The sequence below is a fragment of the Nicotiana tomentosiformis genome, chromosome 12 (assembly GCF_000390325.3).
Source record: "Nicotiana tomentosiformis chromosome 12, ASM39032v3, whole genome shotgun sequence".
NCBI classification, from domain to species: domain Eukaryota; kingdom Viridiplantae; phylum Streptophyta; class Magnoliopsida; order Solanales; family Solanaceae; genus Nicotiana; species Nicotiana tomentosiformis.
Genome location: NC_090823.1, coordinates 133082483 through 133142241, shown reverse-complemented (window position 1 = coordinate 133142241; position 59759 = coordinate 133082483). Strand labels below are relative to the sequence as shown.

Here is a 59759-nt window from a genome sequence, read left to right as displayed (position 1 = left end):
TTTGATCACGCGAGCAGGTCCGTATGATGTTTTTAGACTTGTGTGCATGTTTGGTTTGGAGCCCCGAGGGCTCGTGTGAGTTGCGAATAGGCCACAGGATGTTTTCGACTGGGAAAAAAATTGGTTTTTTGCAGATTCTGGTGCCTGCATATCCTTCTTCGCATTCGCGAAGATCCTCTCGCGAACGCGAAGGGTAAACTGATGAGGCTGAGACTTCTTCTTCGCGAACGCGAAGTGATGGGGGATTTACCCTTCGCGAATGCGACCGGCTCAATGCGAACGCGAAGCATTTGGGGACCTAGGGGGTTGGTCGTTCCTTCATCGCGAACGCGAGCAATGTCTTGCGAACGCGAAGGCCAGAGGGGAGTAACCATCACGAACGCGAGCTGGGTCTCGCGAACGCGAAGGCTTGGCAGCCAGTACCCTTCGCGAACGCGACAGTGGCCTCGCGAACGCGATGCACACTGTCGCCCAGTGCATAAAACAGAATCAAACACGGGTTTAAGCCATTTCTTCAACATTTTTCAAGAACCAAACGGGTAGAGGCGATTTTCAAGAGTCATTTGCTTCCCCAAAGTGTTGGTAAGTGATTCTAAACCATTTTCTTTCAATTACCCATTAGATTTCTTGAATTATCAAGCTAAAATCTAGAGTTTTCATGGTAGAATTAGGGGTTAGGATAGAAACTAAGGATTTCGGAAATTTGGGGATTTAGACCTCAATTTGAGGTCGCATTCCAAAACCAATTATATATTTGGGCTCGGGGATGAATGGGTAAATGAATTTTGGTCCGAACCTCAGATTTTGACCAAGCGGGCCCAGGGTCGATTTTTCGACTTTTTGGAGGAAAATTTGGGAAATTTAATTTATGCAATATAATTGATTCTTTTAGCAATATTTGATATTATTGAGTCATTTTTGTACGAGTGGTTTGGAGGTGAATTCCAAAGAAAAAGTTGTGATTGAGAATTAAGTGGCCTTCGGAGCGAGGTAAGTGTTGTGTCTAACCCTGACTTGAGGGAATTAGGAACCTTAGATTATTTGCTAAGTGAAATTCAGGTGAGCGACGTATATGTGAGGTGACGAGTACTTATGCGCCGCCAATTTACCTGTTTTTCCATGTTTCTTCCGTTTTCTTATATTGTCTCTTCATATGCCTAATTGCTACATGTTTATACTAGTGTTGTTAAATTGATCATCATTATCATGTTTACGGATTTTCTGTTGGTAATCGAGTATTTATTTAAAAGTTGAGATTTATATTGTGGAACCAAATGTTGAAGTAAGGTTTGTACTTGTTATTCTATCTTCCTGTTGTTATTTATGCATTGCATTATCGTAAGGGAGAGTGTTAATGCACGAAGGGTGATGTCGTACCATATTGCGAGTGTAAAAGCACGAAGGGTGATGTCGTGCCATGATATGAGAGTTAATGCACGAAGGGTGATATCGTGTCGTTTCTATTAATTTTATGGTGAGATTGAGAGTAAAAGCACGAAGGATGATGTCGTGCCATGATATGAGAGTTAATATACGAAGGGTGATGCCGTGTCGTTTCTATTAATATAATGGTGAGATTGAGAGTAAAAGCACGAAGGGTAATGCCGTGCATTTTTCCTTTACTATATTCACTATTCATGTTGATTCATGATATATTGACTGTTGCGGTGATCATTCTGTTGTAGTTCTTTATCTTGTATTCCCCTCAGTATGTTCCCCTCCCGACATTTTCTGTTTAGTTCTTCATTTCTGTTATTTGTATATACATTGTTAAATTGTACATGTTGATTTGTAGGTGCCTTGCCTTAGCCTCGTCACTACTTTATCGAGGTTAGGCTCGACACTTACCAGTACATGGGGTCGGTTGTACTGATACTGCACTCTGCACTTTTGATACCGGCTCGGGTTGATCGAGATTTTGCTATTGGCCCGCTGTCCGGAGATTCAAGGTAGATCTGTCGGCGTTCACAGACCTTGAAGCACCCGTCTATCTTTTCTGTTTTACTGTTTCTCTCATTCAAATACTTGTATTTCTTTCAGACTATTACTTGTAGTAAATTCTAGAATGCTCGTGAATTATGACTCCAGATCCGGGTGGTAGTAATTAATACAGTTTTATGCTATTCCGTACTTATTATATTTCATCTTAGTTAATTATTGTTAATTACTGAATGAGAATAAGGAATTGGCTTAAAGATTCTCTAACGTTGACTTGTCTAGCAAGTGAAATGTTAGGCGCCATCACGATCCCGTCGGTGAGAAATTTCGGATCGTAACAAAAAATAATCAAAAAAATCAATTAAAGTATGAGTGAAATACACAATGCTCGAGACAATTTGGTTCAAGGGATTAGGTGGATTATTTCTCATGTTTTGATATACCATGATATATCAAACAAGCTTTTCTACTATTACTTTAATACCCCTATCACGAAATTAAGACGTCTGATATAGGATGGGGATCATGTATATCCTACCACTATTTTTTGTGATGTTCCAAGTTCATATTAAGTGTGAATAAAGTGTTGGTCAGAGAAAACGATGATCTTACACTCTAATTTTCTTTTTCTTTCCTTATTTTAATTTCTTTTCTTTCTTTTATACTTCTTGTAATGTTTTATTCGTAATAAAAATAAGAATTAGGAAATCAAAAAAAAAAATCTCAATCATGAGCTGGAAATTCAGTGTGCGTCAGTAGAGTACAAAAGGAGAAATGACAAACTAGAAACTTAGAAAGGGAATATGCTACTCTCGCTGACTTTAAACACGTGACTAATGCATCCAAAATGAGACAAATTTTACTATGTGACTCACGTGTCAATGTCTGTTGCTATGTTATAATTAGGGTAAAAGTTCAAATTTAACCCTCTATTACACAAAATACTTTAAATTTACCTTCTATTCTATTGTGGAATAAATTACACTCTTGTTTGTTAGCGAATTATTCAGCTTAACGAGCATATGACCTTTGATAGAAAAGTGTGTAGATCAAGAACTAGAACAGAAAATTAGTGAATAGTCAAACGTATCTCTTTTTCATAATAGTAGATTTAGTATTATTCTCGTATTTTCTTATCCTTAGATTTCTATACATGTGTTTTGCTTTGGCTATCTTGTTGTTATTGTTTCTTTTGCATGATTTCTCCATTATTGTAGTTCTTTTTCAACAATGATGTAAATATACTTTGCTTGAGTCGTGAATATATCGAAAACAGTTTCTCTACCCTCACAAGTTAAGGATAAGATCTGCGTACACACTATCCTCCTACATCCACAGACTCCCGATATAATTATTGTTGTTGTTTGTTAGCAAATTATATGGAATTTATTATTGGCTGCCGAAATTCTAGTGTAAAGTGTAAATATGGTAAATTGAAGGATTTCACGTATCAAAAACTATAATCTGCTATACTTTAGGTTAAAGTTTTGATTAGGATCAAGAACAAATACAAAACAATTTACTAACAGCTAAAGTGTGAATCATTCTAAAGTACAACAAAAAGTAAAATTAAGATATTTTATAGGACAAATACAAAACGATTTTCATGTGACATTAACTTGATTTGAGATAACAAAAGGACAATAAGTCCATTTATTAGTCTACCAAACTAAAAAGGTGTAGTCCATTTATTAGTCTACCAAACTAAAAAGGTAGTACACACACATGTTCCTTCTTAGGAGTAGCTTTTTTCTCTAGTCATATTGTTCAAAAGATTGAAGGATTACTACTTACTCATCTTCAATGTTATACCAAATGAAAAAAAACCCATTACATGAAAAATAAAAATACATACAGCATTTTTTAGTAAGATTAAATGCAAATAAGTGCAGAAAAACCTGGATTTATTGGTTAATATGATCAACAAGTTCAAATTAGTTTTGTCCAATACTAACAAAGTTGGCATTACCAATAACTCTAATTAGGTTCAAATAAATTAAATTAAATTAAAACACAGGCCAATTCTCAACCCTACATTCTTGAGAGCTATCGACTTGATTAAGCTCTTTTTTTATCATTTAAGATTCTACTCATGCACCTACCTTCTTGCTCAACAAACCCAAAAAAGGCCAAAGGGTAATACAATCCTTACCATTAGTACAACTTTTTCTTTTTTTCTTAATTATTTTCTTCATTTTCTAAGCATAAACAGAACCACAAGAAAGAGCCATTAACAAGAATGCTGCTTGTTCTTCTTCTCCCAATTTCCTCCTGTGTTGAGTAGAGCTTGATCTTGGTCTTTGTAAAGCTACTTCTCTACCAAAATGCAATAATCTCTTTTTAAATGGAATGCATTTATTGTTCTTTACTGCATTACTTGTTGTACTTTCCTCACTGCTGCTTGTACTGCTATTACTACTCTGATTCTGATTATGATGTTGGCTAACACTCTTATTTGAAAATCCCACTGATTTTTTGGGTTTCTTGTCTTCTTTGTTCAATCCCAAAAGTGCCCTTCTCTTTTTCCTGCTCCTTATCCCACATGCATTACACAATGACTGCATTCAACATGATCTAATCATCAGATTCAACAAAATTAATTGAAAATGGGGATTTTTACACAAATAGCCAGCCAAATTCAACATTTACTCTTCTTAGCTAGTACACATGAATTATACACATATTATACATGATTATACACATATTATATACTGATTATACTTGCTTATATATATATATGGGGAGTGTCATAAATTGAAAATGAAGTATTCATTTTGAAGAATTATATATATATATATATATATATATATATATATATATATAACACCACATTTACAACTTGCAAGAACTCAAATTATTTTTATTCTTTTTTTGTTCAAGCCAACTTACGCCGATATTAACTAATTTGCCGAATAATTACTAATTTGCCGAATAATTATTATCTCCTACTAATACAAGTACTAACAAATAGCTTTGACTACCAATGTTTAGACAAATAGGGAAAAACAACCAAATATTCAAGCCAGCTTACTCAGATTAACTAATTTACCATATATCTATTACCTACCATCACTATACAACAACATACCCAGTATATGTGAGGCCTAAAGAGAGTAGCGTGTACACAAAAATTACAAAAATTATTACCTAGTAAAAAAAAAAATTTAATTCATACCTCAATTGACCACTATTGCAACTTGGGTACTGAATTTATTTATAACTATTTTTTTTTACAAAAATCAATTCACAGTCGAATAAAATCCAAACATCTTTGCCAAACTAAATTCTACTAATACAATACACAAGTTAAATTAAGATTTTAAATATGTTGAATCAAACACTACCATATGAAGTGAAACAAAAATCTCGACAAGTGAATTAATTAACCAAATGAAGACAATAACTGACCTTAGGTCCAGCAGGTCCACCTCTCCAAAGAGGAGTTTTAGTAGTACCACAATCAACACAAGTCTTTAGCTGGCTTTCACTATTCTCTGATAAAACTCTTTCTGGGGTTTGATTTTGCCCACTCATTTCTTCATTTTCTGCTACCTAAAAACAACAATAACAATCAAAATCATAAATTCACATATATATCAAGAGACAAAATTTATGATCAAAGGTAGAAAAAATAAAGTACATCGTGATCACTAACTTTATCACTAAAATCTACCATTTTTGGACAGCTAATCAGTGACCTCAGCTCAGTGATCAAAAGTGAAGAGGTTTTAGCAAAAACTAAGCAAGACCCAGATGAGGAAATGGTGAATAAAACTCAAAACAAGCTGAATCTTGAATATTTTTTTCCCCAGAAAATCTCAGAAAAAAATCCTTCAACTTGTGCTAATAAACAGAAAAAAACTTAAGGAGGAGGTTTTATTAAAGGAAAAATGAAGAAATTAAGGGCTAGCTAAGGTTTGGGAAAATAGGATAGTGATGAACCGACTGAAAAAGCTACAGAACCACAGAGAAAGATAACGAAGAACCGACTTATGATAATGAGACATAGCCGATTTGGGGAAAAAAACGGAGGTTTATAAAGGGGAGTAATATACGAAAACCCTAGGCGCGCGGGGACTGTGAAAGGACGAAACTGTCCTTGTAATGAAATTTTTGATTGGATTGTACACCCGCCAAAAAAGAGTTGAGGGTATAATTAAAAACGGCGCCATTTAATTTGGTTTTTTCATTTTTGGAATTTGGGAATATTTTGGCAAATTCATTTTGTATTTTGCCGCTCTACTTGAAAACTAGGGTTTTCGTAGTTTTCATCAAGTTAGTTTAATATTTCTTCGAGCTATGTATACAGAGACGGATTTAGAATTTGAACGTTTTGTATGTTTGAGTTTGTAGTTCTTCCTATTTGATTTACTAGTGGTTCTATTTATAATCCTGAGATGACTGTATATATATTTCACATAAATGTGAAATTAAAGTAGGCGATAAAGTAGTTAGAAAGACGGAAATAAAGGTATCATTTTCAAAATTTTGCCTTAGACAAGATATGCCTTATTTACGAGATGGATAATCTGTTGATATGGACTTTAATCCATTAGAAGTACCTTCGCGAATGAATGTAGGATATATATTTGAATGTTCACTAGGGTTAGAAGTGAGTGTGCTAGACAGCATTATCGAATAGCACTTTTTGATGAGAGATATGAACAAGAAGCTCGAGAAAATTAGTATTTTTTAATTATATGAAGCTAGTAAGCAAACACTTAATCCATAGTTTGTTCTTATTATGTGAACTTTTTAATACATAAACATGGTTCGAACTTAAACTATTAGGTTTAGATAAACTCACAAGTTCACAATACATGTGTCCAATTCTATGTATAGGTTGCAATCTTTATGATATTTAGTGAAAGTAAAAAAGAAAATAAAATATATAGAAAAACTCTTTGATTTTCGATATTTAGCGCCCCTTGATGATAATAAGGTTGATGTGATCGTAAACTGAAATTTGATGATATTTATAGAGTGGATCTCATGAACTTTTTGGGTGGAAGGTTTTCGTAGAGGCAAACTGCTATGCGCTTAAATGATCTTTCATTATTACTATATTATGGTAAAATACCTAAAAATAAATCTAAACTTGATACTTATTATTGGATACATCCTTGAACTATCTATGGTTATTCGATAGTTGTTACCCCCTTAGACGATCTCATCCTATGAAAGTGTCATCCACTCGCCTGCCGGGTGGATTTTCCTATCCATGTGGCATTTTTGAAAAATAAAATATATTTTATACCTTTAAGTGTGTTACTTTTTTAGATAATCTTTCTCGGATAATATTTATAATAAAACTTGGCTAAACTACATTATTTAGGCTAATTTATTTATTTGGCTAAAAAAATAAAGTTTTAGTTATTGTTTTTTGAATTTGACCTAAAAATAAAGATTTATACAGTTGAAATAAATAGTCAAGACATCTAAGAAGATATAAAAATACATAGTTTGATTTTTATTATTTTGGCTATAATTTTTTATATAGCTCTAATTTATGGAGCTCTAAAAATATTTTTTTTACAGATATTATGAATAAAAATAAAAATATATAGTTCAAATAAATAGTCATTCTATCAAAAGAAGAAATAAAAAGAGTGTACAATTGCAAGTTCATTATTTTGGCTATACCTTTTTATTTGGTAAAAAATAATGGAGCTGTAGCCATTTTTTTACTGATTTGACTGGAAAATAAAAATACACAATTAAAATTTAGACATTATATCTAAAGAAAAAAATAATAAAAAATACACAACTAGTACTCCATTACTTTTTCTAAAAGTTTTCTATTTGGCTAAATTGATGGAGTTCCAACCAAACTTTTACAAATTTGGCCCGAAAAAAAACCCAGTTGGAACAAATAGACATTATATATATAAAAGAATAAAAGTTAGAGTAAAGTCCACATTATACGTTAAGATAAAGCAAGAAAAAATATATAGTTGTAACAAATAAATCATTATATAAGACTATATGACAATTAAAAGTTAAAAAATAACCTACTTGGAAGCTGATTTTTCAATATTTGTTCACTCCCATGCGCTTAAAAGATAGTGCACCCACATTCTTCGACATCAGCGTACAGGGAGGTAATGGATCTCGAACGGACAAGTTCGGGGGTAATCAAGTTTAGGATGATTTTTAGGTATTCCGCCTTATATTATTTTGTTTGAACTTTAAACTAACTTATACTTTGTTGCGGCTAAAGTAACACGCAAGTATATGCGGTCGTCAAGTAATAAAGTGACTAAAACTCGGATGTCGAACCCACGAGGACTTGTGATTAACTACTAATTAAATTAGACTATCTTAATTATCTGAACAAGAATTAAACCTAAAATCATATGACCCCAATCTAATTAAAATGAAAAGAAAATAAATAATGAACTTTGAACAAATGAAGAACAGTTTCTTATGTTATCAATGTGATGAAAACGATCTAGGGTTATGGGCTATCTAACATTCCTATTGTATTCTTTAATTGAATTGAATAACTAATTTATCTAGTTTATTGGTTAGCAAGGTTAATATTGCTCATAAAACTCTATCGAGTTCTTACTCGCCTATTCAAGCTAACATAACGCTTATATGTCTATGGAAATAGAACTAACAAGAACGCATTTATAATTCCCGTAAATCAACCAAGCAAGGCACTTAGGTATATGTCTATCCTAACCGCAAATCTGTTTCCCGATGCCCAAGTTCAAGAACTTGCTCTACTTAATTATGTGTGCAATCTATAATTCTCACGTTTGAGTTCAATTCTAGATTCGTATATAGTATTCAATTGGTGATCAATCAATTAAATAATTAAGCGCATGATTGAATAAATAAACCAATATGATAAATCAAGAAAGTAAAATCAATATCCGAATAACAATAGTCATGAAATAACCACAACCTTAGAACGTTAAATTTAGCCCCACATAGACATGGTAGCAAAACAACAAATCACACAAAGAAACATAAAAATTACTAAGTTTGGTGGAAGAAAAGATAAAACCAGGCCTTCACGGCGGCTCTGTGCGTGTGTTTTTCTCCCAAAAACGTCCTCCTCTCCTCAAAATAGGTTTAGGCTGGCTTTTATATGAGCTGGGGGCGTCTTGGGGTGGAAATAACCGAGTCCCGGGCGAAATAGAACATGTTCCCGTTTTGAGCGTCTAGGGCAGCGTGGGGCGCTGGTTCTGGCGCTCAACTTTTCAGCATTTTGTTTTGTACGCCACATGCAGCGCCCCACGCTGCCTTTGGTCCTCAAATGTGCACTTTTGCCTTTTCTTCTCATTTTCGCTCCAATTCGCGCACTTTCGTCCCAAATCGCATGTGAATGATTCTTACACATATAAATACCACAAATTAGTACAAATCATTATATTGTACATTCGAAATCTACGAGACATGAGTATAATGCGAGGCAATATACATCAAAATAAGCATATATTAAGCCGAATATCATACTTCCTCTGTCCCAAATTTATATGCACTCTTTTCTTTTTAGTTTGTCCTAAAAAATGTCACCTTTTTATATTTAGAAACAAGTTCACTTCAACATTTTTATTTTTCCCTTAATGAGATAATTTATGACCACACAAATATTTAAAATTTATTTTAAACAATAATTTTTTATTTTTTATTTTTTGGAGACAATGGGAGTACTTCTTAAATAGCGGAGGACCACATGTTGTGTTGCTGCCATGAAAAGTCTTTAATCTTGGCATTTGAAAAATGGAAATGATAATGAGTTTCACCATTTCACATTACTCTTCCAGTTATAAACTAAATAACTTTGTTCAATAATTTAAGTTTCACAGATCATTTTGGTCTGTGTAATTCGGTTTAAGTTCATCTATTCCATACAAAGTTAAAAATCGTAACGTACTTTCATTTCATTTGAAATCTCCAAAAAAGATAGGAGTTGGTGAGCTCAAAATGGAAATCGGTCACGACCCGAAATTCTTATCTTCGGACCATGATGACGCATAATATTTCACTTGCTAGGCAAGTCAACGTTAGAATAATATTATCCATTTTTAAAATATTTTTTTGAATTTATTAATAACAAAGAACAAATGCGGAAGTAAAGTCTGACATGTAGTGAATAATCCTTAAAAACAACGGTGTCTAAATACCATTCTAGAATTTGTGTCACAAGTGCACGAGCTTCTAGAATAATACAAATTAAGGTCCGAATAAAATAAAGTTGTCTAGAAACAAATACACAACTAAAGTAAAGTAGACGGGGACTTCAGAACTGCAAACGCCGTGCAGTTATACCTCAACTCTCCTCTGAGTAGCTGAAATCCGAGCAAGTCTATGGTACACCGCTGGGACCAACTCCGAAATCTGCACAAGAAGTACAAAGTGTAGTATTAGTACAACCGACCCCATGTACTGATAAGTGCTGAGCCTAACCTCGACGAAGTAGTGACGAGGCTAAGGCGGTTTACTTACATTAACCTGTACGCAATATTAGTAACAACAACAAATAATAGAAATAAATCAGGTAACTCATTTATAATAATTGAAGTCAATTCAACAGTCATAACCAATTATCATTTCCATCAATTCTGTTGCAGCGTGCAACCCGCTCTCACAATATATTCACATTCAATTATGCTGCAACGTGCAACCCGCTCTCCCAATATATTCCTTTTAATCAAGTTTGTCATATATTTATTTCAATCAAGTATATATAGACTTTTAAATAAGTCTGTTGTGGCGTGCAATCTGATCCCCCAATATTGACTTTTAAATAAGTCTATTGCGACGTGCAATCTGATCCCCCAATATTGACTTTTAAATAAGTCTATTGCGGCATGCAATCCGATCCCCCAAATATTGACTTTTAATAAGTGTGTTGCGGCGTACAACCCGATCCTCCAATATATACTTTTAATAAGTCTGTTGCGGCGTGCAACCCGATCCTCCAATATAGACTTTTTTAATAAGTCTGTTGCGGCGTGCAACCCGATCCTCCAATATGGACTTTTTAATAAGTCTATTGCGGCGTGCAACCTGATCCTCCAATATGTACTTTTTAATAAATATATTACGACGTACAACCCGATCCTCCAATATGAACTTTTTAATAAGTCTGTTGCGGCGTGTAACCCGTTTCCTCCAATATATTCATTTACCAATTCTTATAGAAGAAATTTTTCCAATAAATGCAATAATTAATATAAAATTATAAGACAACAAACGTACAATAATTATGAAACAAACAATGAAAAATAGCAAGTTATTATGAAAATCATAGAGAAAATAGGCAGTTTAATATTTAATATACTAAATGTCAAATAACAATTAAGACACATAATTCAAATAACATGTAACGATTAATGCAGGAATTCAAGAATTAATATTTGACAAAGAATAGGAGAGAAACAATTATTATAATAATTAATTCATGATTTAAAATGATTTATGATTTTCAAGTAATTATGTAAACAATTAATTTGACGACGTATAGACACTCGTCACCTCGCCTATACGTCGTTCACATGCATTTCACATAACTAATAATTTAAGGTTCTATTCCCTCAAGTCAAGGTTAACCACGCCACTTACCTCGCTTTGCAAATTCCAATTAATTACTCGACCACAACTTTTCCTTTGAAATTTGTCTCTAAAACCTTCAAATCTATTCACAAACAATTCGATATACTCAATACGAATCATAAGACTTAATTCCATGTGAATTTACTAATTTTTCGGGTAATAATCTGAAATTCATTTAAATATCTGACAGTGGGACCCACATATCAAATCCCAAAAAAAACTCACGAAATTCGAATACCCGTTCTGCTACGAGTTCAACCATATAAAAATTATCCAATTTCGATATCAAATGGACCTTCAAATCTTAAATTTTTATTTTTGGAAGATTTTATAAAAATCTGATTTTTCTCCCCTAAATTCACGAATTCATGATGTAAATGAGTATGGAATCATGAAATATAATCAATATAGGATGAGTAAAACTTACCCCCAAGAATCATACTCTTAATCACCCATGATTACCCAATCTCGAAATTGAAGATTAGGGGTTAGAGCCTTACCTCTTTGATGAAGAACTTGCGTGATTTTTTGTTGGATTTCAAGGCTTGAACAAGAATTTGATGAACAAAATAATTCATCTACTTCGAATAAGTGTGGATATTTACTCCGCATGTCCGACTGGGACTCTCAGGTAGCTGCCTCAATCGGCTGACCTCTCCATTGTATCCGAACTGAAGGATAACTCTTAAACCTCAACTGACGGACATGCCGGGCTAGAATAGCCACCGGCTCCTCCTCGTAAGTCAAATCTTTGTCCAATTGAACTGAGCTGAAGTCTAACACATGGGACGGATCACCATGATATTTTTGGAGCATGGATACATGGAATACCGGATGAACTGCTGATAAAGTAGATGGTAGTGCAAGCCTGTAGGCTACTTCACCCACCCTTTCAAGAATTTCAAAGGGTCCGATATACCTAGGGCTCAACTTGCCCTTCTTTCCGAATCTCATTACACCTTTCATAGGTGAAACTCGGAGCAATACTCTTTCTCCTGCCATGAATGCAACGTCACGAACCTTACGGTCAGCATAACTCTTTTGCTTAGACTGAGCTGTGTGAAGTCGATCCTGAATAATCTTGACCTTATCCAAGGCATCCCGTACCAATCAGTACTTAACAACCGAGCCTCTCCTGATTCAAACTAGCCAACTGGCGTACGACACTGTCTCCCGTATAATGCTTCATATAGAGCCATCTGAATGCTCGACTGGTAGCTGTTATTATAGGCAAACTCCGCAAGTGGCAAGAACTGATCCCAAGAACCTCCAAAGTCTATAACACAAGCGCAGAGCATATCTTCCAATATCTGAATAGTGCGTTCTGACTGTCCGTCTGTCTGTGGATGAAATGTTGTACTCAACTCAACTCGCGTGCCTAACTCATGCTGTACATCCCTCCAGAAGTGCGAGGTGAATTATGTACCTCGATCAGAAATGATAGACATAGACACACCGTGAAGACGGACAATCTCGCGGATGTAGGGTAGGTGACAACCAATATTAAAAAGTGTACATGCATGTTTCCAAATTCCTGCAAACATGTTGGCGGCTGGGGTCAACACACCTTTAATGAGAATCTAATCAACTCTCGATTCCCATTTATTTAATTAGTCTTAATTTATTTGGCACTTCATATTTATTTAGCGTAGAAAATGACAAAAACATATTAGAATAGTTAAAATACCTTATTTTAATGGAGTAGTATTTTTTTAGAAAGTATAGCCCGCAATGTTTGATGTGAAGAAAATTATATCTATGGTTCATAATTAGCGTGATCTTTCTTGTAAGTGTATGAATCCATATATTTCACTTTGTAAAGTCTTATATGATGTTCTTTTTCTTGTTTCATTTATGAGAATAAATTTCTATAAATTGGTTGCATGGAAAAATTTATAGCTAGCGTTGTATTAATTGGGATGTTGAACGATGTATTTCCTTTGAGTTTTATTACAATAACAATAACATACTAAGTGAATTTTTACAAGTGGGGTTTGAGGAAGATAAAATGTACACAAATTTTACCCCTACCTTGTGGAGATAGAGAGATTGTTTAGGATAGACTTCCAACGGAGAGAAAGCGATTCCAAAACAGGTTTGAAGATTTCCTTTGAGTTTCATTGTCATGCAATATTTCTGTACATCTATATTGTTATTCTAAGAAAGGGAAAGTTGGTGTTGCACGAGGTTGATTTAATAAAATTCTTGTTCTTGAAAGAAATGACATGTAGTACATGATCCTTTCTTCTTCCTTTTTTCCCCCCTGATTATGAACGTATTGAAAATGGTATTTTATTCAAAAGGTTGAAATATACTAGGTAAAATGGAGGGTAATGTAAATCTAATGATTGAGAATACAAATTTAAAACTTTGTTCAGTTCCTCAGATATCTTTTTATCTAAAGTGAAAAGAAAAAAGAAAAAAAAAGAAGAAAGGCATTTATTAAAGTAAAAGAAAAAAGGAAAGGTATCTACTAAAGTGTCAACCCTGTGGTACTTGAAATGAACAAAGCAGAAAAGAACAAAATAAACTAAATATATTAGGATATTAAATTTTTTCCATAATGTAATATCTTGTAGTCGTTAATTTCTTCAATAAAGATAATTATTTGTCCACCCACCCACCCTCGTTAATTTCTTCAATAAAGATGATTATTTGCCCACCCACACCCACACCCACCGCCCTTTTTCCACATCTTGTGTAATGTTTATTCAGGCAATTTGCAGCGAGTTCAGTGCAAAGTTATACACCAGCTATATTATTTATAGAGTAAATTTTATGAATGATCATTTAATTTTTTGTTCATTACCCTAAAATTACTTTTTTTATTATGTAAAAGTCATTTAAGTTTGTGTTTATTACCCAAAAGTCATTTTTCTTTCTTTTGTCACACAAAAGTTATTCTACTATGCTCTAGTTATCACAATAGTCACTTTGACCAATTTTTTATAAAACTTCACTTGAAAAGTCTATTATGTCCTTGACATTATAAATCTCCCATTTATGTAATACCTTTTATATTATATATTGTATAGTATATTTTTATCTAGGTATTTTACTTATAATTAAAATAACTTAAGTATTAATATTATTAAATTTGTTAGTAACATTCTGTGAATAAATCTCAAGTCAACATTCTTAACATACCTAATGAAATATTTTTAACAAAAATTAATTAAAGCTCACAGATTTATCAGTCAAGCCATATTCGTTAATCAAATAAATAAAATACCCACATTTTTCGCACTGACACATCAAATTAATACTTTAAAAAAAATATATTAACAGATAAAAGCTTTAAAAGACTTAATATTAAACACAAATATCTTTGATATTTTTTTGAAAGTTTTAATGAATATAAAAAACTATCATTTGTTAACTAACTTTGTTTTTATTATTTCAAATAAATATTTTTTGTCATTTTTATGCTTCAATATATGTTCATGTTTGAATATGATTAAACAAATTGAGTGCCATGACAAAATTAAATGTACGAATATATTATAAAATAATATAAAGTTATTTTAACCATAAGTAAAATATCTAGGTAAAAATATATTATATAATATATAATATACATAAGGTGTTACATAATGGGAGGATTTATAATGCCAAGGGCAAAATGAATTTTTCATGTGAAAGTTTTATAAATTCTGGTCAAAGTGACTATTGTGATAACTAAAGCATAATAAAATAATTTTTGTGTAACATAAGAAAGAAAAATAATTTTTGGGTAATGAACACAAGGTTGGGTGACTTTTACGTAACCAAAAAAAGAAAAAGTGACTTTAGGGTAATGAACACAAAATTGAAAGACCACTTATGAAATTTACTCATTATTTATATGATCAAATAATTGTAAAAAAAAATAAAAGAATTCAAAAAAATGTGGTACTCTTGCATGAAAATCCAAGGCATCGATAAGGAGTAAGGAATGATAAGGAGCAATGTTACGTGTAGTTTTTATGTGCTCCATTAATTATGACGAGTAGAAAAAGCAACTCACTTTTTGGTTCGATTTTTGTCAAATGCAAAGATAGGAAGACCAAGATTGGGGATGGGACCATTGCGCGGATTTTTCAAAATACTATCGTATTTGTGTCCGATCTTTCATAATTATATTACGTTCGAAGGATTTAACATGCATCCAACAATATTTTTGAATAATCTGGATAATATATGATGGGACCCTAAATGTCGTTGACGGTCGAAATCCCTTCACTTTTAATCGACTAGATTTTTGAAGTCGAATTTTACCTATATATATGATAGGTTTACTCACTTAAAATTTTAGCTAGTCCGGCTAGTGAGTTTTGAATATCAGAGGTACGTATCAGACAAAATTTGATATGTTTTAATAAGGGGGTGGAGTGGACTGAATTAGCCCAAGTATCTCATTGCTTAACCACACCATTTCTGAGATTAGTTTTTTATCCTAAACACCTTCAATTTATTCGCCAGAAATCACGAGGACACATAACAATAGGATTATCCAATCCTTGCAAATATTAAAAAAATTGAATTTACACATCGTCCGACAAGGCGAAAAATAATGATTATTTTAAAAATAGAATAATTGTTTGGTTTCTTCTTTTATTCTGTCATTCCAAATATTAAATATTTCAGTATAGGGTGACATCCTCCTTTCTGTAATGAGTATCAGCTTATCTGTCCGTTTATCGTTTTCCTATGAAATATTTCAGGTATAATTATTCATTCTTTTAAAAAGAAAATATAAAGCCAATCGAGTCGTAGAGTCATTCATTTTGTTCAAAAAGAATAAAAAAAGTTTTTCTTAATCAACATAGGAATTGTGGTAGTAATAAGCTTCTATTGAAATTCAGAAATGAAAATTCTGGAATGGTGAAGCAGCAACCTTAAAATCTTGGAGCATATTGATAGAAACTGTAGTTAATTAGCCTTAGCTTGGAGCATAACCTTAGCCTCTACAAATCTCCACAGATTAAATGGAGGTCATATAAATGATAAAAAATGGTCACTTGCCTTAAAATACTATTATTATTACATGCAGGTCATTGATGGCCAGGCTTAAGCATAACTAACGGGCACGGGCGGAGCTATCATGGTAGACATGGGTTCGGCCGAACTGAGTAGTTTTTGTTCAAACTATGTATTTGTCTTAAGAAATTCATTAAATATAAACAAATTATTAATTTAGAACTCAATAACTTAAACAGACTAATATCCCGAACAGGGGCGGAGCTACAGTAGTGGGTGCAGGTTCGGGCGAACCCAATGATATTTTTCGGAACCCTATAATTGTATTGAAATATTTACTAAATCTATATAAATATATACTGCCGAACCCAGTAACAAAAGGAGTCTTGATTCAATGGTAAGGGTTGTGAGTTCGCTTAGAAAGATGGAGGTTCAATTCTCGCTGAAAACAGTTTTTTAAAATTTAGAACTCACACACTTCGAATTCTAGCTCCGCCTCTGATCCCGAACGCATAAACTTCAAATTTTGGCTCCGCCTCTGCCAACGGGAGCAGAATCAGGTGGCAGATCTTCTAGCAAAAGAAAGCGGGGGAAGATTAAGCTTTTTGATAGACACATCTTTTTGGTAGTTCCTAATGTGTTTGCTAATGAAGTTGTATGGGCAGACATCTAGGAAGTAGGAGCAATAATCCTGTTGTTAGTATATATATGTATATATAACCAAAACAAAACTTGAAATCTTGAAGCACAAGAAGTTTTAACACCAGAGATTGTAAAAGGATAAATATTTAAAAATTACGATGGGACTCAAGGTTACTTTTTTTAATTTCAATATAATCATGGTGTACGAAAAACCTTACACAACTAACTCAACAAAATACTTCCCACCAACATGTACCAAATAACTTACGATTACTTTGTTAGTTACCATACCAAGTAACCAATTAACTTTTTGGGTAGATTTGTCAAATGCAAAGAAAAGAGAGACATGTGAGAGAGTGGGTTTTGGACTTGGGGTAATAAGTAAGATGTGACTTGTGAGACCTAAAGTTTCACATGAAGTGATTGCTTAATTAAGGTATATGGTGGCATTGGAAATGCAGCCCTATATGTCATACCTTAACTATATCATTTCCAGATAAGGTTCTATCCTTAATGTCCATCATTTGCCAGAAAATTCACAAGAAAACATAAACAAAGGATTAGTCCCATTGGTGTTATCACCTAAACTTATTAATGAAGAAAAGGATTAGAGTAAGAGCAATCCGCCGAATGACAGATATGACCATTCTTTTAAAGAAAGGAAAAAAACCCGGAGAAGTGACATACATGTGAATAGATAAAGAGAAAACAAGAAGAGAGAAAGGTTCTTGTATTTGAACCATACACCATTTGATGGGCAGTGTTAAGTTCCATTCGTTGCACTACAACCTTAGACAAATTATGCTGGAATTAGTTATGCTGATATTGATTATCCTGATATTATTTCTTATTGACTGTTTGGTATGTAGTATTAATCTGTCAAATTACTGTTTTATCCTAGGATTATTATTTCACCTTCTGGCACGTATAAGTTATCCCAATAATATTTTTAATCGTGTGATAGCTTATCCCATGATTAATAACCAAATAAGGAATAAAACGATACTAAATTTTTATCCCGAGATAATTACTTTTGTTTAAACAAGAATTAGATCCAGGATTTTAAATTAGTCAGTGAAGATTTTAATATTAGATTGCAGACTATACAATATCCACAAGAGTGTCACTAAGGACATTTACATTACCAAGTCTAGCCAAATTACTACTACATAATAAGACACTTGCATTATTATTCTTTAGTATCTTTTTTGCTAACTATATAATATGTTTATTTTGAAGGTAATAGGTATACCTGCAATGGCTACAAATATTCCCTTTACCGGAATTAGCCCAAGTATCTAATTCATTAACCACATTTTTTTCACATAGCTTTTATCCTAAACTCCTTCACTTCATTTGCCAAAGTGATGATAAACCAGATTTTGGGAAGATGCATGGTTGGGTCACACCCAACTAGGGGTTATACGCACACCGCAGATCAAGGATTTGAATTCTATGGGTTCGAACTCATTATATTGTTAAAGTTATGGGTCTATATATGTTGTTTGTTCTTATTTTAGATAATTTTTATACATAACTCTATTCTCCGTGTCAAAAATACTAGGTTCAGATGAACCCGATAGGCGTAGGCACCTTGTTTGAAGCGGTGTCACGTGACACCGCTTCGCCAATTTTTTTTCATAATCTATATACATAACAACAATAAAAAATCCAGCTTAATCCCGTAAGTGGAATCTGGGGAGGTTAGTGTGTACACAACATTACCCCTACCATATAAAGACATAGAAGTTGTTTACGATAGGCATAATCTATATTTATAAATAATTCATAAAATTAAAATATTGGATAAATATAAGAAATGACATCGCTTGCCATTACAGTAATTTGTTCATTTGTTTATTTCTTCAAATATTGACACCGCTTACGAAAATTGTTGCTTACACCACTGATGAACCCACCACCGCTACGCTTGATCCGCCCTGAGCGCACCTATCCTTGATATTGTTATCTATAATAATCTTTACATGGAATTGTAGAGGGCTAATTAAAGCCTCCTACAAACCAATGGTCAGAGATATTGTTAATGAGTGTAGACCTAATATACATGTCTTTTTGGAAACTAACTATGTTCCATTTATATCATGTGAAAACTTCTTTAATGGAATCGGTTTTAGGAGATCTAATTTTGAAAATCCAAATGGTAGAGTAGGTGGAATTTGGATTCGATAGGATACAAACATAATTACTGCTACTCTAAGATCCTCTAATTACCAAGTTGTTCATATAAATATATACAAAATCCAAACTTTCGAGAATGGAACCCGATAAATAGAAAAAATTTAATGGATTTTTGTATGTATGTAGGTGTGCCAGAAAAAAAGAAGCTTCTTTTATTAAACAAATAGCCGGCCAGATTCAGTTTTACTTTTTCTAGCATGTATATATAAATTATACATTGATTGTACATAGTTATATATATATATATATATATATATATATATATATATTAGAGAGAGATATTATCCGCCGGCTATTTATAGTATAAGAGATTACGTAAGCGGCTATTTGGGTTAATACTTCAAGAAAAAGATTGCATGTACTTGGCATGGGTGGATTTAGCTAATGTTACGGGTTCATATAAACTCAATATTAAAATATTTATTAAATATTTATAAATTTTTGAATGAATTATTGATAATTCGTCAGCTCATAAATATAAAATAATATACTCCGAACCACATTTTTTGAATCACATTTCTTAAGTGAACCAAAGTCCATCCGAATTGATCTTGTATAATATCTTTGTGTTACTAAAGGCCAATTGTAGGCCACTATTGATACTTGGATTCAACAAAATGATGTCTTCTGCCCTTAGTGAAATTAAACTTGAAAGAAAATTTCAAGGAAATTAAAATTGTATTTGGTCAAAACATATAGCAAATATTTTATGAATTTTTTTGTAAACTGAAATCGGCACTTCAGTTGAAAAATAATTTCATATTAATATATAAATATTTTATAAGTTCAAGTTCAAATAATATTTCACTCTAAACCTGAGATTTCATAGGAGCAAATATATGCAATCCCTCAAACTTTTGAGCAACATACGTTAGAGAGTTACATTTACACACTATGAAAATTGGAGAGAAGTAATTATAATAATGTTAAAAACCTCAAATAAATGGTAGAAGGTAACACCATTTCATAATTAATGAAACTTTCCACATAAGTTATTTATAATTACTTACATATAACCCCATAATATTTCTGATTATTTTATTGACGAGATTTTCAATAAGGCTAATATGTCAAGATGTGCAAGCAGGTCGTCGAGGAGGTAGTTGTTGATGTGGTGTTCTCTGTTACAATTCAAATGCAATATTCGTTACATTTCCAATTTTACATACTTAGTAGCAAATATATTACTATATATAATTATTGCTAATAGAATAAGAAAATATTTTCTCTAGAATGTTAGAGCAATTACCTGTAACTTTGGGCTCAATGTCTCTATAGCTACTGTTGAATTTTGACTAACTCCTACACCTTGCTGTTATCGTGTATAATTGAAAGTATGAAAAATCCATGTTAGGCAATCAATATTCTCAAGAAAATCACCAATATTAAAATCAACGGTACAAGGATAAGCTCTTAGGGGTCGTTCGATAGGGAACAAATTATTGAGGGATTATAATGATAAGATTCTAATACGAAGATTAAATATTGACGGAATTATTTAGTAAATATATTTTTATTGAAAGATGTTTGATTCATTGGACTAAAAAAAAGGATAATGAAGTACAATATAAACATGTGTTTGGTATATACTAGATAAGTTGAGATAAACTTTTAATTCTAATTTTAACCTTGGATTGTTTAAAAGACTTTGGGGGAAGAGCCTCCAAGAAGGACCTCTTTGTCATTTTAGTGTTTATCCCGGAGTTAATTATAGGATTATTATCGCACCCTCAATGTAAAATAAAATAACATTCAATTGTGGGATTAATTAATCTTGGAATTGGCAATCCCAGATTTAAAATTCAATCAAACGCTGAATAAAATAATTTCGCATCTAATTCGGGATTATTATCCCTTATCCACATGCCAAACGGCCCCTTAAGGATTAGGCATGAGCTAAAACCCCTTCGCATTGAGTGTTTACATAAAATTGAAAAATGCATGACATATATTTGAGCATACACTTTTTCACTCTTAATCATGGTTAATTAGCATATATTATCACCTCATCAATTTATTTTAACTATGATAAATTACTAAATTTTGTGGTAATACCAGGTGTAGATAAGTTTTTACCCCTCTTTAGACTCCCTCGATCCAAAACATCCATTTTCGTTTTGAATTTAACTTATATATATTGACAGTATAAATATTTTATTTTTCTTACCGAATCAATGTACGTAATTGTTATAACAAGTTATTTGGTTTATTTTTTTTAATAAACTCGTTCTCCTTATTGTATATGGCAGTATAATTATAAGATGTATGAGATTGAAGCTAATATATTACCTTGCACAAGGCCCAGTCTGCGGAATCAAAAAATGCACGTTTATGGTCCTACACGCAAAACATAACATTATAAATAACTTATACTGACGGCGTAAAATTCTTATACTGACGACGTATATAACTTAATCTCTCTAAAAAAAACTCGCCTTTGAAATCAAAGGCTTTTTCTTTGGCATAAGTTCTCCATATCTTTTACCTGAAGCAACAGCCTATAAGAATTCACAAATAAACAGATCAGGCTTGGTTGAAATCATTAAAGCTCATTAAATTTATGAATCAAAACCAAATGTTTTTATGCCGACAGATTTTAAGTAATAATGTGCTAAAATTATATACTCTGAGCTATGAGTGGCTGAAATATACACAAAATATTCACTTATGTTTAGGGCCACATATTGTAGACCCATGCCACATGTGCCCATTGACCCCAAAACATACACTATTATTTATGGCATTTTTATTCAAATTTTCTCATGATATTTTCTTGGACCACATCAAGAAAAATACAAAGAAAATCATGTGGGAATCAGGAATAAATCTAATGTTATCTTGCATGCTATAACCTATAGATGCATATATATGGTTCACAACCTCGGAAATTATATAGGTGGTCTACGTCACATCATATCCGGTGGCGGAGCTGGAAGGGGATTCAACCCAACCCTCTTCGTCGAAAATTACAATATATATATATGGGGTGTGGGGTGTATCCATGTGTTTATTTTTCTTATTTTTTGAATTTCGTTGGTGAAAATCCTACTTCCGCTACTGATCACACCCCTTGAGGTTACGACCCTTCTCCGGACTCTGCTTTGTGCACCACATTACCTTCTTTTCTCTCCACAATTGTCTCCCAATGTACTCATAAACTTAATTAAAAAAACACACACAGAAAAAGAATCTCATAATCAATAACACAAAATTCAAACTAGAAGAAGCTTAGTATTCCTACATCAAACCTATATATGAAGATATAATCCATTATTTTCTTATGATCAAAGTTTAACATTGCGAAAGAAGATGATTATTTACATGTAAGAAAAACTATTCTATATCTTATTTAACTTATGTAATGGTGTTTAATTTAAAGGTAAAAACAAATAAGGATTTAAGTTGTATGCACTAACAAATTAAAGAATTATAATTTAACCGACTACATCAAAATATTACTATCGTTAAACTTACTATGTTAAGTTGTTATGAAGAGTTACCTTTCTTTATATAGGTTAATTTAAACGGATACTATAAAAAATTATACACTATTAATACACATAACTTACAGTCGAAAAAATAAAACTAATTACATACATTTTTCCAATTATACTTGAAGATAAAAGAGAATGAAATGTTTGGAATTAAACAAGAGATAAGATTACCAAAAAGGCAAAAGAGGTGTGCAGAAAAGCAACCTTCAATTCACAAATTTCACATGCTATTGGTGGTAGTTAAAGCTACTTATCTATTACGTGAAGTTTTGTCCAACAAGTAACTTAATCAATTAAATGTATTTTGAAAAAAGAAAAAAAAAGTTTAACTTAATAAGCAGATTTTTTTTCTTCTTTTTTTTGCACTTTCAGGTTATTTAAAAGCCAATTACGGATAATTGTATGCATTCAGTGTGGATTGATATTTCGAAAAATATACAAGTAACGTGATACAACTTGTTAGCATAAATATATAACAAAATCCATTTTGATAACAAAAAATTTAGCAAAATAGCGTTTGGTTAGACAAGTTCGTGCCCGTTTGGACATAATTTTTTTTTTTTTTACTTTTTCCCGAAAATATATATATATTTTTCGAAATCAGTATTTGGCCATAAAATTTTCAATTTTCACTTAAAGATGAATTTTGGAATTTTTCGAAAATTTGAAAAACTCCAAAAAGCTGTTTTTCAAAAATTTCACTCAAATCATTCACAAAACTTCAAAAACAACCAATAATAAGTAGGCGTTTGGACATAAGAATTGTAAAACTCGAAAAAATTGTGAATTTTTTTTCAAGTGAAAATGGTATTTGAAATTTAGAGTTGTGTTTGGACATAAATTTCAGTTTGGGTTGTTTTTGAAGTTTTGTGAGTGATTTGAGTGAATTTTCAAAATGCATTTTCAAGTGAAAATTGAAAATTTTATGAACAAACGCTGATTTCGAAAAAAAAGCGAAATTTTTTTTGGAAAAATCTTCAACCAAATTGTATGTCCAAACGGGCACTAATATTTATGTCCAAACACAACTCTAATTTTCAAATACTATTTTCACTTGAATTTTTTTTTCCACTTTTTTTTTCTTAATTTTACAATTCTTATGTTCAAACGCGCACGAAGTAGTTTTTCACTTGAAACAACAAAAGTTCAAATAAAATTGACGGAAAGGAGAAATAGCTCTTTTTCCAGCATATAAGCAGACTCACAATGATTTTTCATCCCTTACACGATGCGAATTCGAATAGTTGACCAAAGCGGAGACCAAATACCAAATGTGAAACAAAAAAATAAAATAACCGGAAAGAAAAAAATCTCCTTTTGTGGAGAAAACAAAGACAAAAATGTAAAAGAAATACTTACAGATTATACAATAATAAACCCATTATTATATCATAAGGTGTGGTCTCGGGAGGGTAGTATATATACAAACCTTACCCTATTTAGAAAGGTAAAAAGATTGTTTCAAATAGACACTCGACTCAAGGAAATACGAACAGAATATAAGAGGAAAATAGAAGAAGATAAATTAAATACAAGAACCAACTTCTAGTATTATAATTTGTGTTAAAACTGAGAAAGAGTACCTCATGATTTTGAGAGCAGACAGAAAACTCTTCACTTCTATTAGAATCTGTCATCTCTATATTATAGAAGCAAACAAAGGCAAGCAAAATTTATATAGAAAGAGAAAGTGGGAAATGGGGAAAAGGTTGTTGTTAGGAGAAAAAAGGGTGGTTGAGTATATGAGTATAAGACAATAACTGTAATATCGCTACTTTATTTTAACCTACACGTATTAAAGACATTCAATAGAAGATATATCATAGAGTAGGTAATTATCCATATTTGTGCAGGTATCACGAAATAGCTGTGGCGGATTCAGGAATTTTAATGAGAAGATTAAAAATATACAACAAAGGTAAATCTAGTATTCGAACCTAAAGCAATTCTTTGAACCATCTCTGTCATTATACTGAAAAAATTCAAAAATTTATTTTTATCTTATTTGCACAGTATAATTTTTTGAGAATGGAATTTAATTAAACTTCCTTCATTTACGAGTAGTTTTGCCACTATCTGATAGAGTACGCGTGCACAAACTGATCCAAATATCACCATTGTAAGAAAAGAAAAAGATATTACAAAGAATATGAAAAAATTAAAAAGAGGGTTGACTACGTATAGGTACATAGAAAGTAGGAAAAACTACACAATATAATCACTCTAAAAAATAATAGTCGATAATATATATTTGACTAGCGAATATAATTATTTTTGGCCGACCGGCCAAATGTGTTTCTTGCCCTAGAAAGAATAGGAGTTGGGCTGTTACCACATCAACATCAATTGGACTCTTTAGGCTTAGCCCGACCAATAGGCCCAATAGACATACACTATAGCTTCCATAAGTCCTAATTATGCATTTCGGCGCTGCAAAAAATTGTAGTAATTTAATTAGTATAAATTAAAAGGTGTGTATATAAAAAGTAAGTTATCAATATTTATTTAACTAAAATATTTTCATTCATTTATTGTTTCTTCACAAAAGTTGGGAGTAGAAATACTAAAAACCTTTTTTAAAATCTTTTTTGTTTGTAATAAAAATGTACAGACTTCATCTTTTTCTTGCCTAAACCAACAAAAAACCTAATTCAACCAAAAGTAGAAAATATACTTTGTCTAATTGTCATTAATGGAACATTATTTGAGAACAGAAGCTCATACGTGCAAGTAATACTTCATCTTTAGGCGCAAGTTATACAACTTAACACATTGAGATCTTAAACTTATAATATCAAATACAAGTAAAATTAACTACTGCTTGAATTTTAGTGCAAGTAAATCAACTCCGACTCAATAAACAATTACTTCCCGCATTTCATTTTATATATATGATACCATTTTCTTATTAGTTATTTCTGTAAAGAATGAAACGCTAGTATATTTGTAAATAATTTAATTTTAGACTTCTCATTTTATAGCAACAAAAGTATTTTAACAAGTTTAAGCCAACAAGTTCTATAAATCCTGTAGTTGTAAAAATTAATGACATGTTTAATACCACTAATATCAAAATTCTTCCTTTTTTTTTTTTTTTTTGTAAACTCCGGGTTTAGTCAAACAAGGTAAATGGAGTTAGAGTGACTTGCAAAGAAGCCAACATTTTATTGGAGTAAAGAAAGTAAACATTACAACTAAGAGAAACTGACTACCTTATTAGACAAAAATGTCTTAAACGTGTCTAAATTAATGCTAGATATTCCCAGTTCTGGGACCAGATTCACAAACTCGAGGAAGTGAACAGAGGGCAAATATGAGGTATGAAGTGAGCTGCATGTTTATAACATTGCCCAATATCATTATATCAATATCTTACAGTTGGGGTAAAAAAGAATGTGACTATGAGGGTGTTTGGATTGGCTTTTAAGCTATAAGCTGGGCAACTCATTGTTTTTTTGGCTTAAAAGCTATTTCTACGAAAAAGCCACTTTTTTATGCCAATCCAAACGAGCTCTATATATATGCCGGTTGGTGTAACTTCCATATTTCAGGCTGATGAATGATCCATATTGTCTAATTACTCACTGGGATTAGTGATATCTATCCAAGAACTTCTCAATCAGGACTGAAAATGTAGCAAAGCCAGCACAACCTGCACATGCAGCTTTTGGGCCACCTGAAACAAATGGGATTGTTGTATAAATAAAAAGAGATAATAATTTGGAATAGCACAGTCCAATTACTTTCTTCATCAGTCATAAAAAAGCTGTAATTAAACAACCCCACACAGGCTTGGTTCTACAAGCAAATTTAGCATCTAGTATCATCAAATGTCAAAAGCCATAACCAAAGAAGAAGAAAAAGGAGAGAGAGAGAGAGAGTTTTGATGGCAGAAATTAAACTAAAGAACAAGTCTTGTGACACAGTTAGCTTCAGTATAATAAGCTCTCTATCACTCTAATCCTGCTCATATGTTTTTATGGCTACCCTTCATTTTATAAAATTTAAAAAAGGAGAGAGAGTGAGGGAGAGAGAGATGACTCCAATTAGAACCCCCGTATAGGATAAATTGTCAACAATGTTTTGTCCATCTGGTTCAGTATACTGCAGCATATTCCCTGAACTAGATTAGGAGAATGCAATAATCTGCAATAAACTCCTTACTCTGGGAACTCGGATTATGATGGGAGTCATAAGAGATGAAAACGGTAGTTATATGCGTCACAACATCAAGCTAGAACACAAAAGGGCACACTTCGTGTATGAGCTCTCCCAACCGGTACGTTGAATTTGGATGGGTAGCATCTTTATAGTTGAAGGGCGAAGTTTCTATTTCCTTGATGCCCTGGATCAAATGGAATTTAAAATAATTGAACTATGACTCACTTCGACTATAGGTTTTCCTCTAAGAAAACTAAAGGAAAGCAGTCCCAACAACCCACCACCCTTTCTTCACCACCTCATAAATAATGAATTAAGTCAAGAATAAGAAACTTGTCTTTGACACGTCACATAGCAGCGCTGGATAATATAGGGGGCTCAGGGAAAGCCCCCATGAATTTCTGTATCTTATCCTAGTACTCATGTCAATAACAGTGACGAATATAAGAAAATATATAGATCCATCTGTATTTAATGTTAAAAATATTTGTCACCCACTAACACCAAGATACTATCCGATTCCACACCCACCAAAAAGGCAATCCTAATTGTCCCAAGCCCAAATATTAAACAACATTTTTTTTCATGTAGGTCTCAAAAATATGAGACAGGCTAATATTTCATTCAAGTAAAATTAGCAGTACAAGCATATGTAACAAAATCGAGGAACAGATGCAACGACATCAATATCAACGTCAACGCCTTTGTTTTATGAGAAAGGTACATCAACATCAATGCCTTAATCCCAAACTAGTTGGACTGACTACAAGTGTTTCAACCAACGCACTTTTCTCAAACTTTTGGATGCACCTTCACTTTAAGTTGCCGATACCTCTTTGGGGAAGAGTTTGCGTTAGGCATTTGATTTTTCTTTCTTTAATATACAGTGGGAATAACATTCTGATGACATGACCCTGAAATTTCTTCTTTTGCTTTTTTATGTGAAACTCTACTACCCTGCTCGTCTCTACATGAATCTCACTGTCCATGTTGCTCTATCTAAATAAAAAGTATATGAATCAATAACAGATGCAAGATATGAAAATATATCTAAGATTCCTGTTTGTAAATACTTTGCATGGTCAAGGTAACAAATGTTACCTCTAGCTGATAATGTGCCTCCCGTTATGCACCCTGCAACTGCTGTATTTGTCATGTCATGTTTTGCCCGTGCCTGTTAACATAATACAAGAAAATACTTATGCCATTTGAGTTTTAGATGAAAAGTACCTCACTCTAATTGTGAGAATGATTTCCAAATTCTTTTCCTTTTTTCCAAAAATTAACATGAAAATCGCAAAACAAGAGCTGTAGAACCCCATAAGGTTATAATCCCTAAGATCAAATGTACCTTCTCATCAACACATTCAGCAGCAGAGAAAACCAAACCCATAACAGCAAAAGTTTTGCAGGAACTCCAACTCCTCCGACCCATCTGCTTTGCTTGGTATACAAGTTGTTGCCTAGTAGTCATTTCCTCTTGCATTATTGGGTTATCCAGTGCCCCTAGAAACAGACCCATGAACAACCCTAGTCCCCCTCCTACAAAAGCGAAACAATGTTCAACAAATGAACCCAAGAAGTAACCTCACAGCAGAGTCCATAAGCATCCACGGAGACACCAATTTAAGCAAGTTACCAGAAAGAATAATCTTACTAGATACAAAAATAAGCTCTAGATCCAGATTTTATTCACAAGCAATGGCAGTAGGTAGAGCTTGTAAGCTAACTGGAATGAAGCTTTCTTTTTCTCTACTACAGAACTACAAGAGAATAACTATCACAGCAACGGGATTAAGATTAAAGTCTCTTGTCTTACCTCGACACTTGTAACATAATTATTACATCAAACCAGTATTGTCATCCATTATCCTCAGGTATTGCAAGAGTGACAATTTGGACCATCCATTTAAAAAAAACAATGAACAGGTTGGCGCTCAGCTAGATGAATCGTCACTAACCACGTTACTCCATTTAAACTCATCTCATGCCAATATTATACAAATATTCTAAAAGTATAAATCTTTGAATGGCTAAACTACTCCTAGAAAGCACAAGACCTACACTAAAAGTGCTAATGTCTAAAACATATTCTCAACTAATATGCATCGCCTATATAAGTCTTTTTTCTTTCACCGTGTCCATGCGATTTTAGGTCTAACTTCGTCCTCAGTGGCGGAGCCACTCATTGGCAAGGGGAGTCAATTGACACCCCTTCATCGGAAAATTACATTGGGTAAATACGTTAAATTCTTAATTTTATGTGTATATACTATACGTTGACTCACCTTGATTTCTTTGTGTGCTTACTTATATCCTGGCTCCGCCACTGCTCGTCTTTTTAAACACCTTCACTCACATGGCTCCCCGCCTACAGACATGTGAATCTGGAGGTTGACGCAGGACAATGACCAAAACACTGAACAATATGACACAAATTAATTCAAACTAGGAGTGTGATTAAAACATACCCATGACTCCACTAACAACGCTACGAACTGCACAGTTGTTCCAAATGTCTTGTCCCCTTATTTCCTCCACAGTAGGCATCCGAATAGGCTCAATCTGAGGCTTCTGAGCTTGACTGTACCTCATTTGATTCAATTGCTCGATCACTCATAGCAGCTCTGATAAAATGAAACTGCAATTAATTTAAGATAAATAGATTGAAAAAAGAAAATGTTGCATTACAAAGATTGAATTTCAAATAATCTTAGGTAAGAGGAGGTTTTGTGTGGGCGGCAACCGGCGGCGTTGTATGTTTAGTTTTATGGCGGGTTTAGACGGGTCGATTCAAAATGGGTTCACGGGTTTGGAGTTGCCTGGAGCCATAACCGGAATATAAATGGGCTTTAAGCCACTTGCTTGTGGAAAGCCACTTTTTGGCTGATTTGCGCAAATGACCATTTTTAGGCTATTGTTTAGATTTTGTCCCTATTTTCAAATTTTGTGCAAATATCTCCTTTGGAAAATTACCCCTTTCGGACAATGTTAAATTCAGGTCTAATGCTTGCACATATAACTTTTAGTTTGCTTTCAAAATATTGGATTATGGTCTAACGTTTGTAATACCATACAAATTTTTAGACAACATTTTCTCATCAGGTTTTTAGATTGCTTGAAAAGAATCTTTAGACCGCTGGTTAAAAGGTCCATCAGTTGCAAGAGAAATAAAAAGAGTGTCATTTACGAAACAGTTGATACAAAATGGGACAATAAGTGAAAACTCCACCCGCTTTTCAGCCTTTGTAATTGAAAAATAATCATCATCCGAAAAATTCAAATTCCTTGAGTGGAACTTCAGGTTTATCTCCTAGAGTTTCACTTATGGAATTTGAATCACTAGGACAATGGCTATTTTTCAAAGACATAGCCGAAAAATGGCCAATGGGCTCTTTCTATCTTGAAAATTATATGAACGATTACCAAACTAATAACCTGTTTGACCAAGCTTCTCCAAGTTCAAAACCAGTTTTTTTTTTCAAATTTGAAGTGTTTGGCCAAGCTTTTAGGAGAAAAAAATGTGCTTCTGAGGAGAAGCAGAAACCGTTTTGGAGAAGCAGAAAAAAGTAGCTTCTTCCCATAAGCACTTTTTTGAGATGCACTTTTGAGAAAAATACACTTAGAAGCACTTTTTAAAAGCTTGGACAAACACTAATTGCTGCTTAGAAATACTTTTTAAATTAATTAGCCAAACACAAATTGCTTCTCACCAAAAGTACTTTTGAAAAAAAACATTTCTCAAAATAAGCTGATTTTTCCAGCTTGGCAAACGGGCTATAAATGCAAGTATATGATCTAATGTGTCACAGGCCATGTATCATTCGTGCGAATTTTAGTGATGAGCGTGTATTCTAGAGCTAATTTCTTATCAATGAACGTGATTTATAAGGTTATTTTTTAGAACTCACGAAAAATCAACAAACGTTTTAAAATTATAAAGAGGTTATTAGTATGTTTTTATCCTAAAAGTTTTAATAATTAGATTGCCTTGTCATTAGTTTAGGCTGTTGACTCTAATGACTCCTGTCAAGAGGACAGTAACAAAGTTAGAAAAGTTGTTTCACATAAGAAACTTAAGAAAGGTTCAGCTAATACGTAAGTCTTATTTATGTAAAGTAAAGACCAAAGATACATAGCGATATGTCGACCCTAAGCTACAAAGACAAACTCAGAAGTTGTCTTTGTATTATTTTTCTTGATCAAAGTAGTATAATTTTATTGATAATGAGTTAATGACTAATGAGAAAACATGCTTCGGTACTATTTAGCTGCGGACCATTATAATTACAATCTACTCTTCTTCACTGGTCCCATCTCCTTTGCCTTTGTCCTCAACAAGTGCTTTTGTATTTTCCCAGTAGCAGTCTTTGGCAATGGTCCAAACACAACTGATTTTGGAACCCAGTACTTAGGCATTTTCGATCGACTAAAGTTCATAATATCTTCTGCCAACTGTTGTTGATCTGTTTTCTTCACATCAGCCTTTAATGTCACGAAAGCACATGGCGATTCACCCCACTGCTCATCGGGCCTTGCCACTACAGAGACCTCTAGTATTGCTGGATGTAGATATAGGATATTCTCGACCTCGACACTACTTATGTTTTCACCACCAGAAATGATGATGTCCTTTGATCTGTCTTTGATTTCTATATATCCGTCCGGATGCTTAACTGCAAGATCACCAGAGTGATACCAGCCTCCAGCAAAAGCGTCCTCGTTAGCTTTAGGATTCTTCAGGTAACCTTTCATTACAACATTACCTCTGAATACAATCTCTCCTATTGTTTTGCCGTCTTCTGGGACAGGTTTCATGTCTTTTGTGCTAACAACATCTAACCCCTCCAAACCAACATATCTCACACCTTGGCGTGCATGCAGACGTGCCTGGACGTCTGGGGGAAGTAAATCCCACTCGGGCTTCCACGTGCAGAGAGTGGAGGGGCCATAGGTTTCAGAAAGTCCATAAGTGTGTAAGACACGGAAGCCACGTTGTGACATTGCTGCAAGAACAGGAGGAGGAGGAGAAGCACCGGCTGTGCTGACGTGCACAAGACGAGGCAAAGGAAGGATGGTCTCCTCTTTTGGGGCATTAACTATGGTGTTGAGCACCACAGGAGCAGCAGAGAAATGGGTTACACCAAGATGGGCTATAGCCGAGTAAACAGCCTTTGCAGTTACCTGCATGCAGAAAATGAGAAAACAGAAGGGAAGCTTGTAAAGGGCCAGAAACAAGCAGAAATAAGGAGCAGTGTGTTCAAAAACCAACTTAAAGGCATTTTCTTTTTACCTCCTCCAATTTAGAAAAAGACCTTAAGAGCCAAGTTCTCCCATTTCAATAATTGTTTAGATAATTGAGTTTCACAATGCAAACCTCCTAAGCAAAATGAAAACCCATTCAACCAAACTCTAAAAAAGGCAGAAAAGAAACGGAGCTAACTGTCATCCCCCCCCCCCCCCCCATAATTAATAAATTCCCGTCTTAGTGTCAATTTCATACACACCCAAACGCTATTGTCCCTTGTCCAATCTACATGGTTTGAATTTTCTCTAAATGTCAGCACTAGGAGATATGCTGAAAAATAAACGATTATGACTTGTAGCCGTCCATCTTCAATTAGGATTTGGTAATCCAATACTTCTTAGGTCAAAGCACACTATAGCTGAAATCTATTTTTTTCATTTACCAATTGGTTTGGCATACCTATAACAAAAAGCAGATTACGCGCTGCTCTTTATTAAGTTGTAAATAGGGCATGAGAATCTCCATGCGCAGAAAAAGAACCACGGAATTACCTGTCTAAGGCATATGTTAGTCCCACAAATTGCAGCAAGCGTCCAAGCGAAACACCAACCATTACAGTGAAATAATGGCAGAGTCCACAGATACACAGCTCCCTCTTGCATACTCCAAATCACAGCGTTACTCAGAGCCATAAGATAAGCGCCACGATGGTGCAGCACCACTCCTTTAGGACTAGCTGTTGTGCCGGAAGTATAGCCCAAAGCAATAGTTTGCCACTCATCCTCTGGTGGCTTCCATGGAAAGTCTGGATCGCCAGTTTCTAGGAATTTCTCGTATTCAATAGCCCCTTTCTCAAGAGCATATTGGACTGGCGCTGGATCACAGTTTTTATCAGCAATTACAATCAGAATTGGAGCCTTAAATTTTCCTTTACTGTTATTTTCCCATACTTTTAGAGCTTCCTCAGCCAAGGGAAAATACTCTTGGTCCACCATGACAACAACAGCCGAGCTATGGCCCAAAAGAAAAGCAATCGTTTGTGCATTTAGACGAACATTAACAGCATTTAAAACAGCTCCAGCCATTGGAATTCCAAAATGAGCTTCATACAAAGCGGAGATGTTTGGGGCAATAACTGCAACCTGCCAATGAAGCGGACAAAACAAGGATAAATAGGGGCATCCACGGGGATACAGGAAATGCATTTCATCAATAGGACAACAATATTGATATCCACAACAAACTAATTGAAAGTTTCGGCATTTTTGTTCATTTAATATGGAGAGACAAAGTGCAACAGGCAACAGAACAAATAAAAGTTGGTGTACATAATACTTAATCGCCTCTTCTTAAATTGATGATCCAAAGACCCAATATATAAATTTTAGATTCTTCTTTCATCCAACTATCTTTACTCATCTTTTTTTAATCTTAAAAGCCATTAAATAGATTAAAACATGTAGGCTGAGAAGCAGAACCATGCATTATTATATCCTACTATGACGCCATGAATGAAATTGGCAAGCCCATTACAAGAGGAAAAATATGGGAAAGGTCAACTTACAGCAAAGAATGAAACTTTGGGGATTGAGAGGCAGAAAAACTAATTAACATTCTACATACTTATATCGAGAAAACAAAGATCCTCTAGTAAACTCAAAGTTAATATCATTTCTGCTGTCTGATTTATCACTAGAAAGTAGGACTGGTTTCGATGTAAAGAATAGTTCCCACATATGTTGTATACTACTAGTAGATGAAAATCCGTGAAAAATTATCCTTACTAGCTTAGTTTATTATAGTCTATGACATACTGATTTCTAATTTTCACTTCCTACTTATATAGTTATATGGAAACCTATTAAGTTCCCTCTTCTTCTCCCTCTCATGGTCACTCTCTCTCAGGCTCGCACACCATGTTTCACCCCAAAATCAGACTGAGGCTATTATATATTAGATTCATCTTTCTTTATTCCTGTTATTGCAGAATCTGCTTGTGGATGGCAACGTAATGGATTGCCTCATGAGAATAGCACAGATATACAAAATCAACTATAATGATGGTTAGTTTAAGTAAATTTTTGCAGCAAAAGCAAAAAGATTTAAACTGAAGATTTTGATCGGACAGCATGCATAAAATCAATCTGGTTAAACAGTTCACTGAAAGACCAAAATGATATGCAATGGATAACTCTAACACAAGCCTTATAGGGTTCTAAGGCTAACCGAACAACAATTGCACCAGCAAAAGAGCTAAAGAGCAGATGAAGCCAAAACTAGTTTGAAAAAAACAAAGATAATGTAGTGGTACAGTGAGATCAACTGATCAAGTGCCGTGGTGCTCTCTCTAATACCAATGCATAATCCCTTTAAGGCGTATATTGCATCTCTGAGAGACTGAGACTTGCATCAAAGAACTTCAGCTAGATTTCTGCTAAAATATAGGTTACCAAGCACTAGTTTTTGTAATAAATCTCATAAAATGCAGCAGTGGCCTAAAAATGCAATAACACTTGGAAACAGGACAGTGAGATTAAATAAAATTGGAATATTTCTAAAAGGAAATTACCTCCACCCGTGACAGAAGTCAATTTCCCCATTTTGGTGAAAAACATCTTTCTGGAGAAAAAGATTATCCAATATTCAAGGTAACCAAAAAACATTTGCCGCCATACCAAACATACAAAGGGAAAAAACAGCTGATGTCTTTACAAGGATCGGATAGTTGACATCAGTTCTACAAAAGATCAGACTATAACTTGTCGGGAAACAAATTCAAAATCAACCAAACTTCAGCAAAAATCACTTTCGGATTCACTTAGTCAATAGCTTGTACAAAGTAAATAGCACAATAATAGAGTAGCAATTAGTTCAAGAATAGAAAAGAGAAAGCACAATAATAGCACCTAAGTAGCAAATAGAAGGTCTTCAACAAAAATAGAAGATATAAAAATGAACTTAATTGAAAAAGGAAGAAAGTGGGCCAATACACAGAATACTAGAGTTACTAAAAAGGGGAGAAATAAAACTTCCGATACATCAATCAACTATGTCTCAATCCCAAACCAGTTTGAGCCGGCTATATCGATCCTGTATATCCATTTTGCTTTGTTCAAGCCCAAAAAAACTATAATGATAAAAAGAACATAAAGAATAAATAAATGGACTAAGAAACAGATATAGAGTCTGAACTTTTTCTTCTTATTTTTCTTTTTCGAAAAAAATTTGACGAATAAAACGCTGATTAGTAGAAATTCAACATGTTCTCCATATCTAGAAAGGTAATACTGAAGAAGATGATAATAACAACAATGTCAAGTATATGTCTCCCAGTTGGGCTTGGCTATGTAACTTCTCCCTCCCAGCTCGGTTTAGGTCCGATGGAAATATACAACAACAACAATAGTAATAATAATGATGACGATTACTACAGCAACAACTTTAGAAGGGGCGATCCCTGGACAATGGAAAATCTGATCTTTTTCTTTTGTCTGTTTTAATTGACGAGCAAACAATAAAACGCTGAATTTAGTCGAAATATGCTATATTTTCCATATTCTAGAACAATAACAACAACAATAGTAGTAGTAGTAATAATAATGATTACAACAGCAGCTTTAAAAGGGCCGATCCATGAGCAACGAAATATATGTTCTTTTACCGCGGGGTAAGGCTGCGTACAATAGACACTTGTGGTCCGGCCCTTCCCGGGACCCCGCTTACAGGGGATCTTAGTGCACCGGGCTGCCCTTTTTTCTTTTTTTCTTAATTAATTGACGAGCAAACAATAAAACGCTGAATTTAGTAGAACTTTGCTATATTTTCCATATTCTAGAAACAAGAAACGTGATATATACAGAGGATGATGTAGCAATAATTTTTAATGCGCGCAAGTTGATCCAAATTCCAAACACTATCGTTATATGAAAAACAAATCTCGATGATCCTACTAATAACAGTATTGTTATAAAAATACTGTGCAGAACTCGGAAGACAGAGAACTTAATTACCGTGCTACCAAAGGTGACGGACCGTTTGGTGAGAGCAGAGGCCAATTGACGGCAACGGCGGTAAGTCTGGTGCCACGTGTACTCAACGGAGCCATGAATTAACGACTTGCGATTTGGATACACCGTCGCTGCTCTATCTAAAAACCATAACGGAGTTAACGCGGTGTAGTTCGCTGAATTCTTTGGAAGATCGTCTATGTCTCTTTCCGCCATCTCCCTCTCCTCTCTCTCTCTCTCAAAAACACACGCGCACACACAGTTGAAATGCTATTTATGTACAAATGGCTCTAGACTTGGATCTTCAATTACACGTGACAGAACTGAAATTGGGTAGTAGTAGTCTAGTAGAATTCAATTGTTGCTCCATGATAAATGATATACATGTATTCGTTTTTTTTTAAAAAAATAAATTTCATTTGGAAAATACATAGTAAAATGAAAATACTTTTGGTTAAGTGATAAATATATCTATATCTATCTAACTATCTATCTATATCTATATCTATTTCTATATCTATCTATCTATCTATCTATCTATCTATATTATATTATTATTATATAAGTATGAATATAATGCCGGTTTACGAAAATAACCTTATAATATTAAGCATAATAACTTACAATAAAAGGACATAACCAGAATTCTAGACATTTGTCTATTAGTTTTAGGACATAATACTGCAAGTTGATAATCTTACATGATTACTTTTAGGAATCCTATTAGTATAATTAATTTAGAGCATAGACATATAATATTACATGTTAGCAAATAAACCTAATATCTTTAGGAACACGTTAGGTTTCCTATTAGTATAATTACTTTCGGGATAGAGACATATGTTTAGTCATGTAATCCTGTTACTTTTAGAATATACTTCTTAAAAATTTCTATTACTAATTTAATTTGAAAACGTATTATAATGTGCTATTACTAATTTAATTTGAAAGTGTATTATATTGTCCAAATTTATTTAGAAAAAGGAGAGCCTCTATCTATCTATCTATCTATCTATATTATAATAAAAGTATGAATAAAATATTGGATTACAAAAATAACCTTTTAATATTAAGCATAATAACTCACAATAAAAGGACATAATTAAAATTTTAGACATTAGACTTGTAATCCTATTAGTTTTGGGACATAATACTGCACGTTATGAATTCTAATAGTATAAATATTCTCGGGCATTAGATATATAATCAAATACTACCTTACTTATGTTGTCCAGATATTATTCGCCAAAGAAGCATTTGCAACACTGTAATTATCGTAATAATTAGGTTTCACGAACATATACTTTCTTACTGCTTTTTTCAAGTTTGGGAAGTTTATTCTCGCCCTTGGCCAAGGTCACTTTTTTTCACAAACAATTCAGCAAACACAAAAGAATCAAAAAAATACCAAATCATAATAAGGATTATTCTAAATCAACTTTCAGCGTGGCACCGAACTTTTTCCTTACTTATTCTCTATTGTGTTTCTTTTTCCTTTTTTGCTTGATAAAATATATTTTGCATAAAGTCCCTAAATTTTCTTATACTTTTTTCTTTCTTAGTTTATCTTTTACTTTTATTGCCATGGCATGATTAATCTCTATGATGCGTTATTCATATAAATCTCAAGTTATAGTTGGTTTCAAATCAACGGGTCTTATCTGGTAGGTTTTGAAAATTGAAAAGCAAGTTGCATGCGTGGAACAATTTTGAGAAAAAGACACAATAGAAAATTGGTTAAAATTTAAATTATTCTTAAAAATAAGATATCGATATCTATTTATATCTATCTATCTATCTATATCTATATCTATATCTATATTATTATAAAAGTATGAATAAAATGTTGGATTACAAAAATAACTTTTTAATAGTAAGCATAATAACTCACAATAAAAGGACATAATCGGAATTCACAAGCATAAAGATCTAAAAGTGGAATGTCATATCGATCTTTTTACTCTTTGAAAATAAAATTTATGGTGGATAAAATTATAATTACGGTTAAATATTCAAACATGAGATGAACTAATATTAAGAATCTAAATCAACAGAAAATAAATTATATTTTATGTTAAAACCAAATATTCAAATCTTTCAATTAATTATTTTGCAAGAGAATCCAATTAAATTATTTTTTAAATTCATCATATGAGATTATGAGCAAACTTATTTTTCAAGTTAAAAAAATATCTTAGGGTACATAAATTTATTCGATAAAAAGAGTGTTAGAGATTAAAAAATAGAACACAAAGTAAAAAAGATTAGTATAATATTAAGAAGGTCATACAAGTGTTTGAGGAAACACAATTAAAGCTAAATTCTGAATAAGAATAAGTGTCACGGCCCAAAATTCCCACCGTCGGGACCGTGATGGCGCCTAACATTTCACTTTCTAGGCAAGCCAACGTTAGAGAATCATTAAACTACTATTTTTTCCATTCAGTAAATAACAACAAATTAACTAAGATGAAATATAGTGAGTGCAGAATAATATAAAAACTGCATTAATTACTACCATCCGGATCTGGAGTCACAATTCATGAACTACTAAGATTTAGATACAAGTAAGGTGTCTGAAGGAATACAACTGTTTGAATGAAAGAAACAGTAAAACAGAAAAGATAGACGGGGACTTCAAGGTCTGTGAACGCCGGCATATCTACCTTGAGTCTCCGGATAGCAGGTCCAACAGCTAAAATCTCGATCAACCCGAGCCGGTACAAAATCTGCACAGAAAGAGTGCAGTATCAGTACAACCGATCCCATGTACTGGTAAGTATCGAGTCTAATCTCGGCGAAGTAATGACGAGACTAGGACAAAACACCTACAAATAAACCTGTGCAATATATATCAATGTATACAACAATAACAACTAAAGAAGCAAGGCAAGAAATATTGGGAAGGGGACATGTTGAGGGGATTACATGGCAAGGAATCACAACAGGAATGAGAACATAATCAATCGATATATCTTAAATAGAAAGAAACAAGTAAACACAGTAACGGAAAGTAACAGTACAAGTGCACGGAAAGTCCCTAAGGACAAGCAAATGAGGGTCATCATACTGTCGCTCCCTGATGCGCTCAAACAACGAATGCCGAGCGACGGTACAAGCTAGAACACGACTGGCTTAGAAACATCCAACCTCACTAACTGATTGGCCAAAGCCTAAACATCTAGTGCAAGCGGTCTCTCACCAATTGGAATATATGCAAGGCTACCCATACTAGATGACTTTCTACTCAAAGCATCGGCCACCATATTGGCCTTCCCGGGATGATACAATATAGTGATATCATAGTCTTTCAATAGCTCCAACCACCTCCTCTGCCTTAAATTGAGCTCCTTCTGCTTGAACAAATACTGCAAGCTCCGATGATCCGTGAATACCTCATATGGCACGCCGTAAAGATAGTGCCTCCAAATCTTTAGCGCATGAACAATGACTGCCAATTCTAATTCATGGGCAAGGTAATTCTTCTCGTGAACCTTCAACTACCGCGAAGCATATGCAATAACCTTGCCACCCTACATCAATACCGCACCCAGACCAATACGAGATGCGTCACAATATACTGTATAAGATCCTAAACCTGAGGGTTGCACCAATACCGGTGCTGTAGTCAAAGTAGTCTTGAGCTTCTGAAATCTCGCCTCACACTCGTCTGACCATCTGAATGGGGCACCCTTATGGGTTAAACTAGTCAATGGGGCTGTTATAGATGAGAATCCCTCCACAAACCGACGGTAATAACCTGCCAATCTCAGGAAACTACGGATCTCTGTAGGTGATGTGGGTCTAGGCCAGTTATGAACTGCCTCAATCTTCTTAGGATCTACCTGAATACCCTCTGTTGACACAACGTGACCCAGGAAAGCAACTGAACTCAACCAAACTAGCATTTTGAGAACTTAGCATATAACTGGCTGGCTTTCAGAGTCTGAAGAACGATCCGAAGATGCTGCTCATGCTCCTCTCGGCTGCGGGAGTAGATCAAGATATCATCAATAAACATAATCACAAAGGAATCCAAGTAGGGCTTGAACACCCGGTTCATCAAATCCATGAATGTTGCTGGGGCATTTTGTAGCCCAAATGACATCACTAGAAACTCATAATGCCCATACCGAGTCCGAAAAGCTGTCTTAGGGACATCAGATGCCCTAATCCTCAACTGATGGTAGCCAGATCACAAATCAATCTTCGAAAATACCTTGGCACCCTGAAACTGATAAAATAAATCATCAATCCTCGGTAATGGATATTTGTTCTTGATGGTGACCTTGTTCAACTGCCGATAATCTATACACATCCTCATCGATCCATATTTCTTCTTCACAAACAACACAGGTGCACCCCAGGGCGAGACACTAGGTCTAATGAATCCCTTATCAAGCAGATCTTGAAATTGTTCCTTTAATTCTTTCAACTCTGGCGGGGCCATACGATATGGCAGAATGGAAATGGGCTGAGTGCCCAGAGCCAAATCAATGCAGAAATCAATATCCCTGTCGGGTGGCATCCCTGGCATATCTGCAAAAAACACCTCTGGAAACTCATGAACAACTGGCACTGAATCCATGGAAGGAACCTCCGCACTAGAATCGCGGACATAAGCCAAATAAGTTAGACACCCCTTCTCGACCATATGCCGAGCCTTCACATAAGAGATAACCATACTGGTAGAATGTCCATGAGTCTCTCTCCACTCTAATCGAGGCAACCCCGGCAAGGCTAAGGTCACCGTCTTGGCGTGACAATCTAATATAGCATGATAAGGTGACAGTAAATCCATAACCAGAATGACGCAAAATCAACTATGTCGAGAAGTAAAAGATCTACACGAGTCTCAAGGCTCCTAATGGTGACCACACACGAAAGATAAACATGATCTACAACAATAGCATCTCCCACTGGTGTGGACACATACACAGGGGCACTCAAAGAATCACGAGGCACGGCTAAATAGGAAGCAAAATAGGATGACACATAAGAGTAAGTAGATCCCGGATCAAATAGAACTGAAGCATCCCTACTGCAAATTGAAACAGTACCTGTAATAACGTCGTCAGATGACTCAGCCTCAGGCATGGCTGGAAAAGCATTACAGCGGGGCTGGGCCCCACCACCCTGAACTACGTCCTTGGGACGGCCTCTAGCTTGCTGGTCTCCATCTCTAACGGCCTGACCTCTACCTCTAATAGTCTGGCCCCTACCTCTAGCTGCCTGAACCCTGCCCCTGGCTAGCTGAGCAGGTGGTGCAGCAACTGGTGCCGGAACCATGGCACGAGAACCCTGATGCTATGAGATGCCCGATATTTGAGGGCAAAATCTAGTAATGTTCCTCGGATCACCACAAGTATAGCAAGACCTCGACTGCTGTGACTGCTGGCCGTGAAACTGACCCTGTCGACCTGAGTAACCACCTTGAAAACTCTGGAGTAGAGGTGCACTAATAAGGGCTAGTGGTGTACTGTAGGCTAGCTGGTCGGAATAATGCATCTGAGGGCCACGACCACCTGAGGCACCGTGGGATGCCTGGAATGTTGAATGAAATGACCTGGGAGGATGGCCTAATGCCATAAGTACCCCGGCCTCCAGATGAGGCTCCACTGAATCCACCAGAGTGACGAGTCCTCTTGTCAGACCCCTGACCACTCCACTGAACTAAAACCAAATCAACTCACCTGGCAACATTGGCAGTCGCCTGAAAAGAAATCTCACTCCTAGTCTCCTTAGCCATCTACAATCTGATAGGCTGAGCAGGTCCATCAATAAACCTCCTCACCCTCTCTCTCTCGGTAGGAAGTAGAATAAGAGCATGACTGGCCAAATCCACAAAACGGGTCTCATACTGAGTAACAGTCATACTGCCCTGCTGGAGACGCTCGAACTGACGGCGATGCTCCTTTCTCAATGTGATAGGGAGAAACTTCTCTAGGAAGAGCTGAGAAAACTAGTCCCAAGTAAGAGCAGGCGACCCAGCTGATCTGGTCAACAGATAATCTCTCCACCATTTCTTGGCGGAACCATTCATCTGAAATGCAGCAAAATCGACCTCGTTGGTCTCCACTATACCCATGTTCCGTAGAACCTCATGACAGCTGTCGAGATACTCCTGGGATCCTCTGAAAAAGCACCACCGAAGTGAACTGGAAAGAGCTTGGTAAACTTGTCCAATCTCCATAAAGCCTCAGAAGACATAGCTGACCCATCTTCGGCCTATGCCGCAACAACCGGCTGAATTACTCTGACTGGCTGAGCTTCTGGAGCCTGATACTGGGGAGCTATCTGCTCTGGAGCAGGAGTAGTGGGAGTCCGGGCTCCTCCTCCAGCCTGAGAGATGGCTGGTGCCATGGGAAATGCGCCTGTCTGGGCCACACTCTCCATAAGGTTCACCAAATGGACCAAAGCATCCTGAAGTACTGGGGTGGCAATGAACCCCTCTGGAACCTGAGCTGGTCCGGCAGGAACAGCCTGGGCTGGAACCTTCTCGCCCAACTCTACCTGAGGCTCCACTGTTGGTACTGCTGCATGAGCTCTAGGATGAGCCCTGCCCTTGCCTCGGCCTCTGGCACGGCCTCAGCCTCGACCTCTGCCCCTCGTAGGAGCTGCCACTGGGGGCTCTGGCTGCTGCACAGCTGAGGAAGCGATACGTGTTCTCACCATCTGCGAGAGAATAAGAGTAGAAGAGTTCAATCAGTATTGAGAAAACAAAATCGCACGACAAAGAAAAATGGAAGTGAAATTTGTTCCTAAACTTCATAGCCTCTGGAAGATAAGCACAGACATCTCCGTACCGATCCTCCAGACTCTACTAAGCTCGCTCGTTAATTGTGAGATCTAGGCAACCTAGTGCTTTGATACCAACTTGTCACGATCTGGAATTCCCACCGTCGGGATCATGATGGCGCCTAACATTTCACTTGCTAGGCAAGCCAACGTTAGAGAATCATTAAACCAATTCTTTTTCCATTCAATAAATAACAACAAATTAATTAAGATGAAATATAGTGAGTGCGGAATAATATAAAAACTGCCTTAATTACTACCACCCGAATCTGGAGTCACAATTCATGAACTACTAAGATTTAGCTACAAGTAATGTGTCTGAAGGAATACAACTGTTTGAATGAAAGAAACAGTAAAACATAAAAGATAGATAGGGACTTCAAGGTCTATAAACGCCGACAGATCTACCTTGAGTCTCCGGATAGCGGGTCCAACAGCTAAAATCTCAATCAACCCGAGCCGGTACCAAAATCTGCACAGAAAGTGCAGAGTGCAGTATCAGTACAACCGACCCCATGTACTAGTAAGTATCGAGTCTAACCTGGGCGAAGTAGTGACGAGTCTAGGACAAGACACCTACAAATAAACCTATGCAATATATATAAAATGTATACAACAATAACAACAACTAAAGAAGCAAGACAAGAAATATTGGGAAGGGGACATGCTGAGGGGATTACATGGCAAGGAATCACAACAGGAATGAGAACATGATCAATCGATATATCTTAAACAGAATGAAACAAGTAAACACAGTAACGGAAAGTGCACGGCATCACCCTTCGTTCTTTTACTCTCAACCTCACCATAAAAAACAATAGAAACGACACGACATCACCCTTCGTGCATTAACTTTCTCTCATAATATGGCATGACATCACCCTTCGTGCATTAACACTCACTCACAAAACGTTGCACGACATCACCCTTCGTGCTTTAACACTCTCCCTCACTAAGACAATGAACAACAATAATAGGGAGATAGAAATATCAAGAACAAGTCTTACTTCAACATTCAATTCCACGTTACTAACCTCAACTTTGAGTCAATACCCAATCAATACCAATTTCCTTAAAACATAATAAGAATTGTTCAACATAACGAATAGCTAGTCTAATCATGAACAATATGATCAAGGAATACCATAATTACAATAATAAGACTCACTCGCATATTATGACTCGACAACAATGCATAAGCACTCGTCACCTCACCTATACGTTGTACTCAACATACAAACACGCAACAAATAAGCGAATAATACCTAATCCCTCAAGCCAAGGTTAACCACGACACTTACCTCGCTCCGAAGGCCACTCAATACTCAATCACAATTTTTCCTCTAGAATCCACCTCCAAACCACTCGTATCTATTCAAAAATGACTCAATAATATCAAATATTTCTAAAGGAATCAATTACATTGCATAAATTTAGATTTCCCAAACTTTCCCCCCAAAAGTCAAAAATCGACCCCGGACCCGCTTGGTCAAAACCTGAGGTTCGGACCAAAATTCATTTACCCATTCACCCCCGAGCCCGGATATATAATTGGTTTTGGAATCCGACCTCAATTGGAGGTCTAAATCCCCAAATTTCAAAATCCCTAGTTTCTACCCAAAAGTCCCCAACTCCACCATGAAAACCTTAGATTTTAGGTTGAAAATTCATAAAACGTAATGGGACATTGAAAGAATGTGGTTTAGAATCACTTACCAACACTTTGGGGAAGAAAATGTCTTTTGAAAATCGTCTCTAGGCCGTCTAGCTTTTGAAAAATGTGAAAGAATGGCTTAAGTGCCGTTTTGGGACTGTTTTATGAACTGTACGACAGTGTTCATCGCGTTCGTGAAGAGCTGTCCTGCTAGGCTTACGCAATCGCGAAACCCTCACCACGTTCGCGGAGGCTATGCTCCCCCTGGCCTTCGCATTCACGAGCCCGTGCTCGCGTTCGCGTAGAAGGAAAGTCTAACCCCTCCCCCATGTCTCAAATGCTATGCGTTCACGATGAGTCAGTCATGTTCGCGAAGGGTAAAGCCCCCATCACTCCGCGTTCGCAACCAGGCCTTCGTGTTCGCGAAGAGGAAAAACTCACCCTGACCAGCTTACCCTTCGTGTTCGCGAGAGTATCTTCGCGAACGCGATGTAGAACACACCAGAACAGCTGCTGCAATAAAAATACCATATTTTCTAAGTCCAAACATCCGGTAGCCTATCCAAAACTCACCCGAGCCCTCAGGGTTTCAAATGAAACATGCACACAAGTCCTAAAATATCTATAACGACCCGACTGGTCGTTTTGAGTATTACAACCCTGTTCCCCCATTTACTGCTTAATTTATGCCTTACATTAGTTATGTGACTTGCCGGGGGTAATTGGTTCGGGTCCGGTGATGTTTTGGAATGATTTGGAACACTTAGTTCCAAGGTTTAGAATTTAAGTTGAACGGTTGACCTGATGTTGACTTATGTGTAACGACCCCGGAGAACTTTTGCTAAGGAAATTAAGGTTTTGTGGTGCCGAGGTAGATCAATTAGTACAAAGATAAGCTCGCCGCGGCTCGGACTTTTTGGGTTGACAAATGCACCGATGTGTAAAGAAAAATTTTCCCGGAAAAAAGGGTCATTTATGCGACCACTATGTGGTCGCAGAATCACTCTGCGAACCGCATACTGGTCGCAGAGTGGATCAGGATAGGGGAAAGATTTGAGGAAAATCTACGGTGCATTATGCGACCGCAGAACAGGTATGCGGGCCGCATAATGACCGCAGACCGGGTCAGTCACGCCCAGTTTTGGAGTCCAAATTATGCGGTTGATATGCGGACAACATACGTATTATGCGATCGCATAACTGCGTCGGGGCTTCTATTCTTTCTAATTTTTACCCGACCTAACTTCGATTTATAGCCCTTGAAGCTTATTTTTGTGCCAAAATCTGACATTTTAGAGAGAGGTGAGAGAATTTTAGAGAGAGAAAGTGAAGACTTAGTCATTTATCCATCAATTCTTGTTCAAGGTTTGAAGATTTCACAAGGATCTTGCTAGGGCTTCAAAGAGGTAAGAATTTCTTTTCCCAATTCTTCAATTTCGGGTTTGGAATAAAGATGGGTAATTAAAAGTATGATTCTTGGGTATTAGAATATTATTTATACATACACATACCAATAAGGTTTATGGAAAGATTATTGAGTTCAAATGGGTAAAGATTGGGTTGAAAATGGTAGAAATCTTCAAGGACTTTAATTGAAAATTTGAGGGTCGAGTTGATGTCGGAATTCGATGAATTTTGTATGGTTGGACTCATGGTTGGATGAGCATTCATATTTTATATATTTTATCGGGTTCTGAGATGTGGGCCCCACGAGCAATTTTTGAGTGAATTTCGGATTTTTATTAGAAAATTAGTATTTTCTTATGGAATTAATTACAATAATTGGTATTGACTGAATCGAATTAATTGTGGCTAGATACAAGGCTTTTGGAGACCAATTTTCGGGGCAAGGGCATAACATAATAAAGAATTACACGGTTTGAGGTAAGTAACAGTTCTAAATTTGGTCCTAAGGGTATAAAACCCCGGATTATGTGTTATGTGATTTGTTTTGAGGTGATGCACATGCTAGGTGATGGGCGTGTGGGCGTGCACCGTAGGAATGGTGACTTGGTCCAATTCCATGGAACTATCTAGTTGAATAATCTGTTGATATCCGTACATTCTCTACGTGTTAGAGAAAATTGAGCTGAGACTCGTATTGAAAATCATGCTTAGGCATATGCTGTTATTGTTGGTACCCACTGGGGTCATTTCTGTGGTTGAATTATATGTTCAAATTGAAATTTCACACTCAGTCATGTTCATTCATTTCATATCATATCTCAGTCTTTGTTGCTATTTATTGATGCATCATATTATCATTTTGGGCTGATTTTCATGACATCTTGAGCCCGAGAGACTATAGAGGTTGATGACTGAGTGAGGCTGAGGGCCTAATTGTGAGGATATATATGGGATCGGACTGCACACCGCAGCATGTTTCATTGTTATATGCCATGATTGGCTTGTTATAGCGCTTGGGCTGAAGGAGCCCCTCCGGAGTCTGTACACATCTCAGTGAGCGCAGGTACCTACTGAGTACGAGTGCCGAGTGCGAGTATCGAGTGCCGAGTGCCGAGTGATGAGTGGCTGTGAGGAATGTGTGATTGTGAGGAAAGAGTGACTGTGAGGAAAGAGTGACTGTGAGGTTCGAGTGAATGGGAGGACTGAGTGACTGTTACTCTGAGAGGATGCATTGATTTCATTATTTGTTGCATTTCAGCTGTCATATATCACTATTTTGGAAATTTCGGAAAAACTTTCTTTTTTGTTTCGGTTAAACTTGATATGAAATTTTAGTGAAATCTTAAATGTTGAACTTGAGAGCATGCCTACTCTTTTATATTGGAAAGTATTGCATTTGGACTTAGCTGAGAAACTCGTCACTACTTTCAGTTCTTTATTTATTATTGTTACTTACTGAGTTAGTTGTACTCATACTATACCCTGCACTTCGTGTGCAGATCCAGGTGATCCCGGATACAGTGGGTGTTGATTCTTTCGCACAGTTGATTTTTCGGAGATTCAGAGGTAGCTGCCCTGTTTCGCTGACTTTGCCTCTCCTTCCCTATTCTTTTGTTATTGTATTTGGTCTCAGATTATTATTATAGACCAGATTTTTCCCAAACTTGTAATGTATAGATGCTCATGTACTCAGTGACACCAGGTTTGGGAGTGTTTGTATCGGTATTTGCGAGACTTGTGGATTGTGTTTAAATATTATATTTTCAAACTTAAAAGAAATTGTGGGTTTTTGATGTTGTCGGCTTGCCTAATATCGGGATAGGCACCATCACGACATGTGTGATTTTTGGGTCTTGACAACATCATACGAACTTGCTCGCGCGATCAAATCGCCAATATAACACCTAAAACTACGAATTGAACACCAAATCGAATGAAGTTTTCAAGAAAGCTTTAAAACTTCTATTTTCACAACCGGACGTCCGAATCACGTCAAACCAACTCCGTTTCTCACCAAATTTCACAGACAAGTCTTAAATATTATAATGAACCTGTACCAGGCTCCGAAACCAAAATACGGACTCGATATCCATGAACATAAACCAAATTCTTAAAACCATTAGATTTTCAGTCTTTCAATTTTCAACAAAAATTTATATCTCGAGCTAGGGATCTCAGAATTCAATTTCGGGTATATGCCCAAGTCTCATATTTTATTACGGACTCACCGGGATCGTCAAAATATGGATCCGGGCCCGTTTGCCAAAAATGTTGACCGAAGTCAACTCAATTGAAGTTTTAGGCAAAAATTATTTTTTATTAATTTTTAACATATAAACCTTTCGGAAGAACACTCGGACTGTGCACCAAATCGAGGAAGGATAAGATGAGATTTTTGAGACCTTGTGATGTAGAATTAGGTTCTAAAATATAAGATGACCTATCGGGTCATCACAATAAGGTTTCAAAATTATATTATAAAAAGTCGACTACGGTATAGCGGGATTATCCTTTGTAGATGCCTCCAACAAAATCAAAATAATATTCCTATATTATGCATTACTTGCAAATGTCAGATCAAGAGGCATGATATTGTTAGCAATAAGAACAAGTGGTATACCAGCAATGACTTTATTTTGAGGTTGTACAACTTACTTTAGATTTAATATACCTCTTCAAATATCTAAAATAACCATCATAATTATATCAAAGCAGAGGAACAATGCTAAATTTATAAGGAAAGCAAAAGTGATAATATGGGACGAAGCGCTTTTGTCTAAGTGTCAAACGATCGAAACAATCGCCCAGAGTTTTAGAGATATATTAGATATCGATGAACCGTTTGATGGAAATGTAATAGTTTGGGAGGTGATTTATGTCAAGTACGATCAGTATTTCCAAAATTGACCAAAGCAGAAACTATAAAAGATAGGTTGTCAAATTATACTTATGACCTCAAATGAAAAATATTCAAATGACAAGAAATATAAAATTAAGAACAGATCCAACATTCAGTGACTTCTTGCTTTGTGTCTGAAATGAAGAAGAGCATCTAATAAGATGATTTGGTTCTTCTATAACACTTGGTTATCAACTGTCACGACCCAAAATCCCAACCTGTCATGATGGTGCCTATCTCGATACTAGGCAAGCCGATAATCTCGATAAACCATAATTTTTCTTAAGTTTGAAACTACAATAATTTAATACAATACAAAATTCCACAAATACTGAAACGAACACTCCCCAAAACCTGGTGTCACTGAGTACATGAGAATCTAATATGAATACAAGTCTGGAAAATACGGTCTATAATAGTCTGAGACCAAATACAGTAAATAAGGAGATAGAGAAGGAGAGACAAGGTCTGCGGAACACGGCAGCTACCTCAAAATCTCCCGAAAATCAACTGCGCGAAATGATCAACACCCGCTATGTTCGGGAATACCTGGATCTGCACAGGAAGTTCAGGGTGTAGTATGAGTACAACCAACTCAGCAAGTAACAATAATAACCGAGGAACTAAAGATAATGACGAGCTACATAGTTATAGTTCACTTTCAGTAATTCCAGTAAAGAATAGACATGCTTTCAAATCCGGCAGTTTAAGTCAAATCAATTTTATACTGTTCAAGTTCATGTAATCCGGATATAAAATCTTTCAGAGATTTTACAACAATGACAGATAGCAACCAAGTGCAACAACAAATGGAAAGCAAGTACAGCCTCTCAGGCCCACAATCACTCCACTCGTCACAATAACTCAACCACTCGGATCTCAGCCCTCAGCACTCACACTTAATGGGTACCCGCGCTCACTGGGGGTGTACAGACTCGGAGGGGATCCTACAGCCCAAATGTCATAATCTGCACGGATAACTCACGTGCTGCACGGACAACTCACGTGCTATAATATCCTGCACGGATAACTCACGTGCCATAACATCCTTACCTTACCGACAGGCCCTCGACCTTACTGAGTCCTCAACCTCTCTAGTCTCTCGGGCTCTCAGAAATCACAAAGATCAACCCAAACAAAGATAACATAGTGTATCAACAAATATCCAGAAAAGACTAAGGTATTATACGCAAGAAAAGTCATGATTGAGTACAAGACAACAATTAGCAAATAATTCAACAAGTATACGACCTCTGCGGCCTCAACAATTCTATAACATAGCCTAAACATGATTTCTAACATGATTTACCGTCAAATTTCTTCAACACATAGAGAACTGCATATAGCTAGAATAAATTATTCAGCTATACAGTTTCCTAGGGACGGACCAAATCACAATCCCCTCGGTGCACGCCCACACGCCCGTCACCTAGCATGTGCGTCACCTTCAAAATATTCACATGACACAAAATTCCGGGGTTTCATACCCTCAGGACCAGATTTAAAACTTTTACTTACCTCAAGCCATGAAATTCTTATTCTGCAATGTCCTTTCCTCGTGAATTGGCCTCCAAACGCCTCGAATCTAGCCATAAATAATTCGTTGCAGTCAATAAAATTCATTGGAATTAATTCCATAAGAAAATGCTAATTTCCCATAAAAATCCGAAATTTAACTCAAAAATTGCCCGTGGGGCCCATGTCTCGGAACTCAACAAAATTTACAAAATCCGGAAGCCCATTCAACCACGAGTCTAACCATACCAATTTTATCAAAATCCGACCCCAACTCGACCCTCAAATCTTCAATTTAAACTAAGAGGGTTTTCAATCTTTTCCAACTTAATTCTCCAATTAAATGATAAAAAGAACCATGGATTCGGGTAATTTAACCAATATTGAGTTAAAAATACTTACCCCATTATTTTTCTTGAAATATTCCCGAAAACTGCCTCTTCCCGAGCTCAAATTCGCGATCGCGGACTCGTCCACGCGATTGCAAAGCACAAAATGCGTGACTTCTATTTTCGATCCACTTACTCTACGCGAACGCGACCTTCTTCACGCGTTCGCGAATCACAAAATCCCAGAGCTACGCGATCGCGTCCCGCTTCATGCGATCGCGAAGCACAAATTCCACTACCTCACATTAACCCTACGTGATCGCAGATATCCCCACGCGATCGTGTAGAACAAAACCCCCACTGACTAATTATGCCTACGCGATCGCAGACACATTCACGCGATCGCGTAGAAGGAAAACATCATCAGATATCAGAAAATTCCAGTAGCTGTTCAAGTCCAAATTTTTGATCCGTTAACCATCCAAAACTCACCTAAGTCCCTCGGGACCTCAACCAAATATACCAACAAGTCCTAAAATATCATACGAACTTAGTCAAACCCTCAAATCACCTCAAACAACGCTAAAACCATGAATTACACCCAATTTAAGCCTAATGAACTTTAAAATTTTTAATTTTTACAAATGACTCCGGAACCTACCAAATCACGTCCAATTGACCTTAAATTTTGCACACAAGTTATAAATGACATAACGGAGGTGTTCAAATTTTCAGAATCAGATTCTGACCCCAATATCAAAAGGTCAACCTCCCGGTCAAACTTCCCAAAAATTAGACTTTCGGCATTTCAATCCTAATTCCACCACGGACCTTCAAATAATTTTTCGGACACGCTCCTAAGCCCAAAATCACCATACGGAGCTATTGGAATCATCAAAATTCAAATACGAGGTCGTTTACACGTAGGTCCATATCCGGTCCACTTTTCTAACTTAAATTTTCAATTATGAGACCAAGTGTCTCATTTCACTCCGAATTCCTTCCGGACCCGAACTAACTAAACCGGTAAGTAATAAAATAACTATAGAGCATAAATTGAGCAGTAAATGGGGGAACGGGGTTATAATACTCAAAACGACCGTCCGAGTCATTACATTAACCCCAATGGTAATAGTAGTGCATTTAATAAGGAAACTATTTTCATCATTAGATTAAAACACAAATTGTGCAAATTACATGATAGAAATTAAAGAGTTATCTTAGCTAGAAGAAATGAATAGATTGATCAACTAAATAAAAGGTTGATTGCTAAGTTTTATGATAAAAATAAAATATTTTTCAATTTTGACTCAGCAGAAGATGATACCAACAATTACTACCAAGAAGAATACGTAAATACTTTAATACCAAATGGCCTTCTACCGTACATGTTTGTTTTTAAGTTCATTATTTCTTACGTATGTCAGTGTGATGACCCAAAATCGTCGTCTTATAAAAGTATGAATATAATGTCGGTTTACGAAAATAACCTTATAATATTAAGCATAAAAACTCACAATAAAAGGACATAACCGGAATTCTAGACATTTGTCTATTAGTTTTAGGATATAATACTACAAGTTAGGAATCTTACATGATTACCTTTAGGAATCCTATTAGTATAATTAATTTAGAGCATAGACATATAATATTACATGTTTGCATGTAAATCTAATATCTTTAGGAACGCGTTAGGTTTCCTATTAGTATAATTACTTTCGGGATAGAGACATATGTTTAGTCATGTAATCCTGTTACTTTTAGAATATACTTCTTAAAAATTTCTATTACTAATTTAATTTGAAAACGTATTATAATGTGCTATTACTAATTTAATTTGAGAATGTATTATATTGTCCAAATTAATTTAGAAAAAGGAGAGCCTATATCTATCTATCTATATTATTATAAAACCATGAATAAAATATTGCATTACAAAAATAAGCTTTTAATATTAAGCATAATAACTCACAATAAAAGGACATAATTGGAATTCTAGACATTAGCCTTGTAATCCTATTAGTTTAGGACATAATACTGCACGTTATGAATTCTAATGGTGTAAATATTCTCGGGCATTAGATATATAATCAAATACTACCTTACTTGTTTTTTCAAGATATTATTCGCCAAAGAAGCATTTGCAACACTGTAATTATCGTAATAATTAGGTTTCACGAACATATACTTTCTTACTGCTTTTTTCAAGTTTGGGAAGTTTATTCTCGCCCTTGGCCAAGGTCACTTTTTTGCACAAACAATTCAGCAAACACAAAAAAAATCACATAAATACCAAATCATAATAAGGATTATTCTAATTCAACTTTCAGCGTGGCACCGATCTTTTTTCTTACTTATTCTCTATTGCGTTTCTTTTTCCTTTTTTGCTTGATAAAATATATTTTGCATAAAGTCCCTAAATTTTCTTATACTTTTTTCTTTCTTAGTTTATCTTTTACTTTTATTACCATGGCATGATTAATCTCTATGATGCGTTATTCATATAAATCTCAAGTTATAGTTGGTTTCAAATCAACGGGTCTTATCTGGTAGGTTTTGGAAATTGAAAAGCAAGTTGCAGGCGTGGAACAATCTTGAGAAAAAGACTCGATAGAAAATTGGTTAAAATTTAAATTATTCTTAAAAATGAGATATCTATATCTATTTATATCTATCTATCTATATCTATATCTATATTATTATAAAAGTATGAATAACATATTGGATTACAAAAATAATCTTTTAATATTAAGCATAATAACTCACAATAAAAGGACATAATCGAAATTCGCAAACATAAAGATCTAAAAGTGGAATGTCATATCGATCTTTTTACTCATTGAAAATAAAAGTTATGGTGGATAAAATTATAATTACGGTTAAATATTCAAACGTGAGATGAATTAATATTAAGAATCAAAATCAACAGAAAATAAATTATATTTTATGTTAAAACCAAATAATCAAATCTTTCAATTAACTATTTAGCAAGAGAATTCAATTAAATTATTTTTTAAATTCATCATACGAGATTATGAGTAAACTTATTTTTCAAGTTAAAAAAATATCTTAGGGTACATAAATTTATTCGATAAAAAGAGTGTTAGAGATTAAAAAAATAGAACACAAAGTAAAAAGGATTAGTATAATATTAAGAAGGTCATACAAGTGTTTGAGGAAGAACAATCAACGCTAAATTCTGAATAAGAGTAAGCTTTCAAAATTATATTATAAAAAGTCGACTATGGTATAGCGGGATTATCCTTTGTAGATGCCTCCGGCGTAATCAAAATAATATTCCTATATTATGCATTACTTGCAAATGTCAGATAAAGAGGCATGATATTGTTAGCAATAAGAACAAGTGGTGAACCAGCCACGATTTTATTATGAGGTCGTACAACTCACTTTAGATTTGATATACCTCTTCAAATATCTGAAATAATCATCATAAATATATCAAAACAAAGGAACAATGCTAAATTTATAAAGAAAGCAAAAGTGATAATATGGGATGAAGCGCTTTTGGCTAAGCATCAAACGATCGAAACAATCGCCAAGAGTTTTAGAGATATATTGAATATCGATGAACCGTTTGGTGGAAATGTAAAAGTTTGGGAGGTGATTTATGTCAAGTACGATTAGTATTTCCAAAATTGACCAAAGCAAAAACTATAAAAGCTAGGTTGCCAAATTATACTTATGACCTCAAATGAAAAATATTCAAATGATAAGAAATATAAAATTAAAAATAGATCCAACATTTAGTGACTTCTTGCTTTGTGCCTAAAACGAAGAAGAGCATCCAATTAGAGGATTTGTGTAACGATCCGGCCGGTCGTTTTGAGAATGTAAGTCCCGTTCGGCGGCATAAGACCCTGAGCATCTTTTTATTATGTGTATTGACTTGCGTGCGTGGTTGAATTCAGTTACCGGATGATTCACAGTGATTTGGGACACTTAGTCCCTAAAACGGAAGCTTAAGTCTTAAGATTTTGACCGTGGTCGGAACTGTATAAAGACAACTCCGGAATGGAGTTCCGTCAGTTCCATTAGCTCCATTGGGTGATTTTGGACTTAGGAGCGTGTCCGGACTGTGAATTTGAGGTCCGTAGCTTATTTAGGCTTGAAATGGCGAAAGTCAAATTTTTGGAGATTTGGACCGGTAGTGAAAATTTTGATATCGGGTTCTGATTCTGATTCCGGAAATTGGAGTAGGTCCGTAATGTCAATTATGACTTGTGTGCAAAATTTGGGGTCATTCGGACATGATTTGATAGGTTTCGGCATCGGTTGTGGAAATTTGAAGTCTCAAGTTCTTTAAGTTTGAATTTGGAAGGTGATTCGTGATTTTAGCATCGTTTGATATGATTTGAGACCTTGAGCGAGTCCGTGTTAGGTTATGGAACTTGGTTGTATGCTTGGACGGGGTTTCGGGGGCCCGAGGTATATTTCAGACGAGTTTCGGATAGTTTTTCGTGGTTGTGAAGAGGTCTGCGTTCGGGTATAATCGCACCTGCGGACCTTGGGCGCAGGTGCGAAGATGGAGGTGTAGGTGCGAGAAGAGCTGGACTTGGCAGTCTCCGCAGGTATGGAGAATTTGTACGCATCAGCGGCTCCACAGAAGCGGATTCTGGGACGTAGAAGCGAGACGAAGCGCATGTGCGATTGGACATGCGCACCTGCAGTTGCGCAGATGCGGCTAATTATGTCGCAGGTGCGGTCACGCCTGGGCAGAAAAGAGAAATTCGAGGGTTTGATTTCATTCTTCGTTTTTGGACTTGAGAGCTCGGAATTTGGCGATTTTTTGAAGGATTTTCAGAGGAAGCTTTGGGGTAATTATTCTTAACTCGTTTTTGGTTGTATTCAATTAATCTATAGTTATTTTCTCCATTTAATTTCAGATTTGGGTTGAAAAGTTGGAAAAATGGGGGAAAAGTTCTTCAATCAAATTTCTGAGTTTTGATTGGGATTTAGACATCGGATTTGGATAATTTTGGTACGAGTGAACTCGTGAGTGAATGCGTATTTGTATTTTGTGACTTTTACCCGATTCTGAGATGTGGGCCCGGGTCGACTTTTTAGAGTGAATTTCGGGATTTTTGTTACAGTATTGATTTCATTAATTAGATGAGTCTATTATGGTTGTATTCATGATATGCAATTGTGTTTTGCTAGATTTGGGCCATTCGAAGTCGGATAATCGAGAAAAGGGCATTCTTACGGACTGATCGAGCTTGGTTCGAGGTAAGTATCTTGCCTAACCTTGTGTGGGGGATTTCCCCTTAGGATTTGAGTCTTCTATGTTGATTGTAGTCCATGTACGCGAGGTGACGAGTGCGTGCTCGGACTTATTTGTGGAAAGTTGGCCTTTTAGGATTCTTAGGTCCTTATATTCACTGAGTATGAAGTTGTTCTTGATATGATTAAGTTTCTATTTACTAGTTTCACCTCTACATGCTTTAATTAAAATTAATTGCTTCAAGATTCACTCTTATTGCCTATTTGACTCTTATTTGACTTAACTGAAGATTTTACCTCCTCTATTGTCATGCTATCTTTTCATAACTACTTATCTTTATTTGGAATTATTATTATCTCATCCTATAATTGTTCAGTCTTAATTGAGGCTATGATTATCTTTCCGCTGCTTATCCTTAATTGAATTGTTGAATATCCATCGTAATTCCTCAACCTTAAGAGAAGTTTTAGATATCCTATATCTTAGTAGACTTGTTTTATTTGGAATTATTTGATTAGTGTTAGATTCCCCGTTGTTGAAATGTATATTGTGGGATCGTTGCTACATATTAATTTTCCCTTGTTGAGCTGTTCTCTTTACGCCTAGCATTCTTTACTGTGGTTATTCCTTGTGAATTGGTTCTACAGTTTCTTTGTGATTTAAAGTTCTTGAGTTGATTTACTTATTGTACTTTGTATTATTGTCATTGTAATTGTTGTAATTTTTGTGGTAATGCACGAGGTTTCTGTTGTGCGGTTGTTATTATTATGATGCACGAGATTTCTGTCGTGCGGTTGTTATTATGGGTTGCACGAGGTTTCTGCCATGCTATTGTTACTATTGATATTTGCACATGCGGCGTGACAAGGCGGGATACATATATATATATATATATATATATATATATATATATATATATATATATATGGGGGTTGCACGTGTGACAAGACAAGGTGGAAATATTATTATGCACGTGTGGCGAGACAAGGTAGGCACTTACTTTATTATTGCGCACATGGCAAGACAAGGTGGGCTGTGTTAGGGATTGATTTGCGATGATTTATGGCCTGGGGGCATTCTTGTTGTTGATATTTGTGTAGTGGTATACGTACCTGTGTGAGCTTTATCTTGTGAAAGCTGTGAGAAAATATTCTACGTGCTGTCCGTTCTTTTTCCCTTATGCTTATTTGCTGATATGGATTATGTTAGGACACTTACCCAAGCATACACGTAGTTAAGCACTCTTATCGGATAAGAGGTGTTCTTGATATTATTGAGCATAGATGCTCACCCTTTTTTACTTGCCTTCTACATGAGAATGGGTCTATTGGAACGTGAGTCGTCAGTGCGGTTATGAGGTGTTATGATGGCACAGGATGCCAAGTGTTAGGGTTCAGGTATTAAGACCCGTGAGTTGTGATTTGTCCGAGGTTCGGTACCGAAGTTTGTTGACTAAAACCTCATGTGAAAGCGATTGTAGTTGCTGAATTATTACTTGTCCTTATTGTATTTGTGATTCCGGATTTTGGTTATGTTCCATTCATTTTTCTATGTCATTTTCATGGTATTCCGCTGACACTTGTTGTTTCCTTTATTATTGAAATTTCTGTATTGTGATCCATATTGCATAGTCTTTATGTAGATATCATATTTCTGTTGTTTCTATACTTATACTTGTTCAGTTTATTAGACCAGTGGGTGTCTTGACTGTTCCTCGTCACTACTTCACCGAGGTTAGTCTTGATACTTACTAGGCATAGCTGTGGTGCGCTCATTCTACACTTCTGCACATTTTTGTGCAGATCTAGGCATTTGTTCATTAGTAGCTTCGCGGGTCGTTACTGTGGAGACTCAAGGTAAACCTGCTACTGCGTTCGCAGGCTTCAGAGCCACCTTCAAGTTTTCGTTTTGCATTGTTTATTCTTATTTCTGGACAGTTGTATTTTTGAAGTTTTCTAGTAGAGACTCTATAGAGCTTATGACTTGTACTACAGGTTTTGGAAATTATAGGATATTTCTATTTGAATAATGTTGTTGTTTCAATTAATGTTAGGCTTACCTAGTCCCTAAGACTAGGTGCCATCACGATACCCAAACAGAGGGGAAATTGGGTCGTGACAAGTTGGTATCAGAGCTCTAGGTTCATAGGTGCTACGAGTCATAAGCGAGTTTAGTAGAGTCTTGCGGATCGGTATAGAGACGTCTGTACTTATCTTCGAGAGGCTACAGAACTATTAGGACAATCTCATTTCTTTCAATCCTATCGTGCGAGCTTATTGATTTTAGAGTTTGAACTTTTATAATTCCGTTCTCTTACAGATGGTGAGGACACGAGCTGCAGTTATCGACGATGCTGCTCCTGAAGCAGGTATCGCTAAAGGCGGAGGCCGACGAGGAGTAAGTGCTGCAGCCAGAGCACCTACCAGAGCAGCAGTTGAGGAGCCGCCAGTAGTTCCAGTTGGGGAGCAGGTATCGGAGGCGCCTATTGTTACCCCTAGACTTTAGGAGACCTTAGCACAGTTCTTGAGCATGTTTGGTACATTGGCTCAGGCGGGGTTGATTCCGGTTGCACCAGCTACTTCACAGACCGGGGGAGGAACCCAGACTCTCGCTACCTACACCCTAGAGCAGTGAGTTCATGTTGGTCAGGTTCTAAGTATCATGGTGACATAGACTGTGGTTCCAGTTCAGCCCGTGGTCAGGGCAGCAGCATCTGAGGAAGAGCAACTTAGACTTGCAAGGTTCAAGAAATATGACCCTCCTACATTCAGTGGTTTGACTTCAGAGAGTGCACATGGTTTTCTAGAGGAGTGTCACCGCATTCTTCGTTCTATGGGTATTGTGGAGACAGGCGAGGTTGATTTTACTATGTTCAGCTCAGGGGAGAGGCTTATTAGTGGTGGCGGGAATATGAGTTGGGTAGCCCAGCCGAGTCAGCTTCACTTACATGGGTTCAGTTTTCAGAGATGTTCCTGAGAGAGTTTGTACCTCAGTCCCTTCGAGATGCATGGCGCACAGAGTTTGAGCAGCTGCGCTAGGGAACTATGTCAGTGTCAGAGTATGCCGTGAGATTCAGTGATTTGGCCAGGCATGCACCTGCTTTGGTCGCCTCAGTTAGAGAGCGTGTCTGTAGATTCATTGAGGGACTCATGCATGATATTCTGTTCAGCATGGCTCGGGAGTTAGAGTCAGATGTTTTGTTTCAGCAGGTGGTAGGGATCACTCACCGTGTAGAGGGCATGTGGGATCAGGAGAGAGGACAGGCGGGGCCATGAGAGAGAGTACATGAAAGATTAGGAGAGAGAGGGAAGGGAGGGGAGGAGGCCTCGTAGACCAGAGAGATCTACTGGTCCTTATTTTGGAGGCAGGTACGACATGGTAGAGGTTTTGTGGGTCATCCAGTTCAGTTTGCACTTCAGGCTTCGCACAGTATTTCAGGTACTCATAGGACTCAGAGTACATGTACCGCATAGTTCCCACAGCCACATCGGCAGAGAGGTTGCTCCGAGTGTGGAGATATCGGCCACAGGGTAAGAGATTGTCCTAGACTTCGGACAAATGTGTCACAACGGGGTATTCAGGCGAGTAGAGAGCGCCCAAGAGGGGAATTGTCATGACCCGAAATTCCCACCTTCGGACCTTGATGGCGCCTAACATTTCACTTGCTAGGCAAGCCAACATTAGAATAATATTATTC

The 59759-nt window shown here is 35.7% G+C and overlaps 4 protein-coding genes across 9 annotated transcripts; all 4 read right to left on the bottom strand.

The window, feature by feature from the left end:
* Positions 1 to 3919: 3919 nt before the first annotated feature.
* On the bottom strand, positions 3920 to 5952 carry LOC104087602 (GATA transcription factor 15). 3 transcript variants are annotated; one of them, XM_018767901.3, is made up of 3 exons: positions 5579 to 5952; positions 5347 to 5490; positions 3920 to 4496 (listed from the first exon to the last, which is right to left on the bottom strand). In XM_018767901.3, exons 1-3 carry the CDS (start codon positions 5612 to 5614, stop codon positions 4137 to 4139), a joined length of 540 nt encoding a protein of 179 aa, XP_018623417.1. In that variant the 5' UTR covers positions 5615 to 5952; the 3' UTR covers positions 3920 to 4136. The 3 variants fall into 3 exon arrangements, with proteins under 3 accessions (XP_018623417.1, XP_009590421.1, XP_009590423.1); XM_009592126.4 differs by having other exon boundaries at positions 5594 to 5952; XM_009592128.4 differs by having other exon boundaries at positions 5612 to 5952.
* Positions 5953 to 16372: 10420 nt separating this feature from the next.
* LOC104087601 (uncharacterized) lies at positions 16373 to 24570 on the bottom strand. Of its 3 annotated transcripts, none has more exons than XM_009592124.4 (5): positions 24386 to 24557; positions 21744 to 21806; positions 21598 to 21645; positions 20558 to 20620; positions 16373 to 19124 (listed from the first exon to the last, which is right to left on the bottom strand). In XM_009592124.4, the coding sequence occupies exons 1-5, from the start codon at positions 24437 to 24439 to the stop codon at positions 19008 to 19010; spliced, it is 345 nt and encodes a 114-aa protein (XP_009590419.1). In that variant the 5' UTR covers positions 24440 to 24557; the 3' UTR covers positions 16373 to 19007. The 3 variants fall into 3 exon arrangements, with proteins under 3 accessions (XP_009590419.1, XP_070047989.1, XP_009590420.1); XM_009592125.4 differs by lacking the exon at positions 16373 to 19124 and adding an exon at positions 20253 to 20429 and having other exon boundaries at positions 24386 to 24543; XM_070191888.1 differs by lacking the exon at positions 21744 to 21806 and having other exon boundaries at positions 24386 to 24570.
* Positions 24571 to 25937: 1367 nt separating this feature from the next.
* Positions 25938 to 29708, bottom strand: LOC104087600 (mitochondrial import inner membrane translocase subunit TIM22-4-like). 2 transcript variants are annotated; one of them, XM_009592123.4, is made up of 4 exons: positions 29435 to 29708; positions 28315 to 28505; positions 28065 to 28137; positions 25938 to 26478 (listed from the first exon to the last, which is right to left on the bottom strand). In XM_009592123.4, the coding sequence occupies exons 1-4, from the start codon at positions 29556 to 29558 to the stop codon at positions 26393 to 26395; spliced, it is 474 nt and encodes a 157-aa protein (XP_009590418.1). In that variant the 5' UTR covers positions 29559 to 29708; the 3' UTR covers positions 25938 to 26392. The 2 variants fall into 2 exon arrangements, with proteins under 2 accessions (XP_009590418.1, XP_033509699.1); XM_033653808.2 differs by lacking the exon at positions 25938 to 26478 and adding an exon at positions 27811 to 27962.
* A 1341-nt stretch (positions 29709 to 31049) lies between these two features.
* LOC104087598 (acetate--CoA ligase CCL3) lies at positions 31050 to 36529 on the bottom strand. Its single transcript, XM_009592122.4, has 3 exons — positions 36222 to 36529; positions 32763 to 33353; positions 31050 to 32147 (listed from the first exon to the last, which is right to left on the bottom strand). Exons 1-3 carry the CDS (start codon positions 36432 to 36434, stop codon positions 31251 to 31253), a joined length of 1701 nt encoding a protein of 566 aa, XP_009590417.1. The 5' UTR covers positions 36435 to 36529; the 3' UTR covers positions 31050 to 31250.
* Between the last annotated feature and the right edge of the window lie 23230 nt (positions 36530 to 59759).

Coding starts and splice junctions, on each gene's coding strand:
- LOC104087602 (XM_018767901.3), bottom strand. CDS start 5,614: ATGGTAGATTTTAGTGATAAAGTTAGTGATCACGAT. Junction 5,491..5,578: donor ATAAAGTTAGTGATCACGAT/GTACTTTATTTT, acceptor TGTTGTTTTTAG/GTAGCAGAAAATGAAGAAAT. Junction 4,497..5,346: donor GTGGACCTGCTGGACCTAAG/GTCAGTTATTGT, acceptor TGTTGAATGCAG/TCATTGTGTAATGCATGTGG.
- LOC104087601 (XM_009592124.4), bottom strand. CDS start 24,439: ATGACAGATTCTAATAGAAGTGAAGAGTTTTCTGTCTGCTCTCAAAAT. Junction 21,807..24,385: donor TCTGCTCTCAAAATCATGAG/GTACTCTTTCTC, acceptor GAATTCTTATAG/GCTGTTGCTTCAGGTAAAAG. Junction 20,621..21,597: donor CAGACTGGGCCTTGTGCAAG/GTAATATATTAG, acceptor ACACGATAACAG/CAAGGTGTAGGAGTTAGTCA.
- LOC104087600 (XM_009592123.4), bottom strand. CDS start 29,558: ATGAGGTACAGTCAAGCTCAGAAGCCTCAGATTGAGCCTATTCGGATG. Junction 28,506..29,434: donor CGTTGTTAGTGGAGTCATGG/GTATGTTTTAAT, acceptor TCGCTTTTGTAG/GAGGGGGACTAGGGTTGTTC. Junction 28,138..28,314: donor CTGAATGTGTTGATGAGAAG/GTACATTTGATC, acceptor TTATGTTAACAG/GCACGGGCAAAACATGACAT.
- LOC104087598 (XM_009592122.4), bottom strand. CDS start 36,434: ATGGCGGAAAGAGACATAGACGATCTTCCAAAGAATTCAGCGAACTAC. Junction 33,354..36,221: donor CCGTCACCTTTGGTAGCACG/GTAATTAAGTTC, acceptor CTTCATTGGCAG/GTTGCAGTTATTGCCCCAAA. Junction 32,148..32,762: donor CTAACATATGCCTTAGACAG/GTAATTCCGTGG, acceptor TTCTGCATGCAG/GTAACTGCAAAGGCTGTTTA.